The sequence below is a fragment of the Hemiscyllium ocellatum genome, chromosome 9 (assembly GCF_020745735.1).
Source record: "Hemiscyllium ocellatum isolate sHemOce1 chromosome 9, sHemOce1.pat.X.cur, whole genome shotgun sequence".
NCBI classification, from domain to species: domain Eukaryota; kingdom Metazoa; phylum Chordata; class Chondrichthyes; order Orectolobiformes; family Hemiscylliidae; genus Hemiscyllium; species Hemiscyllium ocellatum.
The window spans coordinates 30,712-102,800 of record NC_083409.1 but is presented as its reverse complement, the minus strand read 5'-3'; positions in this window follow the sequence as shown (position 1 = coordinate 102,800).

Sequence of the window (72,089 nt, the reverse complement as noted above, 5' to 3'; positions counted from 1 at the left end):
CCATGTTTCTGTAATGGCTATAATATCCCAGTTCCACGTGCATATCCACGCCCTGGGTTCATCGGTCTTATCTGTCAGCCATGTCGCATTGAAACAATTGCAATTTAATCCAACAGGCATTCCTTGCTCCCTGTCGTGTTCCAGCCTGACCTGTCTCATCACTTTACTGTTTCCGATTACTGTATCTCCTTCCAGCCTCGCACTTGCCTCCCTGCTGTTGAGGATCCCACCTCTCCCAAACCCCAGCCAATCGAGTTGAAATCCGCCCTTGCAGCACTAGCAAACCTGCCGGCCAGGATATTGGTCCCCTCCCAGTTCAAGTATAACCCGCCCTTCCTGAACAGGTCACCTCTGCCCCCAAAAAGATCACAGTGACCCAAAGATCTCTGCCCCCTGCACCAATTCTTTCGCCACACATTCATCTGCCATATCCTCCGGTTCTTACCCTCACTAGCACAGAGCCCTGAAAGTAAACCAGATATTACCCACTGTCGTGGTCCAGTCTTCTACCCTTTTTCCTAGCTCTATATAATCACTCTGCAGGATCTTATCACTATTTCTACACATGTCATTTCTACTCATGTGCACAAAGACTTCTGGCTGCTCCCCGACCCGGTGAGAATGTTCTGCAGCCGCTCTGAGACATCCTGGGCCCTGACACGTAGGAGGCTTTACACCATCCTGGATTCCTATTTGCAGCCACAGAATCTCTTGCCTGTTCCCCACACTATCGAGTCTGAATAATTCCTTCTGTAGTTATTCTGCTCGTACAACCTTCTGACAATGGGACTTCTTCCTGAAACAGTTGGATTTAGTTGAATTGCATTGCTTCAAGGAATTGGGAAATTCTAATCAGAATCCTCATCAGGAATTCTCTGTGAGTGGGAAAGACGACTAGGATTTCAATTTCACTCCAACACATTGCTGTGTTGAGCGACAGGAAACAGGAAGGGAGCAATAGACTGTTCCTTCACAGATAGGCTACATTTTTCCATCTGTAAGTTAAATCAGTAACATTATCAGACCCTAAACTGGGCTGTGTGAGCTTTCCTTGAACATTGTCCGAACTATATGACTCCATCACATTCTCGATTCCAGCATTATTGCTGCTGTCGTACACAGAATCAATTCATTAACATTAAATGACCCTACTTGTTTTGAATATGTGCTAGTATGTGCCTGCATAATGTAAAAATAAACGTTTAGTTTCTTCATAATATCTGTGCTAAGATGAGAATGTTTTATACTTAAACAAATACAGAAATTGCTGGAAAAGCTCGGCCTGTCTGACAGCGTATATGAAGAGAAATCAGACTTCAATTTTTCGGTCCAATGACCTTTCCTTTGAACATGTCGAATTACTTCGCCAGTGTTATTCTCCTACACAAGAATTAACCATCCGTTATTCACCAAATACACTCTTCTCAAGATCTTATATGGTCAATAAAACATCTCTCATTCGCAGACTGAACTGTTAATTCTTCATAACGGAGTGCCTTCATCCCAAGAACGAGTGAAGGGCAACATCTTTGAAACGTTTCTAAACCTTTTATTTTTCAGTTTAGGCAATCATAACTACATATAGTGCATCAGACGTGATCTCAGCAATGCCCTGCACTGATGCAAAAGAACATGGCTTAGATCATACCTAACACTCTTGCACGAAACAGAATCATTCCATTTCTCTTCCAAATCACTTGCAACATATTCAGAGTAATTTGATGTGATTCATGTACGAAGACACACAAATCCCTCTGTACCCCTGAGTTCTGCATTCTCCCTGAATTTAAATAATTTTCTGCTGTTTTGTCTTTTCCACGAAACAAAAAGTTCCCATCGCCTACATTGCACTGATTTTTTTTTTGCTGAAGGTTTGCTCACAGCCGTCTTCTGACTGTATGCCATTGCAGATGCGCTGGACTCCCTCTCTCTGTATCCCATTGCAGACGCGCTGCCGTTACCCTGTCTGTATCTCATTGTAGACTCTCTGCCGCCCACTGTCTGTATCCCATTGCAGATGCTCAGCCCTTCCCCGTCTGTATCCTCATGCAGATGCTCTGCCCTCCTCCTATCTGTATCCCATTGCAGACGCTCTGCCCTCCCCGTCTGTATCCCATTGCAGACTCTCTGCCCTCCCCCGTATGTGTCCCATTGCAGACGCCCTGCCATCCCCTGTCTGTCTCTCATTGCAGACGCTTTGCTCTCCAATGCCTGCATCCCATTGCAGACGCTCTACTAACCCCTGTCTGTATCCCATTGCAGACACTCTGCCATCCCCTGTCTGTCTCTCATTGCAGACGCTATGCCCTCCAATGCCTGCATCCCATTGCAGACGCTCTGCCCTCCCCTGTCTGTCTCCCATTGTAGACACTATGCGCTCCAACGTCTATATCCTATTGCAGACGCTCTGTCCTCAACTGCCTGTCTCTATTGCAGACCCTATGCGCTCCGATGTCTATATCTGATTGCAGACGCTCTCCCACGGCAGATGCCCTGTCCTCCCCTTGTCTGCATCCCATTGCAGACGCATGGCCCTCCCCCGTCTGTATTCCATTGCAAATGCTCTGTCTTCCTCTGCCTGTATCCCATTGGAGACGCTCTGCCCTCTCCCTGTATGTATCCCATTGCAGACGCCCTGCCCTTCCCCTCTCTGTATTTAATTGCAGGCGCTCTGCTCTCCCCTGTCTGTATCTCATTTCAGATGTTCTGCCCTCCTCTGTCTGTATCCCATTGCAGACTCTCTGCCCGCACCGTGTCTCTATCCCATTGCAGATGTTCTGCCGTCCTCGGCTGTGTCCCATTGCAGACGCTCTGCCCTACTCCTGTCTGTACCCCATTCCAGATGCTCTGCCCTCCCCAGGTCTGTATCCCATTGTCGACGGTCTGCCCCTCCCCTGTCTGAATCTCATCGCAGACGCTCCGCCCTCTGGCTGTCTGTGTCCCATTTCAGACGTTCTGTCTCCATTTAACATCTTATTGAATGACTATCCTGGTCCATGAGCAAACTGAGTTCCATCCCCTTCATCCAATTTATTTATTTGAATTTAAAGTTTTGATGACCTCACATAGATCCTTGAAGTATTCTACCAGTTACAGCTTTCCAAACACAAAATGCATAATGATCTCTACTCTGTATTTCCTGACAGCTATCCAGGGTGCCCCTGCTCCGGCATAACAGCCTGGGATGGTTATATGGCGTCCTCCTATTCTGTATAATTTACTGAAATGATTTGAGTCCTTCATTCTATCTTATCTAACCCCATGGATGGGCATAATGGCCTTCTCCTGCTGCGTTGTCACGATGCTGACTAGCTGAACGGAATCATTCTCTCCCTCTGTCACAGTCTTGAGGGTAAATTGACAGAACAACGTGTGAGTTAGGAGCAGCAGTTTGCCATTCGGACCCTCCAGCCTGTTGCTTAATTTAGAAACATCACGGCTGGTCTGACTATAGCTGACCACCCCATCTCCTGTCTGCTCCCAATAAACATTCCCTCCCCTGTCCATCAAAGGTCAGTCAAGGTCAGCCTTGAATATCCAGGAGGCTTCACTGTCCCCGCGTCTGAGAACGTCACAGATCACACAATCCAAAGGAGAAAGGAACAACGTTATTTCAAATGGAAATGGGAGACCCCTTTCATTTTAAACTGATATAACCTCACAGCAAGTCACCTCCTCTTTTCAGAAACAAAGCAAATAGGAACAAGCATATACCATTCAGCCCCTCAATCGTATCCCACAGTCCTATTGACTGTTCAGTCAAGTATTTATCAAACTTAGCTTCTCCTGCACCCTTGGAAAATAATCCTGACACCTTAAGGCCACAGACCATAGGAAATTGGACTTAGGCCATTTGGCCCAAAAGATCTATTTTGCAGTTTGATCCTGTCTGGTGTGTTTCTCAACACAATTTCCCCGCCTTCTCACTGTAACTCTTGATCGTTGTTTTAATCTAACCGTTGTCTTAAAGACATGGTTGCATTGATGTCTCTGTATGCGTGTGTGATTGTGTGTGTGTTTCTGTGTGTATCTGTCTGATGGCAGGAGACAGGGTGGTGGTGGATGGTTGTTTTTTGAACTTGAAGCCTGTGGGCAGTGATGATCCAGAGGCAAAATTGTTGGGTACACTTTTGTTTGTCATTTATATAAATGATTTAGATGCGAGTTATAGAAGGCATATTTCGCAAATTTGTGGATAACATCGAGTTTGGGTGTACAGTGGACAGTGTTTGTATAATGAAGAACCACTGAAGATTACAAAGAGACCTTCAGTAATTAAATCAATGATTCATAGAGATGTACAACAGGGAAACAGATTCTTCAACTTGCTTATGCCTTCCAAAAATTCGAAATTAATCCGCTCCCATTTGCCAGCATTTGGCGCATGTCCCACTAATCATAAAGCCACCCAGTTGCCTTTTAAATGCTGTAATTGTTCCAGCCTCCACCAATTTCTCTGGCAGCTTATTCCATAGAAGCACCATCCTCTGCAGCAAAACAAAGTTGCTCTTCATTGTCTTTCAAATATTTCTCTTCCCACCTTAAACCTATGCCTTCTAGTTTTAGACTCCCCTACCTTGGGGAGAAGGAACCTTGACCACTCAACCTATCCATGCCCTTCATAATTTTATAAACCTCTAGAAAGTGTAAATGTGACTCCAATCAAGACAGTTGGCTATGCTTTCAGTCATCCTGGGTCTAAATTCTCAAATTCAGTAGTCGCACCTCTTCCTTCTCCATCAAGGCACGATTCCAAAAAAGTTTAATCAACTTGTTCAGATATATTATGAAACAGCTCTGTGAGATTTGGGACTAGAATTTTCGGTGCAGTTACAGGGACACTAACATCATTCAGCATTAGCTCCTAAAGCTGCAACATGATGCTCCTGTGTGTTTGTTCATCCGCCTGTTGTAACACGATGTGACATTCTTCCACAGAACATGACTCCACTCCACCTTCTCCAGAGATAGGGGCACTATCAGACATTCATGGACTGGAATCGAATCAAGAGCCCCGGCTCACAAACGTGGGCACCATCCATTAAACCAGGCCTAAATCACGCCCAGATTTCGAGTCATATTTAAAGTGTAATGGATTTATTAAATGCTGGTTAACATTACCAAATTATGCAGGGGCCATTTATAAATGAAAAAAAAAACAAGTTATTACCCTCAACTAAAGGATTTTGAGTGCATTCGCTGTGCCATTGAGACAACCAATGAACATCTTCAACTACTTGGCTATAATTTTTGGTTTAAGTGGCTATTACCAGTCGTCAGCTATATTAGGGAAAGAAATCCTGCAGGCACACTCTGCACTATGAAGGATCTCGAGTAGATATCAATACTGAATACGAGAAACGACGAACGAGCACAATTCTGGGCCCAAAACACCGGTCACTATTTCAAATCTCTAGCATGTGGCTCCCCCTCCTAAAATCATTAATTGATATAAGGCAACTGCCTCCTTGCCAGCTTCTCCTTACCGACTCATCCCTCTGCCTGCGCAAGGCAAACCAAGCTCTGGGTCTTTGGGAAACTTAAGACTGGTGTCCGGAGGCCTTCTGGAGAGGGGATTGTCGTTTTAATCCAAAGGGGGAGTGTGATGGGGGCAGTAATAACATTCACTGAGCTGAGCTGTGGCAGATGGGGTTTAACATGGATGCATGTGAGGCATTGCATTTTGATAAAACAAACAAGGGGAGGACTTACACAATTAATGCTGGGCTTTGGTAGTTATGTAGAAAAGAAGGACCCAGGGGCACAGGCATAATTCATTGAAGTTTTTGGCGCAGTGTGTTTAAGGTTACTTCATTGTTCATACCTTTGAGGTTAGAAGTTGGGAAATCATGCTGAGATTGTGCAGAATATTGATAAAGCCTTTTCTGAAGTACTGTGTGCAGTTCTGTTAAAGGAAGGAGATTATTAAACTGGAGATGGTTGAGAAGAGATTTACCAGGATGTTACCAGTAACACCTCACCTTCTGCCTCGGAAGCCAACAAACACACGGCATGAACATTGGATTCACTGATTTACAAATCTCCCCTGGTCAACCCATTTCCCAGATCCAGCCCCCGGACTCACATCTGCCCTCCTGAGGAGACCTAATGTCCACCTTCCTTCCCACCACTCCGTTCCACACTCCTCACCGATCTATCACTATCACCTCCTACCTTCGCTCACCTATTACTTATGTTTCCCCCAGCCTCACCCCATCATCCGTTTTCTCTTAGCCCCCTTTCCCCTCGCCAGTCCTGAAAAAGGGTCCTACTTTCTTTCTCCTCGGATGTTGCCTGACTTACTGTGCCTTTTCCACTACCATGCTTTACCTACACTGAATTATAAAACAGCTGCAGTCTCCATTATGTCTTCGGTACAATTCTCTGTTAACATAACCATATCGTTGTCTGTTATAACCGCATGTAGTCTTAGGGACATTTTCTTCTCAGATCATGGACGATAAAAGTTTTCTCAACGTTTTACTGATATTGTAATGCCTGATCAGTAGTTAAAGAACATAGTTTCAATTTATAAACAGAGAAGCATGCTTATGTTCTGATAAACCTCTGGCATTGCTCCCATATCCAAGGCAGATTGAATGCTTACACATGATTGATCTACCAGCCCAAACATTTGTTCCCTCAGTTCCCCCACATATCCCATCCAGAATGTGTAAAGTTTAATCTTTTTTTTTAATTTTAGTTGCAATGTATTGAATTGAAATGGGTTAACTGGAGACATTTGTGCAGCGACTGCGATTGATGTCAGTCTTAGTGGATCCTAAATGTGTCACTGCAGGGCTTTTCTCTTCTATTAATTAGGGTCTCGGTTCAATGTGTTATCCCACAGTATCAGCGGGAGCATCACCGACAGCACCAACAGGGACCAGAAGACCCAGAGAGTGGGGGAGGACAGATCAGAATCTGAGAACATTAGGCTGAAATGTTCCAACAATGGATCAGAATCTGAGAATATTATATTCCAACAATGGACTGGAGTTTATCCGAGGGTCTTTACTGGCTTTCTCAACCTTATATCTCATTCGTTTTGCGAACCTATGATGTATTGATGGTTATTCAAGCTGGTTACTGTCCAATTCTCGTTATAGTTGGTGTTCCTGGTAACTCATTCTATTTGTTCATAAAGCCAGGTTAGGCTGAATTGTGGCTCGTATTATTTAAAATTTAGAAAGCTGGACGTCAATATTTTCAACTCCAATGAAATATTCAATTCCTCACAAATTATAACGAGTAAATTACTCATGAGAAATTGCTCACCAATATGTGAAGATGAAACAGACTATTCTTAAACTCCAGAATCCTTCTAGCTCTGCACAGATCTACATTTCTATATCCTCCCCACTCACTAATCCTGTCCAATACCACCTTCATGATATCCTCGTCTTCTCGTCAGCCTCAGTGCATCTTCTGAATAAACCATCAATTGTGCCTTTGTTAAATCTGGACACACGTTATTAAGTCCCTTCGAACCACATGTTAGTTGCAGAATAATTGAGTATGTCTAACTTGTTCACTGCACAGAACCTGTCAGACAGGCAATACTGCATGCTGCTTAATTCATTGACACATAATCTAGTGGCACGGAATAATAATCTGTTGATATCTCATGAAGGAAATTGATGTAATTGAAGTGAAACTATCGTTATTTGTGATTTTAAAAAGGCCCAGCTGCTTGCTACATGTTCTTCAGAAATGTCAATGGGTTATACTTCCCCAGTCAAGTTTGTGAAAACCCACCACAATGTGTTTTACTCTTTATGGTCCTGTGGAACAGCTGAACCAGCCACTCAGTTCAAGATCAATATAACATGCTGGCCTTGTCAGGACTGCACACCTCACATGAGGGAAGAACAAAAGTAAAGTTAGCTCCCTTCCTCTGTCTGTTTTCCTTATTCCTACACTTCATTTCCATTCAGGTAAGTGACCATTCCCTATTTCAAGTGCAATCTTTCTGACTGAGTCTCTCGCCACGAGTGATGTTCATCTCCACAGGCACCTCTGGTGTTGGCTTTACTGATGCTGACACACAGAGGTAAGGAATTTTTAAATTCGACATCGTTGGCAGTACATATCGAAGGAATGGGCTTTTACATCATAATAATGATACAGCGACATTAAGTGAGAGAAAGCAATTATTGTGATCATTGCTGAGAGTGTTATAGAGGCTGTATTTGAGGTATTATGGACATATTTGTTATCCTTTAAAACGAATGATCTCATTGCAATAGAGACAGTGTAAAGGAATTTTACCAGAATAATCAGTTCGCTGATGGTAAAAGAGGAGTGAATGAAGGTTAATCTGCAGCACTGTCAGAGAAAAAGAGGTCATTGCATTGAAACTTGATGGTGATGGACAATCACTCGTTATGTTCTACACAAACACTGAGAAGATGATAAATTCCATGGTTTGTATTTTTTATTTTAGTCGGGGTGTATGATTCTGGGTATTTAAGTGCCTCTGAGGATAACATTTTGAGCCACATCCAGCCTTGATACCGGGATATATCCCTCTTACCTGAGCAGGTCAGTTAACCACTATTGTTAATGTTAATACGTGATGGTATCTGTGTGGAGAATGTTTCCTTCTTATAGAGGGTAGTGAATGTCAAGAATTTTCAGGTGTAGAAACGTAGGGGAGTTAGATCACTGCAAGTATTTAAAGAGGTTGTAGATGGATGTTTGACCTGTCAGAGAGCTGAGGGTGGGAAGAACCGATCATTAACGAGGAATTAATGCCAACGGTAGATCAACCATGATCGCACACAATGGCTTGAGCATCCTTATTGCCTACTCCTGTTTCTTATGTTCTCATTCTGTCATTGGAAAATGAATGGTTGCAATAGACCTAGAAGTGCTGTTATTGAATGTTGAGGACAGTGAGAGAAAAGTTTCTGGTGAGCCATCTCTGGGCGAGATAATGGCCTGATATTCAAAGTGAATCTGGGACTACAACATGACCAACAAATGAAACACCAGCTCAGCGAGGAGACACTCTGTAAAGAGGTGAGAGGCCACTTTTGTATCCGGTCTGGATTTCCCATCACATGTTTCAATCCACATCAAATCACACAGTGTTGAGGGACTGAATCACATCCTGTAACATTGCGGACCAGCTATTTGGAGCAAGTGGTCTCTATCTGCTCCTGTTCAGGTGGTTTTAAGGACTGAATAGAACCTAGGAACATCGGACTGAGGAGCAGGAGTGGGTCATTAGACACTTTGTCATTGCTCGACCAGACAGTAAGATCTGAGTGTGGTCTCCGCAGCACTTTTGTGTCTGTCCACAATTTTCCTCCATGTCTGTTAAATGTTGAACAAACCCAACTTTGAATAAATGCAAGCACCCAGTCACAATGCTAGGGAACTGCACAAAGTTAAACTACACAGGCAGCACAGTTCTGGAAGGCACCAGGCATTTGTCTAACAGTTTTGTTCCCATCCAATTAATTCTGCTGCAGTTCATCATTTTTTTATTTATTCATGGAATGTGGATGTTGTTGATAGGCCAACATGTATGGGCCATGTTTAATTACGCTGGAAGTAGTGGTGCTGAGCTGCATCTTGGGAATAAACTTCTTGGGAAGAGAATTCCCATTTGAACAGCCCCCGTGAGAATTGCTCATTCCTGTTCCGACCAATGTCGAAGGGTCACTCTTTCATTTTCCAGTCCCACTTCTCCACTGGTTATAACAAATTTGAAGTGTAACCTCGGTCATTTTCTCGAAAAATGTGAGACACAGAGTCACACACATACAGACACATACACCAACGCACATGTCTGAAGACGATAAAGAATAACGAATGGTTTTCAGAGTTTCATAGTATTTTTACTCATATCAAATGGAAAAGAGATAACGTCTCCCAATTGCTATTCTGTCTCCGACGTGATTCTACTCAAACAAGCTGCTGGTATGAAACTTCTTCCCGGAACAGTTCGATTTTGCAGAATTTCCTTTCCTTCAAGCAGTGGAGCGATTCCCATGAATCATCAATAGGAATCCTCCACATTTGTTAAAGATGACTCAGGAATTTTTAAATCTCACACTTTGCTGTCTGGAGGGACAAAGTAAGAGAACGGGAGCATCGGACTGCAGCTTACGACCATAAGATCATCGAACATAGGAACAGAAATGAGACCATTGAGCCCATCGAGTCTGATCTGCCATCCAATTACGCTGACAAGTTTCTCAACCACATTCTCCTGCTTTCTCCCTGTAACCCTTGATCCCTTTGATACTCCAGAAGCAAACTATTTCTATCTTAAATATACACAATGACCTGACCTCCACTGCCTTCTGTGAAAATGAATTCCATCGGGTGTCCACTCTCTGGCTGAAGACATTTCCCTTTATCTCCTTACTAAAAGGATTTCCCATAGCTCTAAGGTTGTATCCTTGGGTCCTAGAGTCTCCTAGCAATGAAAGCCTTCTCAACATCCACACTGTGCATGCCATTCAGTATTCTGTATGTTTCAATTAGATCCACCCACATCCTTCTGAACTCCATCAAGAACAGATCCAAAGTCTTCAAACCTTTTCATATGTTAAGCTTTTCATTGCTGGGACCATTCTCGTGTACCTGCTGTGAACCCATTCCAAGGTCAGCACATCCTTCCTGAGACATGGGGCTCAAAATAGCGTATAATACTCCACATGTGGTCTGACCAGAGCTTGATAGAGCCTTAGAAGTACATCCCTGTTTTTACATCCTTTCAAAATAAATTCCATCACTGCATTTGCCTTCCTAACTACTGACTTAACCTGCAAATGCACATTGAGAGACCCTGGAGTTGGATTCCTAAGTCTCTTTGCACTTCAGACATCTGAATTTTCTCGGTAGTCCATGTTTTTATTCTTCCTACCAAAGTGCATGTTCCCACAATTTCCCAGTTTGTACTCCATCTACCACTTCTTTGCCCATTATCCAAACCTATCCACATCCTTCTTGAGCCTCCATGCCTCTTCGACGTTACTTATCCCAATACCTATCTTTGTATCACCTTCAAACTTAACCACAATGCCTTCAGTTCCTTCATCTGGATCGTGAATGTATAAAGTGAAACGTTGTGGTCCCGACACTGAGCCTTATGGAATACCACTTGTCACTTGCTGTCATCCTGAGAAGGACACTTTTATCGACGCTCTCTGCTTCCTGCCAGACAGCCAAATATCTATCCATGCCAGCATCTTGCCTCTAATATTGTCAAAGACCTTCTGGAAGTCCAGGTGGATGACACCCATTGGCTCTCCTTGTTCTAAGCTGCTCGTTACGTCCTCAAGGTTTTCTAGCAGTTTTTCCAGGCATGACCCTCCCCTCGATGAAACCATGCTAACTTTGTCCTACTTTTCCATCTACATCCAACTATTCAGAAATCTCATCCTTCACAATGGATTCCAGGATCTTACCCAGAGCCAAGTTTAGATTAGACAATCTGAGATTTTCCGTTTTTTGCTTTACTCCCTTTTTAAACAGGGGTATCACGTTAGCAATTTTCCAGTCCACTGGGAATCTCCCTGATTCGAGAGATTCCTGAAAGTTCACCACCAACGCCTCCCCTGTCTCATCAGCTATCTGCCTTAGAAATTTGGAGTGGAGTCCATCTGGTCCAGTTGATTTATCTTACCTTCAGACCATTCAGTTTTTACAGCACCTTCTTCTAGGTGATGGCCACCTTACTCAAGTATGTCCACTAAGTCTTTTCAATTTTTGGGATATTACTCATGTTTTCAACCGTGAAGACTGACACGAAGTAATTTTTCATCTCCTCAGCCATTTCCTTGTTCCACATTACTATCTCTCCTGTGTCAATTTCTAGCAATCAGATGCCCATTTTTGCCTCTCATTTGCCCTTTCCATATCGAAAGAAGCTCTTACAGTCTTTCTTTATATTTAATCTTCTAACTCCTTACTCCTGTTTCTTTTTTTTTGCTCTCTATTGGTCTTTACAAATGTTGCGACATGGTAGTGAACACCTCTATTAATTAAAGCAAACACCCAGGAAAGTTCAACTCACCTAGAAATCTGTTAGAATTGAATAACAGAGAACTCCCAAATTCCAGTATTTAAAGAAAATAACGCCAATTTATTTTTAACTGTAAAAGTGAACATTATGCCACAACTATTTACAACTTTAACCAACACCCCCTCCCCATCACCACACAACTGCCCCCAACTGTATAACAATATGCTGTTTCAATTAGACACTCATGAAGATTACATCAACTTGATTTCAAAACCACACAGCCACTGCCGTCCTCTGTGATGTTACTCTACCGTCTGCTGAATTCCCTGTGTCGTCGTATTTTTGTTTACTGTGAATATGTTTCATATGAAAAATTATCTATGATAGTGAGTATTTCCTAATTTCTTGCGGAGCAAGATGGTTGATGCCCAGGCTTCTTCCGTCTCGATGGCATCTGCTCTCTTCCAAATTTTGAAAATGTTTGCATCTTTATATCCCCAGCATCAAATTATCTCACTGGTTCAACGTTGGCAAAACAATAAATTCAATCTCGATTTGCATTCAGTGACAGAGAGAGTGAAGGAAAGAGAGTGTTGCATGCAACAGTGTGACTGGTGGAGCAAGAGCCTTGTTCGGGGGTAGGTGCTGTAACAGATATACAGAGAGTGTGAGGAAGTAGAGAGAATAGGGAGACATTTGTCTTGGCAGAGCGGGGAAGGTTATTGATGTTGTCCTGAATTGATGGGCATTTCTTCAGATCATCTCACCATCGGGGTGGGCCTTCCCCATGTCTTGTCCACGTCTATCATTAATAACATCACAGAGTACATCCCTCAGCTTCTTCTGAATATGTTTGTATGGATCTTGAAAACAACAAGGAGGAACAAACGTTGGTGCCTTACATATCTAAACCAAAACTGTTGATCATCCGATTCTCTGAAAATAAGATATGCAAATATCGTGGGTGTGCAGTAATACTGGATGATCTAAAATTGCATCGAAACTGCGTTAACTAAATGATTACTAATGCTGTGAAAAATACATTTCATAAGTGTATATGAGGTAGGCTGAAGAGTATGTTGTGAACCAAAGTAGAGAGCAGGTTATTTCAGGCGTGGTGTTGCGTGGTCAGAAGGACTAATTACCTACCGTGCTCTGAGGAAGCTATTGGGCAATGGTGACATTAATATGCTGCATGTTACACGGCAATATAGAATGTTTGAACATTACACTCAAATATCATGGAAACCCGAAGGCTAGAGGGCCAAGTGAATTGGAAAAATACAAATGACATTTAGTGTTAGACAAACTATGGTTTTCAGTGTAAAGTCTGAAAAATATGTATATATCACAAAGTTACAAACATCAAAGAAAGGGAAGCGGACTCATTGAAGGTTTACGTAAGAAATTAATGATTGCATTAAATCTAATGAAGCAGCTTCAGAAGAATTCCAGATTTTGTGCAAATCTAACATTCTGAGAGATTTACTTTTCTGACATTCAGGAAAAAGAAAGTGCTAGGAAATCAAAAAGAACATGAATACAAACAAGCAGGAAACACAAACACTGCTCAAATCTATGATCCATGTACCAAAGAAAACGAAAGTAAGGCCAAGGTAGAAATTTGTAAGGTATGGGAGAATTTATTGTGGGGAACAAGGAAATGGCAGAGAAACTAAACAGCTATTTTGCATCTGTCTTCATGGAGAAAGCGTCAGGAAATCTCCGTGTAAAGCAAGTAATCACCTGGGACTTGTGGAACTAAAGACATGAAATCAATTCATATCAGTAACAAGGTAGTACTTGAAAATGGCGCTAGATTGATCATTGTTAAGTTTGATGGGCCAGATATACTTCATATAAAAATGTCAGAAATAAAACAGCATATTAATTGAACTGTCAGTGATTGTGTTTTATTGCACTATAGATCCTGCAAAGACCATAAGCCCTTGTAGATAACTGAAAGGTAGTAAACATGATCCATCTATGTACACAGGGAGGAAGAGATAATGTGGAGGACTGCAGACCAATTAATTTGACATATGTAGGGAAACATTTAGATTCCATTATATAAGAAATGATATTGGGAACTTAGAAATGAACAGCGAAATTGCACGAATCAAAATGCATTTCTGACAGAGAAATCATGCCTGACAAACTTCGGAATTCGGAGTTATTTCTTGCAGCATAGACCACGGACAACCAGTGGAAGTACTTTATTTGGATTTTCAGAAGTCTGGGCGGGAAAAATTTCTGGCTCTAACAGCTGCTCCTTTTTTGAGGCATTTTAGGTGTTGAAGGTGATTTCCTCGAATTCCAGGAGCAGCAATTACTGTTTTGTATGCTGTTGCATTATTTTGGAACTTTGGGGAAAAAATCAAAGCAACAGCAGTTTTAAGAGGGAAAGGAACAGACAAAGGAAGCACATGGTGAGGGGGAGAAACTGACAGGACAGTGTACCTGCGCAGTTACTGCCAAAACAGTTTGAATTCATGTATCGCTCGATATTGGAGTGTGTCTAGTAAAATTAACAAACAGTGAAATTTACAACTGGTTTGGAGGAAGTGTTTGGGCAATGTCCCCAGCCAGATAAGTGAATTGTTTTAACCGTGTCCTACAGAAAATCTGCAGAATTCAGTAGAGTGGGTTCTTCCTTAATTATATGTTTTCTGAGATATATCTCTTGATTAATCTTAAAATATAAATCATAAATATTAATTTAACCTGGGGCAGTGTTTTGTAGAGGAATAAGACAGTTTTGTTTTCTGGGTCTGTAGGTTGTGAAGGAGCACAAATGGCCTTCATAGAATCATATGCGCTTCTTGTCAGATGTGGGAGTTTAAAGGGGATTTAAGGGTTACTGCGGATTATATCTGCAATAAATGCTTCTAGTTGCGACTCCTATCAGATCGAATGGATCGGTTGGAGAGACAGTTAGTGACAATGAAGAATTTATAGCAGCAACAGTATGTGATGGATGGCAGTTATAGGAAGGAGAGAATGTCTCAGATGCAGTCACAGAGATGGGTTAACTCCAAGAAACGTAAGAGAGGTAAGCAGCTAGTGCAGCAGTCTTCTGGGGCTGCTGCACATTTCAAATAAATATGCTGTTTTGGAAAATGTCGGGGTGAGGGATTGGATTCACAGGGGAATGTAGCACGACAGGCAAGTTTCTGGTATTGGGACTGTGTCTAATGCAACAAGGAGTACGTCAGATTCCACGAGGTCAATTGCGGTCGGGGTCTCCCTAGTCTGAGGTGCAGACAGATGTTTCTGTGACCAGCAGAGAAAAAGCAGAATGGTTTGTTGCTTCCCTGGTGCCAGGATCAAGGATGTCTCAGAAAGGGTGCAGAATATTCTCACGGGGGAGAGGGGCCGTTCAGAGGTCATTGTCCACATTGGAACCAACGACATAGGAAGGAAAAAGTTTGAGATTCTGGAAGGAGATTGCAGGGTGTGAGGCAGAAATTTAAACAGGAGGTTCTCGAGAGTAGTAATATCTGTATTACTCCTGGCGCTACGAGCTAGTGAGAGCAGGCATAGGAGTATAGAGCAGATGAATGCATGGCTGTGGAGCTGGTGTATGAGGGAAGGATTCACATTTTTGGATCATTGGAATCTATTTTGGGGTGGAAGGGCCTTATGCCAGAAGGACGGATTGCACCTAAATTGGAAGGGGACGAATATACTGGCAGGGAGATTTGCTAGAGCTGCTCGGGATAGTTTAATCTAGTAAAGGGGGAGGGGCCAGGGAGATAGTGAGGAAATAGATCAATCTGAGATTGGTACAACTGAGAACAGAAAAGAGTCGAACAGTCAGGGCAGGCAGGGACAAGGTAGGACTAATAAAGTAAACTGCATTATTTCAATGCAAGGACCTAACAGGGAAGGCAGATGAACTCAGGGCATGGTTAGGAACATGGGACTGGGATATCATAGCAATTTCAGAAACATGGCTCAGGGATGGGCAGGACTGGCAGCTAAATGTTCCAGGATACAAATGCTATAGGAAAGATAGAAAGGGAGGAAGGAGAGGAGGGGGAGTGGCATTTTTGATCAGGGATAGCATTACAGTTGTACTGAGGGAGGATATTCCTGGAAATACATCCAGGGAAGTTATTTGGGTAGAACTGAGAAATAAGAACGGGATGATCACCTTATTGGGATTGTATTATAGAACTCCTAATAGTCAGAGGGAAATTGAGAAACAAACTTGTAAGTTGATCTCCGTTATCTATCAGAAAGTAGGATGATTATGGGAGGAGAGTTTACCTTTCCAAACATAGACTGGGCCTGCCATAGCGTTAAGGGTCTAGATGGAGAGCAATTTGTTAAGTGTGTACAGGAAAATTTTCTGATTCATTATGTGGATGAACGTACTAGAGAAGGTGCAAAACTTGACCCGCCCGAGGGAAATAAGGCAGGGCAGGTGACTGAGGTGTCAGTGGAGGTGCACTTTGGGCCAGCTACCATAATTCTGTTAGATTTAAAATAATTATGGAAAAGGATAGGCCAGATCTAAAAGTTGAAGTTCTAAATTGGAGAAAGGCCAATTTTGACGGTATTAGGCAAGAACTTTCAAAACCTGATTGGGGGCAGATATTCACAGGTAAACGGACGGCTGGAAAATGGGGAGTCTTCAGAAATGAGATAACAAGAATCCTGAGAAAGTATATTCCAGTTAGGATGAAAGGAAAGGCTGGTAGGTATAGGGAATGCTGGATAACTAAAGGGTTTGGTTAAGAAAAAGAAGGAAGCATATGTCAGGTATAGACAGGATAGATCGAGCCAATCCTTAGAAGAGTATAAAGGCAGTAGGAGTATACTTAAGAGGGAAATCAAGAGGGCAAAAAGGGGACATGAGATAGCTTTAACAAGTAGAATTAAGGAGAATCCAAAGGGTTTTTACAAATACATTAATGACAAAATCATAACTAGGGAGAGAATATGGCCCCTCAAAGATCAACAAGGCGGCCTTTGTGTGGAGCCGCAGAAAATGGGGAGATACTAAACGAGTATTTCGCATCAGTATTTACTGTGGAAACGAATATGGACGATATAGAATATCATGATTTAGATGGTTACACGTTGAAAAATGTCCATATTACAGAGGAGGAAGTGCTGGATGTCTTGAAACGGGTAAAGGTGGATAAATCCCAAGGACCTGAACAGGTGCACCCTAGAACTCTGTGGTAAGCTAGAGAAGTGATTGCTGGGCTTCTTGCTGAGACATTTGTACCGTTGATAGTCACAGGACAGGTGCCAGAAGACTGGAGTTTGGCAAACGTGGTGCCACTGTTTAAGAAGGGTGGTACGGACAAGCCAGGTAACTATAGGCCAGTGAATCTGACGTCGGTGGTTGGCAAGTTGTTGGAGGGAATCCTGAAGGACAGAATGTAGATGTATTTGGAAAGACAAAGACTGATTAGGCATAGTCAATATGGCTTTGTGCGTGGGAAATCATATCTCACAATCTTGATTGAGTTTTTTAAAGAAGTAACGAAGAGGATTGATGAGGGAAGAGCAGTAGATGTGATTGATGTGGACTTCAGTAACGCGTTCGACAAGATTCTCCATGGGAGACTGGTGAGCAAGTTTAGGTCTCACGGAATACAGGGACAACTAGCCAATTGGATACAGAACTGGCTCAAAGTTTGAATACAGAGGGTGGAGGTGGAGGGTTGTTTTTCAGACTGGAGTCCTGTGACAAGTGGAGTACCACAAGGATCAGTGTTGGATCCCTTTTTTGTCATTTACATAAATGATTTGGATGCGAGCGTAAGAGGTACAGTTAGTAAGTTTGCAGATGACACCAAAATTGGAGGTGTAGTGGACAGCGAAGAGGGTTACCTCAGATTACAACAGGATCTAGACCAGATGGGCCAATGGGCTGAGAAGTGGCAGATGGATTTTAATTCAGATAAATGCGAGATGCTGCATTTTGGGATAACAAATTTTAGCAGGACTTATACCATTTAATGATAAGATCCATGGGAATGTTGCTGAACAAAGGACCTTGGAGTGCAGGTTCATAGCTCCTTGAAAGTGGAGTCGCAGGTAGATAGGATAGTGAAGAAGGCGTTTGGTATGCTTTCCTTTATTGATCAGAATATTGTGCATTGGAGTTGTGAGGTCATGTTGCGGCTGTACGGGGCACTGGTTAGGCCACTGTTGGAATATTGCGTGCAATTCTGGTCTCCTTCCATTCGGAAATATGTCGTGAAACTTGAAAGGGTTCAGGAAAGATTTACAAGAATGTTGCTAGGGTGGGAGGATTTGAGCTATAGGAAGAGGCTGTCTAGGCTGTGACTGGTTTCCCTTGAGCGTCGGAGGCTGAGGGGTGACCTTATAGAGATGAACAAAATTATGAGGGGCATGGACAGGGTAAATAGACAAAGTGTTTTTCCCTGGGTTCGGGGAGTCCAGAACTAAAGGGTTTAGGTTGAGAGGAGAAAGATGTTGTGCGGCACGATGGCACAGTGGTTAGCACTGCTGCCTCACAATTCCCGCCACGGTCGACTCTCTGTGTAGAGTTTGCACATTTTCCCCGTGTCGTCGTGGGTTTCCTCCCACAATCCAAAAATGTGCAGGTTAGGTAAATTGGCTATGCTAATTTGCCCACAGAGTTTGGTGAAGGGGAATGGGTCTGGGTGGGTTGCGCTTCAGCGGATCGGTGTGGATTTGTTTCCACACTGTGAGCAATCTGATCTAAATGTAAAAGATACCTAAGGGGCAACATTTTCACACAGACAGTGGTACGAGTATGAAATGAGCTGCCAGAGAATGTGGTGGAGGCTGGTACAATTGCTGCATTTAAAAGGCATTTGGATGGTTATATGAATAGGAAGGGTTTGGGGGGATATAGGCCTGGTGCGGGCAGGTGGGACTAGACTGCTAGATATGGACAGATTGGACTAAAAGGTAATTTTCCATACTGTATATCTCTATGACTCTATAACTCACACAGTGAGTTCGTAAATGCAATTAGTTTGTATGGTAATTGGAGGAATACGTGTAATTGGAAAGTTAAAGTTAGGTTGGATATTGTTTAAGCGAATCAGAATATAGAGGCAAAGACATCATAAAGCCGTTCCATAGAGTGTTGGTGAGAGTGTATCTGAGGTATTGAGTGCAGTGTTGGTGACCTAATCTAGAAAGAGTACACTGATCATAGAGGACGTCCAATGGACATTCTCCAGATTAATTCCTCTGATGACAAGATTTTCTGATGGGGAGATTTTTCTTGCGAACTCTCCAGTTTCAAAGCATAAGAGGTGATCGCAGTGAAATTTCAAAAATCTATGATACATGTGATGAGGTGGAAATGAATAGGATGTTTCTCTAGCTGTCTACTCGATATTTAAGGCAAATAATGACAGGATAAGGGATATTACATTTAAGACCGTAATAAGGAGGAAATTCTTCCCTCGGAGGGGACTGACTAACAGAGGTGCATGGAAGCCTGCTGGCAGGGCAAGATTAAGGAGAATCCCCAGATATTCTTCACGTATATCAAGTGGAACAGAACAACCAGAGAACATGTAGGGCCTATTAGTGACTTATCAAGTTGCATCCAAACTCAACTTCATGGTAGAATGTTGTTTTTGTGACTGGAGCCCAATTTCCCCTGGTGTACCGCAGAGATCAGTGCTGTTTCCCTTATTATTTGTGATATTCATAATTGATGTGAATGTGAATTGGGTAGAGGGAATGTGATAAGTAAGATTGTGTTTGACACAAAGATTGGCCGGGTGGTTGGCAGTGAGGAGGAAGGTCTTATGTTACAGGAAGATACAGATGGAATGGTCAGATGGTCAGATCAATGGCAGATGGAATGTAACCCTGATAAATATGAGGTGATACACTTTGGAAGAAGAAACCAGACAGAGGAATACTCAAAGAATAGCACCACACAAGGAAGCTCAGAGGGTGCTTCTCCACACATTTCTGAATGTGACTGGATATGATAATTGATGTGTTCAGCATGGCTGTAGATAAAGCCTTTATTCATTGACTCAAGATTATACGAATTTTATATGGTTAGGCCAAATGAAATATTGTGTGCAGTTCTGGGAGTCACATTACAGGAAGGATGTGATTGCACTGGATGAGGAGCAGAGGAGATTCACCAGGATGTTCCCTGGGATGGAGCTTATGAGCTGTGGAGAGAGGCTGGATAAGCTTGAGTTATTTATTTTGGAGCCAGGAAGTTGAGTGGGTAAGTAATTCAGGTTTAATATTACAAGGGACATGGACAGGGTGAATAGACAACAGCTGTTCTTTTTAGTCAAAGTTTCAGCTTCCTTACAGTCTGAAAACAGGAAATGGAGAATGGAGAACAGAGAAACATGACACAACTACTTTACTTCTGTCTTCACAGTAAAATACATAAATAAAGCCTTCCCATCAATAGGAGAAAACCTGAGTCTGATGAGAAAATGATATTGAATGAAATTAGTAAATCAACTAATTTGGTGAAATTACTGGAACTGAAAATAATGGGCATAGAAAAAAAAACACACATTGATGAAATGGGAAACATATTTCAGAAACTGACTGGTAGATTAGTTACAGAGAAAAAAACAATAGAGGCACTAAACTTGGATTTTCAGCAAGACATTTAATAGAGTCCCAATCCTCGTGTGCAAAGTAAAAGCACATGAATTGGGGGGAATGTATGAACATGGTTTTAAAATGGGAGTGTTGACAGGAAACAATGAGTAGGAACAAATGGATGTTTTTCAGTTTGGAAGGCTCATGAGGCATCTCAATGATTGGTGCTGAGTCGCCAGATATTCACAATACATCTCAAACATCTCGTTGAGGGAATCAAATGCAAAGTTTCCAAGTCTGCTGACGGAACTAGGATGTTGGAAAGTGAGGAGGATGTGAAAAAACTTCAAGGTGATTGAAACAAATGGAGTGAATGAGTAAACATGTGACAGATGAAGAGCAGTGTGGTGTTGTCTTCTTTGTTGGGAAACACTAAAATGCCAGCCAACTATTTGAAAAGGGAGTGGTTGAGAAATGTCGATCTATAAAGGGAACTGCAGTTTTCTTTTGTTATTGTTTGGACAGACCTCTGAGTTCCTTGCAGGGCAGAGAGTTCTGAAGACAGAAGCGAACACTGGGAATACATTGGCACACAGACCAGTTTACGCAGACCCACCGAGTGGGGAGCTGTAACATTGAAAAGGATCTGGGGTATCCCTGTACACCAGTCACTGAAAGCAATATTGCAGGAGCAGAAAGCAGTCAGGAAGATAAATGGGGTGTTGACCCTCATTTCAGGGGGACTTGAGTCCAGGAGTAAGGGTGTCTCAGTACAGCTGTTCAGGCTTTTGGTGAGACTTTTACTCGAACATTGTGCAGTATTGTGTGCAGTTTTGGTCTCCGTACCTAATAAAGTACAAACCTTAAATTGAGGGAGTGCAGCGAAGGATGACCAGACTGATCTCTGGGTTGACAGACTTTTTGTGGGAGCAGAGCTTGGGGCGACTGAGCCAGTATTCCATGGAGTTTAGGAAAATGAGTGGAGATCTCAGAGGAATATATAAAACTCTGACAGGGTTAGATAGATTGGACACAGTGATGATAATACCCCTGGCTGGGACGTCTAAAACAAGGGGCCACAGTATTAGGTGCAGACAGGTCATATTGCATTTTTATAAGAATAATTGTCTGCACTCAGAGACTGGTGAACTTCGGAATTTTCTCTCACATTAGGCTGTGGAAGACAAGGCACTAAAGACTAATAAGGATGTCCAGACACCGAAAGGATGGGAGACAGAGTAGGAGTACGGTGTAGAAATAAAGGGTCAGCCATCATTATATTGAATTGGATAGCAAACTCGACAGACCAAAGGGACTACCGCAGTTCCTATTTTATAGCTTCACAAGGTTAATCACATTATGGAATGTGTACAGTGTGTGGGGAAAGTGCATTGAGGAGATGTTCAGACATTAACTAAAATGGGGCAGGCTCAATGTGCTGTATGGCCTATTCCATTCCCGATGTTTCTGTGCTGTCTGTGGGAACGCTCTGTAAATGTTGTCACAAGTTCGCATATGTTAGGAAGGAGGTCTCTGCAGGGTCAACAGGACTGTGCTTCCCGTTCCCTTATCCATATTGAGGCTGGGGCTGGGTGTTCTGTCTGGTTTTATACTTTAAGACCTCGGAGAGGTTTGATACAATAGAGTGTCTTGCTTGGCCTTTTCAGAGACCATTGTAGATTTGATCACATCTCTGTGTGTCCGGTGTCACGTTTAGGCAGACCAGGAAACACAGGAGATTCACTTCCTGAAAGTACATTGGAAAAGCAAATTGTTGTTTACAAACTACATTGACTTCAAGGTCACTGTTACTGACACCAGATTTGAGATCTCGATATTTTATTAATTGTTTTTAACTTCCACCAGCTGCCAGAGCATTAGCCTGGTCTGGATTATTAATCCAGTGACATTTCCACAGCAGCATCATCTCCACATGGGAACCTATTGGAAACCACACTGCGCAAGTTATGTCTGTGCCGCTTGACAGCTCTGTCAAAAAGAACTCCCAATTTGTCTATCGTGATGAGACTGAGGGGGTTGTAATTGGTCAGATTATAATTATTCCCCTCTTATAAAATGGACATAGCTGAGTCATTTTCCACATTGCCAGGGTGGTGTCAGAGTTAGAGTTAGAAGAAAACAGCTTCCCCAGGGACACGGCTTGTTGTGCAGCACAAGTCTTCAGTCCTAATGCAGGAATGGGGTCAGAGCCCATTGCCTTTGTCGTATCTGCTGTGTTCAGCTGTTTCTTCATGTCACGTGCAGCGAATCAAATTAGTTGAAGACTGGCATTTGTGATTCTGTGGGCATCATGATGACGGTGAGTTGAATCATCCACTCAACACCGCTGGCTAGGATAGTACAGATACTATTTCCTTGTTTTTTACACTGATGTGCAGAGCTGATGCATTGATAGAATGGGAATAATTGTGGAGCCCACTCCACCAGTTAGTTGCTTCATCGTCTATCACGATTTTTGGCCGGATGTGGCAGGCTGCAGAGGTTTCATCTGGGTGTATTGACCTTGTGACAATTTCTCTCTCTCGATCATAAGATTTGGTTTCATTTGGGTTTGATAGGATTCATTGTCGCATGTATCTAAGTAGAGTGACACTCGTTGTTTATATACAGTTCTGGCAGATCATAGTGAGAGTTGGAGCTGCCTTTTTTTAGGGACATGGAGTGGCGGAAATGTAAACGTCTACTTCAGCTGTCTGTTTTTGAAGAGCCACAAAATAGCCAGAAATTAAATTAATTGCTTCAGCATTAGTGAAAAAAGTACCTTTGAGAAGGAAATAATTCCAAGGCAAAAGAAAGGATAATCTGATTCGCAAGATTCTGAAACATGTCAACCTAGTGATAAAGAAAGTTCTTGTATTGAAAAAATGATGATTTGTAACAGAACACAGATGAAATAATGAAATTATAGCATAAAAACTTTGAAGAATCACGAGAAAAGGTAACTTATTCTGATTTCAGTCAGGATTCTTTTCATCCACAAAACCAGCTACTCAGGTTATCTTTCAGAAGGGAGCTGCGCCTTTGAAACTATTTAAAAAAGTAATAAGTTCGAGTTAAATATTTGGTAAATAATCATGGACACAGATTTCAACGTAATTATAAAACCTTAAAGGGATGCCTGGCATGTCTTGTCTAATTCGCTAGGAAAAAGATTAACAGTAGAAATAATAATAATATTACGATTTTCGTATCAGAATCAACTTTTTAATGTAAAACGTGATAACGGAATTTGTTGGCCTATATACATACGGTGTCAGGAAGCCACTCTGCACACATTGGACAAAAACTGACCTGTATAAAGTAATTGAACTGTAGCGTTTCCAGTCAATATATGGAAAGATAAATTCTTCCATAACAACTAATCTATTATTTTCGCTCCTATCCAGTATCATCTTTGTAATCCTTTCCTCTACATCTCTGGAACTTTTCAGAGGGCAATAGAGACCTGTCAACAGGGTGACCTCTCCGTTTTTGTTTCTAACCTCTTCCCATGCTACCTCAGTACACGAGTCCTTATCAAGCATCCTTTCTACCAACGTAATGGTGTCTTTGATTTTCAATGCCACCCCACCCTCCCCCACCCCAAACCCCACCCCTGCCCCACTTTTAGTACCTTCCTTGTTCTGAATGAAGCATCTAAACGCCGGACCCTCCAACGATCAGTCCTGTCCTTGCTCTATCCATTTCTCCAAAATGGCCACAACTGAACAATTTGGAAACAGGGTGTGATTGGAGGGATGTTAAACGAGGGTGAGTAGGATAGATCAGAAGACAGCATGAGAGGAGATAGACAGGAACAAACAGAAAATGGAAGTTTTATTTAGAAATTCTCATGGACTGCAAGGCCTTTATCTATTGCTATACGGTTTAAGCACTGCGCGGATACTGGCTGTGGTCCCAGATCATTTATCGCCAACAATATCACAGAGCTGAGTTGCTAACAGTTAAACAGAGTCCAAAAGGCCAAGTGTTTTTTTTCTACAGTGAGAAGGTGATTTAATTTAAATAGACTGGGTGAACAACAGCAGGAATTCAGAATCCCCTTAGTACTGAGATAATGCGCCAGACAATTTCAATGAGGTGGATCACTGACAGAGGGGAAATCAGCATCTCAGCTGTGGGCCAAATAATGATTGATATAGACTGCACAGCACTTCCGTGATTTTGTAATACACATTTCAATTTATATAGCTCAATATCATGAGTGTATCTTATTTTTTTGTACTTCCCATAGTTTAGTACGGACAGAAAATAATTTTGTCCTCGTATTTTGTGTTCAATAAACAAATTGTACTCCTCATTCCTCACTTTAGATGTATCCTTGAATCTTTTCTTCATATGAGCTATAAAGAGTAATATTCCAATACTGATGACTGAGGAATATTATTGCCCCTCCCTCCTGTCTGAACTGCCATGTCCCCCAATTCTCCACAATGCCATAGCCACACTCTAATTGAAGTCCAGTAAATGACATTTCATCACAGTTCACTAACATCGATCACATCAATAGCACAGGCCTCATCTGACTCTCTCTGAACCTGGAATAACAATCTGAATTGCATTTGTCACGTTCAATTCTCTGTTAACATAACCATGCCATTTGTCTGTTACAACCCCACGTTTCTCAGGCACACATTCCCCTCAGATCATAAACTATAAAAATTGTCTCAATGTTTAATTGAAATTATAATGTTTGATCAATTGCTCCAGGATGTATAATCAGAGATGCATGTTTACGTTCTGATGAACTTATAGCATTACTCCTGCATCCAAGACAGATTGAATGATTACACTCAATTGATCTACACCCTCACATAGCCCATCCAGAAAATGACAGTTTGAATCATTCTTTTGAATTTGAATGAAACAATATTGAATTGAAAGGCGTTGGCTGGAGCTATTTGTTCAGTGACTGTGATTGATGTCAGTCTCCGTGGATCCGAGATGTGTCACTGGAGGGTTTGCCTCTTCTATTAATTAAGGACTCGGTTCAATGTGTTATCCCAGTATGGGCGGGAGCATCATCGACTGGACTAACAGGGATCAGTAGCTCGAGAGACGGAGGAGGAGAGATCAGAATCTGAGAACATTAGACTGGGGCGTTCAATTAATGGATCAGAATGTGAGAACCTTCGACTGGAATATTGCAACAGACCGGAGTTTATCCTCGGGTCTTTACTTCCTTTCTCGGCCTTGGATATCATTAGCATCACGGATCGAAGATATCCTTTGGATTATTCAAGGAGGTTACTATCCCATCCTCGCTATATTTGGTGTTCCTGGTAAGTCATTCCATCTGACCATTAAACTGTGTTGAACTGAATTGCTGTTCATGTTCAAATTTTAAAATTTGGAAGTCATCATTTTCAGATCCAGTCAAAAAATTTATTCCTTACTGATTAAAACTAGCAAATTACTATCCACAACTTACTCAACAATACGCGAGGAGAAACCAGACTGTTCTGAAACTCCATTATCTTTTTTCTCCATTCATATTCACATTTCTACATATTCTCCCCACTCACCAATCCTACCCAGGACCACTATCAGAATATTTCAGTCACATTCTCAGCCTCAATGCAACTGCTGAATAATCCATCATTTGTGCCTTTAGTAAATCCAGATTTAACCGTTTCGAGTCCCTTCTAACTATGCTTACGTCACAACATATTTGCACTTGAGATGGGTAATTTGTCCTCTCCACAGAATCTGTCAGATGGGCAGACAGTGCATGGTGGTCAAGTCATTGACTCATCATCAAGCGGCACAGAATAATAATCTTTTTGTGTCTCATGAAGGAAGTTGATGGAATGCAAATGAAATCATCACCACTTGTTTTAAACAAAAGCCTATCTGTTTGCCTCATGTCCTGTAGAGAAGGCAATGGGTTATTCTTCCATGTTCAGGTCTCTGTGTGACTGCAAACCCACATCAATGTGGTTTACTCTTTATTATCCTGTGCAACAGCTGAATCAGCCACTCAGTTCAAGATCAGCATAACATGTTGGCCTGACCAGGGCTGCACACATCCCATGAGAGCAGAACAACAGGAAAGATAGCTCCCTTCCTCTGCCTGATTTCCATGTTCCTGCAAGTAATTTCCATTCAGGTAGGTGACCATTCCCTGGTTCAAGTGAATTCTTTCTGATTGAGTCTCCCTCTGAACGTGATATACATCTCCATCGGCACCTCTGGTGATGACTGACGCAAAGATGTAAGAAACTTCAAAATGCCATATCATTCGCAGTGTAGTGAGAAGGAATGGCTTTTTATACCACAGGAAAGAAGCTGAGACAGCTAAGTGAGGGAACAGAATTAGTGTGATCCACCCTAGAGTGTTGTTGAGATAGTATTTATGGTATTGTGCACAGATTTTCTCTCCTTTATAAGGAATAATCCTCTTGGCAGAAAGAGTGTAATGGAGATTCACTAGACTCATTGTTGGGATGATTGTACCATCGGGAGTGCCTGAGGGTTAATCTGTAGCACTTTGAAGGAATAAGAGGTGATTGCATTGAACCTTAAGTGGATGGACAGTCACTCATTATATTCCAAACAGAACTAATACCGTGATAAGTTCCATGTTTTCTTTACTTAGTTTACATGATTCTCGATGGCTTAAAAGACTCTGAGAACGTCCCTCTCACTCCACTCCACTCCCCATTTCGATTGAGAGAGAGGGCCAGTCTTTAACTAAACTCTTCCAACATTAATACAGTGTATTTGGTGTGTGATCATACATAGAACTTCACGTTATCCACCATCCCGACAGGAGCCACAATACCTTCACTCTAAAACAGTTAACTATCCCCACCAGCTTCTGACCCCCACGGAGAACATGGGTCTGTCTTCCTGGAGATGGAAGATGCCTCCTTGAGGCTTGGCACAAAACATTTGGCTTCCTTCCTCACTGCCGGCAAAACAGGTTACAGTATAATGTGTCCCACAGGCAATGGAGCCACGAGGAACATCGTGAGCCGTCTGTGAGTGCAGTATCTGCTCCATTTGTTTTCCAGGATGGAGCATCAGTGACACCCTCCTATTCCTGTGTAAGTGTCTCGAGGCGTGAATGGTCTCCTCCTGGTTCTATAGAACAGGTTTAGGGGTCTTACTGGACTCTGCCTGTTCCTGTTTAACAGCTCAATGTACTGACTAGATGCCTCCTCTTCCTGTGGAACAGGCAGGAGGATTGAATGGGCTGTCCCTCTTCTTGTTCAGTCATTTCGATGGGCTGAATGGTTTCCACATATCCATGTAACCAGCTTGAGATGCTGAATGAGCTCCTCTTTTAACTGTGGAAATGTGCAGTGTCTGGCCGTGCTGTTACATGAATGTTACCGACACTTTAACCGCACAAACCTGAATGTTGTTTGGGTCTTGCTGAATATAGACACAGACCAGTTCAGGAGTTGAGGGGGGACAAATTGTTCTGAATATTGTGTGATCTTCAGTGATCACCCTGCTTCTGATCTTGAGATAGATGGGGAGCACCGGGAATGGGGGCATACAGGCGTTGACGAAGGAGCTGAAGATGTTTGTGCTGAGCAAGTTAATTTGAGGATCTCCTGAAGAGATGTCCCGGGACTGAGAGGATTGTCAGCCACCGACCACAAACATCTTCCTTTGTGCTCTGAAAGACCCCAACCAGTGGGGAAGGTTAGACCTGATTCTCATTAAGCTCAAATAAGTAGGTGGTCCCGATAACATCCTCAGTCAACTACCGCCTTGATCTCAAGGCAATTCACTCTTTCCTGAGCCCCTGTGTTCACCTCTTGTTCATATCAATAGGTGATGGTGTATGTGTAGAGAGTGTTTTCCTCTCACAGAGGGTAATCAATGTCAGGAATTATCTGGACTAGAGAGTAAGGGGAGCTACATCACTGAAAGTATTTAAAGAGGTGGTACATGAATCTTTGACCTGTCAGAGAGCTCAGGATTGTGAATAACTGGCCATTAAGGAGGAGGTAATGCTAACAGTAGGTCAGTCATGATTGTATACAATGGCTTGACTGGCCGAATTAACTATTCCTGTTCCTTATGTTTTCATTTTCTGTAATTTCAAAGTAAACGGCTGTAATTTTCCTGGATGTACTGTTATTGCATGTTGTAATCAGAGAGAGCAAAGCATTTTTGAGTCATCTCTGAGTGAGGCTCTACCATGCACTTTGATCTGATTAAGGTCTCAGCAGCACTTTTCTGTCAGTGTATCATTTCCCTACATTCATTTGTCTTTCAAATGTCTTACATAGACAATTTTGAACACATGGAAATATCCAGGCATCACAATCTTCTGTGGAAGGGAATTCACACCTTACCAACCCTTTGAGAATCTCTTGTTTGTGTTCTGACCAATGTTGGAGGGTCACTCATGTCTTTTCCCACTCCTCTATTGGTGAAAGCAAATTTTAAATGTAACCAGTTGAGTGCTGTGTCCAATGATATCGGTATCAGACTGGGTAATTTTCTAGAAAAATCTGGGACACAGTAAGTTGAACTGTGAACAAATGGTAAAATGATAGTGTCCCAAATGTTTTTCTGACTTTGAACTTATTCTGCTCACACAAATGTCTGGGAATGCGGATTTCTTCCTGGAACAGTTGGATTTGGCTGAATTCCCTTTTCTTCGAGCTGTACAGAGATTCCTATGAATCCTCATCAGGAATCCTCTACGAGTGGTAAAGATGACTCAGGATTTTTCTGCTCTCACGCCTTGTTTTCAGGCAGAACACAGTAAGAGAGAGAGAGAGAGAGAGACCAATTGGCTGCTGCTTCTGAAGCAAGTAATATTTTTCTCAGTCTCTGTGTAGTAAAATACAAGAATGTCAACTGAAAACCAAACTGGACCATGTGCACCTCCATGTACATTCTCTGGAATGGATGATAATAGACTGTAAGTTGTATGCAGCATCATTGCTGTTGTTGTGCACAGTGCCTTTCATTAGCAAAAGAAAATAATGTGCCCGTTTTATGATTTGATGAGATGTTTATATGCATCTGCGTAATTTTTAAAAATGGGTTGATATCTTCATAATATTTGTGTTAATACCAATGCATCTCATTCAAAAAAAAAATATAATCTAGCTTTAGTCTTCTTAACCAAGAGAAAATATGTATCCAGCTGAACGACTTCTCTGAAAATCGTGGTTCAATAAGATTTCTCATCTAAGATCCAAACAGATAATTCCCGATAACAAAAGGCCTTCATTTCAGGAATGAGTAAACGGAAGCATCTTTGAACATCTTTGAAAGGAATTGTATCCGGTTTTATTTTTAGTTTAGAGGATCAAAACTGCCCCCAGTGTATCTGATGTGGTCTCAGCAATGCCCTGTACAGATACAGTGAAATATTACTAATTAAACCCAATACCCGTTGCCACAAACAGCATCATTCCACTTACCTTCCGAATCGCTTGCTGCATCTGCAGACAGACTTCATATGATTCATGTACCAGGAATATGAAAAACATCTGCATCACAGAGTTCTGCAATCTCTCTCCATTTAAATTGTTCCTGACTGCAATAGACAACTCACATTATATTATTTCTGCTGAGGGTATCCTCACTAACCTTCCCTGTCTACATCATAATGCAGATTCACTACCTCCATTTGAAGATCTATTGAATGATCATTTTGGTGTACAAGGTAGTTCAGCTTTGATCCATTCAGTCCCTTCATCCAGATATTTGACATAGATTATTGATCATTGATGACCCTACAGTGATCTCTGAGTCAAAACTAGTTACAGTTTTGTTTAAAAAATCATATATCTCTACTATTTCCTGTTAGTGACAGCATCCCTGTTCCTGTGCAGCACTTCAGGCGCGTTGAATGGCCTCGTTATGGGCTGTGTAATGTACTCAACGAGCTGAATTACTTCATCCTATATTCCTGTGTAATTCTTTGTAGGGATAGAATGGTCTCCTCCCGTCTCATTGTAACGATACAGTCTGGCTAAATGGGATGGTCGTCTACCCTGTAATCGCGTTGAGAGGTGGATTGAGGGAACAACCCACGGGGTAGGGACAGCAGTATATCTTTTAACGGCCGGGAGCATGGATTGAGGGAACAACACATGGAGTAGGGGCAGCAGTATATTCCTGTAACAGCCGGGAGGGTGGGTTGATGGAACAACACATTGGAAAGGGGCAGCAGTTGGCCATTTGATGACACCATTCAGAATGCTCATGGCTGATCCGAGTGTGTCTGACCATCTGTCTCCTGTCTGTTCCCAATAAACATTGACTCTCCTGTCCAGCAAAGATCAGTCAAGCTCAAACTAAAATACCTTAATTAACCGAGTCTTCACTGCTCCCTGAGGACATCCTTCTTCCACTGTGGGACACATTTTTTAAAAACTGTGTTAACCTCATGTCAAATCACTGCCCCATTTCGGATATAGTGGTACAATAACTAGGAATCGACATTAACCATTCTGCCCTCCAATCTTTTCCCACATTACCACTGACTCTTTCCAATCAAATATGATGCTGCTGCTGTCTCAGGAAGAGCTTGACACCACATGAGCATTAAAAAAGGAGCAGAATTAGACCTATCGAGTCTGATATACCATTCAGTCATTTCTAATATGTTCCACAACATCAGTCTCCTACCTTCTCCCTAGAATCTTTGATCTCCTTATAAATAAAAAAAAGTGTTTATTTGTGACTTAATGGCACTACTGTCTGTGTCTTAATGTGCATTTATATGTGTGTGTGTGTCCATGTGCTTGTTATTGTTTTGTATTTGCGTGACTATGTCTGTCTGTCTGTGTATCAGCCTGTGTGTTTCTATCTGTGTTTGTGTCTATTTGTGTGTGACGGTATATGTCTTTGTGTGCTTCTATGTGTGTGCATGCTTATCTCCTTGTATGCATTGTGCATGTTAGTAAATTGGGGTATTTACCAATACTTCTGTGTAATTCAATGCCTGCATCTCTGTGCAATGGGATATCTGTTCTTCTGCGAGTGAGAGAGATGAGTTTGGAACTGACAGTAGGTTTGAATTGAGAATTGTTCTTTACTGAATATTGCTCCTTACTCGGTTGGTGGGACGTGGATGTTTCAGAATCTCCACACAAGGCTTCCTGGTCCTCTCTAGCTCTCTCCAGGATCCTCCCCACATATCATGGTAGGGGGATGATGGAACGGATATCCGGCACTCCATCACCCGGCTTGGCCCTTTCTGTCCTATTCCAGGCTGTTTCTCCTGGAATGGGAGAAAGGGAGAGAATGAGTGAGGGTGGGAGTGGATGTCCCTGCTGTTAGTGCTGGGGTAGGTGAGGCTTATGCCCGAAACGTCGACTCTCCTGTTCCTTGGATGCTGCCTGACCTGCTGCGCTTTTCCAGCAACACATTTTCAGCTCTGATCTTCAGCATCTGCAAACCTCACTTTCTCCCAGGTGAGGTGTGACATGGTGAGGTGGCCGGAGGGCATCTGTCCATAGTGTTGTATGAATGTAGTGCTATTAGTGTGCGGGGCTATTGCATCAGGGACAGAGAATGTGGGGGAGGAAGGTGCTGAATTCAACAGCGGGAATGGTCGTGCTTGAGCCTTATTTGGAGATAGAGCGTGAGCCTTGGTTGAGGGTAGGTGCTGTAACAGATATACAGTGAGTGTGAGGGAGCAGTGAGAATATACGGTGACACTTATCCTGACAGAGCGAAATGGATATTGATGCTTGTCCTGTATTGCTGGACATGTCTTCAGATCATCTCAGCATCGAGGTGAGCCTCCCCGAATGCCTTATCCAAGTCTATCACTAGTAACGACACAGGCCCTGTCCATCAGATTCCACAGAATCAGTTTGGGTGGATCTTACAAATAGCAAAGAGAAACAAACTTGTTGTGTTATATATCTGAACCAAAACTGTCGCGCAAATGTTTTGCATCATATGCTCTGGAAATTAGATATGCAACTATATGCAAAAGGAAGCCAAGACATACTGATATTATCACTCGGTTCTTAACCTAGAGACCCATGTAATGTTCTGGGGACATGGATTCAAATCCTGCCATGGCAGATTGTGGAATTTGAATTCAATAAGTATCTGGTATCGAGAGTTTATGATGATCAGGAATCCATTGTTGATTGTTGGAAAAACTCATCTGGTTCACTAATGTCCTTTAGTGAAGGAAACTGGATGTTCTTACCTGGTCTGGCCTGCAAGTCACTCCAGGTCCAAGACAACACTGTTAACTCTTAACTGCCGTCTGGCATGGCCAGCAAATGCTGGTTATCCAATGAAGCCCCCATCCTGTGAATGAGTAACAAATACAGTAATAATAGATGGCCTCAAGTTGCATCGAAACTGAGTTAACTAAGTGACTGCTAATGTTGTGAAAAATAAATTCCATAAGTGTATATCAGGTAGGTTGAAGAGTATGTTGTGAACCAAACTAGAGGTAGATTATTTCGGATTTGGTGCTGTGTGATACTGATCAAGGATGATCAGCCATGATAATATTGAATGGTGGTGCAGGCTCGAAGGGCAGAATGGCCTACTCCTGCACCTATTGTTTATTGTGTGGTCGGAAGGACTAATTACTAACCTTGTTCTGAAGCAGCTTTGGAGGAATAGTGACATTAATATGTTGTATTTTACACGGCGTCTGCATTCAATATGGAATGGTTGAACATTCTGGAACATCATGGAAGCCGAGAGGCTAGAGTGTCAAGTTCGCTCCAGTGAATTGGGGAAGTACAATATAACATTCAGTAGGAGAACAATATTTGTTAGACTCACAGAGTCTTACAGCACGGAGACAGGCCATTCGGCCCAAACTGGTCCATTCCAAACAAAATATTTCCCTGCATCCTTCTAATCCTTTCCTACCTGTGTGCTTGCCCAAATGTTTTATTAAATTTTGTGAATGTACCCGCCTTAACCACTTCTGCTGGTAGCTCGTCCCATATGCATACCACTCTGTGTGTAAAAGAAATTGCCCCTCAGGCTCCCTTTTACCTTTTCCTCTCTGACCTTAACTTGATGCCCTCTAGTCCGTGGTTGCCCAATCCTGGGGGGAAAAAAAATGAGTGCATTCACTCTATCACTGCCTCCCATAATCTTTTACACTACTGTCAGATCCCCTTCAGCCTCATACATTCTAAAGTAAAAACTCCAAGCTTGTTCAACCTCTCACTATAACTCAGACCATTGAGTCTTGGCAAAATCCTTGTAAATTTCTTCTGCACTCTTTCCAGTTTAATAACATCCTTCCTCAAGCAAAGTGAACAAAACTGAACATGACGTGACAAGTATGGACTCGCCAACATCTTGTATAACTACAACATAACTCCCTAATTTCGATATTCAGTGCTCTAACTGATGAAGGCCAGTGAGTCAAATGCCTTTTTCAGTGCCTTGTCTACCTGGGACTCCACTTACAGAGAACTGTGCACCTGAATTCCAGGGTCACTCTGTTCCACTGCACTCCTTAAGACCCTGCCATTCACCATGAACCTCCTGCCTTGATTTGACTTTCTAAAATGCAAGAACTTACACTTATCTGAATTAAACTCCATTTGCCATTTCTCGGCCCACTTCCCCCCCTAACCAATGTATTGCTGTAATTTCTGAAATTTCTGATAACCTTCCTCACTGTCCACGATTCCACCTATTTTAGTGTCACCTTGAAACTTACAAATCATGCCTGTACATTCTCAGCTAAATCATAGATATGTGTGTGTGTATGTGTATGTGTATATATATAATATATATATATATATATATATATATATACACACACACATATATAGTCCCAGCACCGACCCCTGAGGCATTCCATTCATCACAGGCCTCCAGTCCGACAAGCATCCTTCCACGATTACCCTCTTCTTCCTATCATCAAGCCAATTTTAACCTAATTTGCCAGCTCCTCCTCAATTCCATGTGATCTAACCTTCCAGAGCAGCGTACCATGTAGAACCTTATTGAAGGCCTTACTGAAATCCATATAGACTAAATATACAACAATGCCCTTGTCAAAGTTACTGGTCACATTATCAAAGCAGTCTAACAAACTTGTGAGCCATAATCCCCCATTCACAAGGCCATGTCTTTCCAAATGCATGTATATCTTCTGCCTAAGAATCTTCTCAAGTAACTTATCTGCTGCAGATTTTAGGTTTACTGGTCTATAGTTCCCCGGTTTTTCTTTGTAGCCCTTCTTGAATAACGGCACAGCATTCCCTACCCTCCAGTCCTCCAGGACATCACCCATTGGCCACCGATGATGCAAAAGTACCAACCAGGGCCCCCGCTATTTCTTTCCTGCCCTCCAGCAGTGTTCCTGAATATATATGGTCAGGCCCAGGAGATTTATAGAAATACTACAAAGTCTGAAAAATATATTTATTTATTTCGGGTAGAACACTCAAGAGTGAGAAAGTGAGTTAACAATGATTAGCATAATAAATTAAAGATTATAGTAATCACAGGAAGTGACTTCAGAAGAATTTCAGACATTGTGGAATCCTGAAAATTCTCAGAAATTTACGATCCAGAAAAGAGGGCCATGAAACGGGTAAGGAAATCAAAAAGCGAACACACATGCAAACAAACAGGAACACAAAGGTTGCATAAATCTATTATCTATATTTCAAAGGAAAGAGAAAAGCAAATGTGGAAATCTGCAATCAGGAGAGACGAGCTTATTATGGATAACAGGGACATGGCCAAGTAAATAACCAGTTACCTTGCATCTGTCTTCATGGAGGAAGATCCAGGAAATCACCCAGAAACACGACGTCATCATATAGGAGTTGTGGACTGAAAGACATAAAGTCAATTTATATCAGTAACAAGGCTTTACTTGAACATGCAGCTGGATTGAGCATTGCTAACCTTCACAAACCAGATGTACTTCATACCAAACTCTTCAGAAATAAACCACTAATAGAAGTATTAGTTGCACTGTCGATGACTGTGTTCTATTACGAAGTGCATTCTGCATAGTCTGGATCCAAGCACTATAGATGAACGGTAGTGATCCAAGCATCTACAAAGGGAAGAAGAGATAGTGTGGAGAACTGCAGACCAATTAACTTGACATTTGTGGGGAAACTGTTGGAATCTATTATATAGGATGTGATATTCGTTATTTAGAAATTAACAGCAACATTGGAGAGAATCAGTATGTATGCATTTCTGAAAGGGCAATCATGCTTGACAAGCTTTGGAATTGTTTGAAGTTGATTCTTACAGCATAGATAATGGGAAACCAGTAGAATTTACATATTTTAGATTATGAGAAGGGTTTCTATAAGAACTCACACAGTGAGTTCGTAAATGTGAAGGGTATTTGGAAGAATATATGCAAGTGATAAGTTAAAGTTTGAATTGCCTTGCTTTGAGGGAGTCAGAATATAGATGTAAAGACATGTTGAAGCAGTTTAACAGCGCGTCGTTGAGTACTGTACCTGGAATATTGAGTAAAGTTTTGGTGACCAAATCTAAGAAAGAATATACTGACGACAGAGGAAGTTCAATGGACATTCTCCAGATTAACCCCTCAATTGGCGAGATTGCGTGATGAGGAAACTCGGCCTGTGTTCTCTAGAGTTTCACAGAATAAGGCATAGGTCCCTGTGAAATATATAAAGTCACAAAATATATGACAAGTTGGAAATTAACAGGATGTTTCTCCGGCTGTCTAATCCACATTCAAGGGAAATAATGGCAGGATAAAGGACAGACCATTTAAGGCTGCAATAAGGAGGAAATTCTGCACACGTAGGGGACTCACTCACACGGGGCATGGAAACCTGCTGGCAGAGCAAGTTAGGGAGAATTTCCAGATATTGCACAAATGTGTCCAGGAATCAGACTAACCAGGGAACAGGTCGGACTCATTAGTGACTTGCCAAATTGCATCCAAATGATGTTTAGTGGTAAGACACAGAAGGTGGTGGTAGAAGGCTGCTTGTGTGACTGGAGACCAGTGTCTCATGTATACCACAGGGTTCAGTGCTGTGTCCCTTATTGTTTGTGATTCAGAGGTGCTGGTGCTGAACTAGGTGGACAATGCTAAAAATCGCATAACACCAGATTATAGTCCAACAGGTTTATTCGGCGGCACTAGCTTTCGAAGCGCTTCTTCTTCATCAAAGCACTCAATCATCTGATGAAGAAGTAGCGCTTCGAAAGCTAGTACCTCCGAACAAACCTGTTGGACTCTAACCGGATGTTGTGTAATTTTCATTTTTAATATTTGTAGTACTCAAAAAATAATGTAGCTGTGAATATGGACGAGGGGTGAGGAGTGTGATAAGTTAGTTTGGGTTTGATACGCAGATTGGCCGGTTGGTTGGCAGTGAGGAGGAAGGCAGGAAGATACAGATGGAATGGTCAGCTGGCAAGTTCAATGGCAGATGGAATGTAACCCTGATAAATATGAGGTGATACACTTTGGAAGAAGGAACCAGACAGGGGAGGACTCAATGAATGGCAGCACACTAGGAAGGTCAGAGGGTGCTTCTCCACACATCCCTGAATGTGATGGACCAGTTAATACACAATTTGGGAAAGCATAGGGGACTATAAACATAACCTTGATTCATTGAGGCACAGATTATATGAGCTATGCGGAACTTTGGTGATGCCAAGATGGAATACTGTGTGTAGTTCTGTGAATAACATTACAGGAAGGATGTGACTGCACTGGAGGGGATGCAAAGGAGATTCACCAGGATGTTCCCTTGGATGGAGCATATCAGCTATAGAGAGAAGCTGGATAAGCTTTAGTTGTTTAGATTGGTGGAGAGGAGGCTGAGGGGGACGTAATTCAGGCGCATAAGATTACAGGGTGGATGGACAGCAGTTGTTCCTTTTAGTCAAAGGCCCACATTTATAACGTGAAGGGTTTGCGGTTTAGTGAGGATTTGAGAATTGCTTTTCACCCAGAGTTTGTTGGGGTCTGAAATGCAATTCTTGAGAGGGGAGTTGTCATGGTAACCTCAAAACCATTAGAAAATACACGGTAGTGCACTTGAAATGCCTCAAGATTTACGGCTATGGGTATTGTGTTGGCAAATGGGCCTCATTTAGACCGTGCTATATTTCTGATGATACAGCATCTTTGCTGCTGTGATTGTATGGCTGTGGAAGGTCAATCACTGAGTACCTTAAAATAGGAATTGATAGGTTTCTGAAGAATATCTTCACAAAGTTTATAAGACAGAACTTGTAATATTTTATGAAAATATGTCAATGGCAAAATTAAGAGAAAGAAATGTGCAGCTTTCTTACAGTTTGATACCAGATAATTGAGGACCGGGAAATAGCAGAACTATGGACAAAATGCTTCAGTTCTGCCTCCACAGAGGAAAACAAAACAAAAAAGAAAGCTTCCTAGCAATACTAGGGATCTTTAGTCTGGTGAGAAAAAGGGAATATAATGAAATTAGCAACTAACCAGTTTAAAGAAAGTATTGGACTGACATTAATGGGCATCGACAAAGTCAACAGAGATTTATGAAATGGAAGTCATATTTGAGAAAGTGGCTTTTAGCAAAATTATGGAGAAGCTATCAATGCAATACGAGTGGAATTTCAGAAAGTGTTTTGATCAAGCCCCAAGCCTATTGTGCGAATTCGAATCCTGTGGGACTGAGGCTAATATATGGTCATGGTTTTAGAATGGGAGAGCTGGCTGGAAACACTGAGTAGGAATAAAACAATGTTTTTTTTAAATGGAAGACTGGTAGGATATAGCAAGGATCGTGGCTTTGGCCCCAGCTATTCCCAATACACACCATATATTTGGTTGAGGGGCTCAAATACAATATCCCCAACTCTGCTGACAGCACTGAACGATGACAGCATGTGAGTGGGTGAGGGGGATGTAAAAAAAACTCCAAAGTGACTGAGACAAGTGAAATTACTGGGAAAATACGTGGCAGATGGAGACCAATGGGAGAGATTAGATATTGTGCACATTGATGGGAACAATAAAATCGCAGCCTCTCATTTGAAAAAGGGCGTGGTTGAAAAATGTTGCTCTATAAAGGAACTTTAGCTGCATTTTTGTTTATTTCTGCGCAGCCCTCTCGGTACATATAGGGCAATGAGTTCTAAAGCCAGAAGTCAATACTGGGAATGGCATTGGCACGCTGACCAGTGTATATAGACCCTGCAAGTGGGGAACTGTGACATTGAAATGAATCTGGATCTCCCTGTACACCAGTCACTGAAAGCAATATTGCAGGAGCAGAAAGCAGGTAGGAAGATAAATGGTGTATTCACCTTCATTTTAGGGGGATTGAGTACAGGAGTAAGAGTAAGTGCAGCTGTACAGGGCCTTAGTGAGACCGCATCTCGGACATTGTACAGTATTGTGTGCAGCTTTGGTCTCCTTATCCAATAAAGGACAAACCTGACATTGAGGGAGAGCAGTGAAGGATGACCAGACTGATCTCTGGGATGACAGGTTTGTTGTTGGAGCGGAGTTTGGGGCGACTGGGCTTGTATTCTATGCCGTTTAGGAAAATGAGTGGTGATCACAGTGAAATATATAAAACTCTGACAGGGCAAGACAGATTGGAAGCAGGGATGGTAATTCCCTGGCGTGGACGTCTACAACAAAGGACCACAGTTTTAGGTACAGACAGGCCACTTTGCATTGAGATGAGAATAAATGTCTGCACTCAGAGACTGGCGAACCAGGGGTACTCTTTCCCAGATCAGGCTGTGGAAACCAAGGCGCTGAATATAAATAAGGATTTCTGGAAATTTGAGGGGTAGGGAGAGAGCAGGGGTATCGTGTGAAGATAGATCAGCTATCAGTCCAGGTTGTTCTCCAATGGCGCAGCAGCTGTGTTCCTGTGCAACACCGTTTTGTAGAAAATCGTGCAATATTAATAATGGGGTCTATGGGAAAAAGAGGGCAAGGGACGAACCCCTCAAAATATCAGTAAAGGCAAAAATTAATTTTAGTCTAACACACACTAGCACAGTCTAAAATACATCTTTAAATCACATATAGTCATGAAACTGTCCTCTAAATGTAACACTTTCAAACTACAGTCACTGACTACAGCAGTGTACCTTTCACCACACTCTTCTCCAGAAAGCGCATGTGGCTGACTGACCACGTGATGCCGATGGGGAAATTTCAGTTCTCCTCAAGATTCTCCCACTGTTTGAAATAAAGTTCTTTCTAAATGTAGACTACAATTCCCGGTTTCAGGCTCAGTTTCAAGGCTTCCAGAGCGGATTGTATTCCTGTTTTAGCTGAACACATTGATTGTACATTTTGCAGACAGAGGATCCTGAGGCTGGGTTGTGCTGTTCAGCTGGTTCCTGGCAAGGAATCGCGTCACAGTGAATGAGAGTTCACTTCATGGATAAAGGTTCATGAATCATATTGCGGCCAAATTATATTTAATCAACACGCGTTATCTGAGAACTGCCTGTATATTGAATGGAGGAGCAAAATTGATGTGCTGAAGGGACTCCAGCAGTTCTCATTTTATATTTCACAATGTTTAAACATATTAAGGCATACGAATATTGTATGGGTAAAACTGCATGAAGGAGATGTTCAGCCATTAACTAGCACAGGGAAAGCTCAATGTGTTGTGTGAAGTACTCATTTCCCTATGTTCCTGTGCAGTCTGTGGGAAAGCTCTGTAAATGTTGTCACAAACCGTCAGATGTTAGGGTGGAGGTCTCTGCATGGTCAACAGGACTATGTTTCCTGTTCCCTTTTCTGACACCAAGGTTGAGGCCGGCTGTATATCCTTTAAGAGCTCGGACCAGTTGATACAATTGAGTGTCTTGCTTGGCTGTTTCAGAGACCATTGAAGAGTTTATCACATGTCTGTGTGTCTTGAGTCACTTTTAGGCCAGATCAGGAAAGCACGGGAGACTCACTTCCTGAAAGTACATTGGGAAGGAGATCGATGTTTACAATCAACATTGGACACAAGATCACTGTTACTGACACCAGATTTTACAGCTCGATATGTTAATAATTGTTTTTAGTATTCCACCAGCTGCCACCAGCTGCCCAAGCATTAGCCTGGTCTGTATTAATAATCCAATGACAATTCCACAACAGCACTATCTCCGCATGGGGACCTATTGGAAACCACACTGAGCTGCTTGGCAGCGCTGTTAAAAAAAGAACTCCAACCAATTTTGACTGTCGTGATGGGACTGATGGGGTGCTAATTGGTCAGATTGTATTTATTCCCCTCTTAGGGAACTGGACATAGCTGAGTAATTTTCCACATTGCCAGGGAGATGTCAGAGTTGGAGCTGGAATGAAACAGCTTCCCCAGGGACACGGCTTGTTGTGTAGCACAACTCTTCAGTCCTATTGCAGGAATGGGGTCAGGGCCCATTACCTTTGTCGTATCTACTGTGTTCAGCTGTTTCTTCATGTCACGCGCAGTGAATCGAATTAGTTGTGATTCTGTGGGCATCATGACAGGGTGAGGTGGATCATTGACTCAACATGTCTGGCTGAGGATAGTGCAGACACCACATAATTGATTTTTACACTAATGTACAGAACGGTTCCATTATTTAGGATGTGGATATTTATGGAGTCCTCTCCTCCAGTAACTTGTTTAATGGTCCATCGATATTTATGCATATATTTGGCAGGATGACAGAGCTTAGATCTGATTTGTTAGTCGTGGGATCATTTCTGCCTCTGTACCAGATGTTAGTTCTGCTGTTTCGAATGTAACCAGTCAATTGTGGTAGCTTTGATGGGTTGTCTTCAGGTAAAGGTACACATGGTACTGACCCTGGCATGTTCACCCACACTCGGCACTGAACCATAGATCTGCTTGATGGTAATAGTCTACTGAGAGATTATCCTGAGCGAAAGGTTGCAGATTGTCATTGAATACAATTCTGCCTCTGCTGCTGCTGTGATCTACAGCATCAGATGATAACCCAGTTTAAGCTGCAATGTCTACAATTCAATCCACTGACTCTCCCCCAGTTCACACCGAGACCCATTCACCCAACAGCCCTGTATTCACTGACCTACTCTGGTTTCTGGTGCGGCAACCCTTCCATTTTCATATTCTCATTCTGGTGAAATTCTTTCCTTGGTGTCACGCCTCCAATTTGTTACTTTCACTCAATCAATTTAAGGTACTAATCTGAATCTTTTCCTTTCAGTAATACCATCTTCAGTATTTGAAGTGAATGTGTTTCCTTCTGTTTTTCTCCCTGACGATGATTCTGAACTCCGCAGTGTCAGTGATGCCAGCCTTCTGCAGTTTCAGAGTCAAGGAACTTATGCGTTATTGTTTAGTTCCCAGTGTACAGCGCTCCATGTTGGACAGAATGTTTGGGCATCTTTGACATATGTCGTTGGAAATTGTTCAAAAACAGAAATTGCTGAAGAAGTTGCTGAAGATGTTGCAGCATTTTCTGGAGTGAATACAGATATAAACTTGCAGGTCCAGTGAACCTTCTACAAAGCTCCCTGTTTATCCAGCTTGGTACTTTATTTCCAGTATCGATCGTTATTTGTTTAATTGAAAATTTGTTCTGTGCCCCTATTCATTTCTGGATAAACACAGCAGGTCTGTCAGCATCTGCAGAGACAGAGAAACAGAGTTAGTGTTTCAAGTCTAGTGTGAGACTTCTTCAGTACTGAAAATGAATAGAAAATGTGCTTTTAAACCCCGTGCCAGAGATGGGGAATGGGTGACAGGGAAAAGAGAGTGTGACAAAAGATAAATGAAGAGTATGTAAAACGGGTTTAAATTAAGATGTAACTGGGGGAAAGGGGTTCTCTCTATTGAGTGCAAGATAAGCAAGACACAAGCACACAAGGCCATAGGGAGGCCAGGAGGGGGCATTTTGACTATATGGTATTATATAGATCTGGCCATAGATACGTTTTCATTGTCGAGATCATCACCCCCTTTAGACAAATAATTTCAGGTGCTTGACCTCTTATTGGCACTCGTAAGAGTTTCATGCTGCCTCAGTATTTAATATGGAGAAAGACAAATAACAGTATGAAGTTTGGGCTGAGTACTGTTTTACTGTCATGTTTAATATAGTTTCAAATTTGCAGTACTTATCTTTAAATATATGTTCTTGAAGTTAGTATCAGATGGAGTGTAGAAGGTTGTGGGGCTGACATTCGAGAAGTTTATGAAATCATGAGAGGTATGGATCGGGTGAATATCCAAGGGTTTTTCCACAGGATGGGGAGTTCAACCATAGAAGGCATAGGCTTAAGTTGAAAGGGGGAACATTTACAAGGGATACAGAGACAATGTTTTTACACAGAGGGTGATGTGGAAATGGAATGAGCTGCCAGAGGAAGAGTGGTAGATCCATGTACAGCTGCAACATTTGAAACTCATTTGGACAAACATATGAATGGGAAACATTTAGAGGCATATGGGCCAAATGAAAGCAGATGGGGCTCGTATAGTTTGGAAAACCTGGCCAGCATGGACATTGAGGAAAGCTTCACACACAGTCAATGTGGTTTCGTGAAAGTTATATTTTGCCCTGTAAGATCATGCAAACTTTTTCTGGAGATGCCTGAAAATATAACATGCGGATTTGATATGGGGGGAATCTGATAGACAAGAGGCTTTCCAGAGATTTTCCACATGGTATGATCAAATAAAAGATCTTACTCAAGCCAGAAGCTCGTAGGATGACGAATAATGTATTAACATGCGATGGTGATTGGTTAACACATCGAAATCGGAGAGTCAGGATTAGTGGATCTTTATGATAAATGTGAATCTGCTGGAATACCACACATATCAGTCCGATGGCATCAGTTATTGACAATCTATACTGACAGCCTGAAGGAGGGAGCTGAGTGCAATATACATCCGAGTTTGTGGATGACACTGAGAATCAAAAGGCAGGCTGTCACTTAACGGAGAGGACTTCCAGAAAAGGAGCAGTACAAAGAGATTGGAGTCTTCCTGTGTATGAAACATAACGTCAGTATGCTGATGCAGCAAGTAACTAGGTTGGGACATTAGGCGGCTTCCTGGGATAAAATGGTTGACTTACTGAGAACCTCTATAATAGTGAAGCGATTATTCATTGGGGTTAAATGAATGGTGAGTGATACTGCTGAAATATCCAACACACAGAAAGGACTTGAGAAGGCAGATATTGAGAAGTTGTTTCCATTCCTGGGCAGAGTGTCACACTCGAGAATATAGGTACCGAAAAAGAAGTATCGATTTCAATCTGAGATGCAAAGTGATGTCTTCTCTCAGTATATAGTAAATGTCTGGAATTCCCTAACCCAGAGAGGTATGGAGGGATACAAGGAGTCGGCAAGAAAGTGGAGTTGAGACCTGGAGTAGATCAGCCATGTTCTTATTAAATGACAGGGAGAGCTTGATGGGCCGAATGGCCTACTCTTGTTCCTATTTATTAATTTCACATGTTATGCTTTTGGAAAGTAACTGGGTATTTTCCTGGAAGTTGTGTTGTACAATGTTGCATTCAGGGAGAGCAGATGATTTGTTTGAGTTAACCCCGGTGGGGTATGGGGGCTGTATTCCCAGCGACTCTGGGTCTGTAACATGACCAACACCTGGAGTAGAAGTTACAGAGAGGGGGAACCTGGAAAGAGGGATTGGGGGTGGGGGTCGGTTCCTGACCCAGCCCGGATTTTCCAAGAACATTTCCGAAACTACACGTCACCATCGGAGTGGCCTCGATCTTCCCCTCTGTATCAAGTCCGAAGGGCTGAATAGAACAACAGAACACAGGGCTGAGGGACACGAGTGAGCCATTCGGCCCTTGGACACTACTCCACCAGTAAATAAGTTCGTGGATCATTTCATTGTGGTCCCAACTACACTTCTCTCTCCATGTGCCATAATCCCTGATTCACCTGTCTATGGGCAATCAGGTGAAACCAAGCTCAATATAATATAAAGATTCAGCCATCCCAAACTTCTGGGAAAGAGAATTCCCGCTTTAATGAAATCCCACTTGGTGAATTTCTCCTAATTCCTGCTCTGACTGAGATTAGAGGGAGTCACTGTTTCTTTTTCTAGTCCCACTCCTCCACTGCTCCCAACAAATTTTAAATGTGACCAGGTTGGTGATATGGCAGATCATAAAGGTCTCAGACTGGGTCAGGTTCAGTGGAAGGAACAAGTCAGGCAGATTTCTTTACTCAGCCACAAGTAACTAAGAGAACTAACGGGTGTGCATGTTGGATCTGTGATTAGCACTGCTACCTCACATCACCAAGGAGCTGGGTTCAATTCCAACCTCGGGCGACGCTCTGTGTGGGGTTTCCTCACAATGCTCCAATTTCCCCCCACAGTCGAAAGATATGCAACTTACAGTGGATTGGCCATGCTAAATTGTCCATAGTGTCCAGGGATGGGTAGGTTTGTCATGGGAAATGCAGGGTTACATGGATAGGGAAGGGGGGGCAGGTCAGTGGGGATGCTGTTCGGAAGGTCAGTGTGGACTTAATGGGTGGGATATCCTGCTTCCACACTGAAGAGATTCTATAAAAATGACAATAAATTTGGACTATACCCAGTAGGTATCTATCTGATCCACTCTCCTCTAGGTCTTGTATGTTTCAATAAGATCACCTGTGTTTTCAAGAGTGACCTGCTAAAGCCTTCGTAATATAAGGTACTCATTCTCAGAATACGTGAAGTGAAACATCTAAGAACTGCTTCCAATATAATTATATCCTTCCTCAGATAAGGAGATAAAGAAAAAATCATCTCACACTCAGAGCTTGTGTTTTATTTTTGTTTTTCAGTGTTGGGGGCCTTTGTAACTCTCTTCCCCATAGATCATTGTAGGCAGAGATATTGAATATTTGTGAGGCACAGACAGAAGGTTCATAAATAACAATGGAGTCGAGGATTATCAGGCATTGGCAGGAACGTGCGATGTGGGGAAAATGTAGATTGTAGAACCAAATGACACGGCTCCAGAACATCCAGGAATATAATTCAAAACTGATGGAAGACTGGTGGAAGCTCAATGTATATTCGGATGGCTTTAATTCATGAGAACTCCAGGATTATGCTTTTTCAGGACTTTTCAGCGGCGGTGATTCAGAAAAGAAAATATTGTGATGACGTCAAGAGAAGAGTAAGGGAACTCAGGATTCAATGTTCCTTATGGTTCCTAGAGGTGTTCCGTATTGCTTTGAATGAATAAATGAAACTGTCTGACTCTCCAGAGAAAGCAAAAACTTTGTGGTCATTTTAAAGTAAGCTGGATGTTGAGATAATCATGTTTCTCTCTTAAAGAAATTTTGTTGGATTTTTCTGGTATTAACCAGTGTTAAATTATAGTCAGGGATTGGTAGAATACTCACTTTTAACTTCTTCATACTATTACTACTCTTTTTCTCTTTCTTTGCTTGTGTCTGGGGTGTGGCTCAAGTTACAAATGTGGTTGTGATGACTAAGTGCCCACCTATTAATTGTTATTAATTGCCCTGGATGCCATGTTGGAAGCGGGCAGAAGATAAAGTTTTGTGATATGTAAGCGTCCCCATTGTACGGAGTGGGGGCGGGGGGGGGGGGTGGAGGGGGTGAAAACTCTATCAAGTGTCATTGGTAATTTGGATTTTGTTTCGTTCTTTTTAAAATGTTTTTAGCATTGGAAAGTTTTGAGAGCTTGTTAGTTGCAGTAGTTTTAGTTTGTACAGATTTAAGCTCGATGAGTCTTTTGTCATTAATGCTTAGCGATGTGTAATTTGATATGAAATTCTCTCGAGTTCAAATGTTGCTACAGTGTGTTATGGATAATGCTTAAATGGTGTACCTGGAACATTAAGGGGAGCCATCTGCCAGTCAAGAGGAAAAATGTACTTTATCGTCTTATAAAGGATCTGATGAATGTTGTCTTATTGCAGGAGATGCACCTTAATGACAAGGAACGTTTGACGTTACAGCAGGGAGGGTTTGATCGGGTTTATTTCTCGTGTTTTAATACTAAGAGTGGGGGAAATCATATTGGATAGGAAGAATCTTCCATTTAAACTACTAGATTATATTAAATACCCATGGAAGGATCATAATACTCAAAGCCTTGAACTATGGGAATTAATACATTATTTTGAATGTTTATTGCCACCCGGTGCACCCTCTTAAACTCCTGGAAGATGCCTTTCCCAAATTAAGTTATCTTGCATCGTGGCACATGATTGTAGAAGGAGATTTCGACTGTGTCATGGCCCTATGGTGGACAGAATGTCCAAAGGTCCCCCAACATCCTCGTTATAATGTAAGCAATTAGTGGATTTGTGTGCAGAACTGGAGCTGGTGGAAGTCTGGAGGCAAATCTACCTCACAAGTAGGGGTTTTATTTCCTTCTTTAACCCGCAGAAATGGCACACGAGGGTTGATCTATTCCCCATCCCTGCAACAATCTTAGATTCAGCGGCATCCTGCACAATTGGGAGTATTACCCCAACATACATGACCCAGAAGTGGGATAGAAGTCACATAAGATTATGTTGTATGCAGATGGTCTTATGTTTTTGTCAAATCCCATAATTTATGTAGCTCACGTGATGCAATGCATTAATTCACTTGTCACTTTTTCGGGCTTTAAGATTAATTTTACAAAGTTGGAGGCCATGCCTATGGGAGATATTGGGGTAATACGTGATGTTGAGGGCAAATCCTGCTTTCCTTTTAAATGGTCACGGGTGGTAGGGTGGGGAAGGGCCCTATTTCGATATATTCATTACATCCGTCTTTGATCATTTATTTAATGTGAACTATGTTGGTTTGTTTGACAAAATTAAACAAGACCTTCAAAGATGGGAGGCAAATCCAATATCCTGGCTAGGTCGGAAAGCTGTTCTTAAAATGAATGTCCTTCCTTATTTGCTATACCCCGTGTGAATGCTTTTTTGATGTTTCGCAGCCAGATATTTAGGAGACTTTATGGCTGGTTTATCTCTTTTATTTGGCACCATAAGCGACTCTTTATCAAGCTAACAAGATTGCAACTACCCCACAGATTGTGGGGAGTAGATCGCCCAGATAAAAGCTATCAATTAAGATTTTTTAAAATCCCATGTTATTGCCTGGGACGCTGAGGACTCGGCGTCAATACTGTGAGATATTGAACCCTCTCAGGCAAAGTGAACCCTGATTAGTCTGTTTTTCTTAGCTAAAGTGACAACATTTAAGAAGTATTGTCATACCAATAATTATAAATACTGTTAAAGCATGAATGACAATGTGTCAGATTGAGGGCAATACAGCCAGAACCATGTTTCTTACCCCTATAATTGGTATACCAGGTTGTCATCCTGGGATAATCCAGAATAGAGTCACAAAGTACTCTCATCAGAGAGACCACTCATGTTGGTTTCTCCTGAGGTTTAAACTGTGGGCAGCAAAGGGTGGACCTTGCTTGAGTGATTTAGAATTAGTAGAATCCCCACAGTGTGGATACAAACCTTGGGCCCAGCAAATCCACTTCGACCCTCTGAAGAGTAGTCCACCCAGACCCATTCCCCTAACATTCTATCTTTACCCTGACTAATGCCCAAACCTACACATCCCTGAACACTATGGGTGATTTATCAATGGCTAATTCATCTAACCTTCACATCTTTGGACTGTGGGAGGAAACCCACACAGACACGGCGAGAATGTTAACTCCACGCAGCCAGTCACCCAAGACCAGAACCAAAGCTGGGACCCTGGTGCTGTGAGGCAGCAACGTTAACCACTGAGCCACCACGTGTTATTTGATGGAGAAACAATGATATCATTTGATCAAATAACTTGTACGTATGGACTACCTTGTAGAGACCTCTTCTGTATTTTTTTTCCAGATCAGAGATCTGATTTTTAATAAAGCACACTTTTAACAGACTCTTACAGATCGGATAGAGGGAAGAGGGTGCCTATTGCTCAGAATACACTCTCTGTCAGTACCCTTTATCATTAGTTGGAGAGTGTCCCCTCAGACAAGGCTGTGCAGCTTTGTGATGTCTGCGAGAGAGAGTTCAGAACACTTCAGAGACATGGGAGGATATTTGTGAAAATGCTCAAAGGATTTTGATCTGTAGTAGGACCCATTCAATGCAGTTGAAAATTCTTCATAGGGTCTATCTGACCCCAAATTGTCTCTCAAAATGCAAAGTGGGATTACCTTCATGTCCTAAATGCTGAATGACTACAGGCACTCTTACTCATTGCTTGTGGTCCTGTTGCAGGCTTCATCTATATTTGAGCTCTGTGGTAGGTGCGATAGAGTGGGTATTGAGGACTGAATTGGAGATGGACCTGGTTTCTGTTTTCCTGGTTCTGCCCAGGGTAGTTTCCACAGATAAACATGGGGAAAAATAAATATATCCTTACTTTCCGTACTTTCCATGCTAGGAAATATAGTCTGTTGGGTCGTCGTCAGCTCTTCATGGAGAATTTCCCTTTCGAGTTTATCACTGGTATGGTGCACCAAAAAACAAAGATTTATATGCGACATGGCAGCCCTTTTTGGATTACGGCAATACAGGGTTATCGGCCACTCCAAGAAGGGTTTTTATATCACCATGATGCTATTGTCTAATGAATCTAATATCCATCGATGAAGAACCATGAACATAAAAAACGTATCAGTTAATGCTCTTAATGAACGACAGCTATCGTTTTGTTGTGCTGAGCTGTATTGTTTATTCATTATTTATTGTTTAGTTTTGTTTTTCTTCTGTCTGTGTAGTGTTTTAACTTGTTTTGTATGTACATGCAACTGGATGTATTTTTTTTCAGTTATTTGAGTTGTGTTGTTATTGATTTATTATAATATTAAAAATCTCTTTTTCAATAAAATATTTTTGAAAATTAAAATGCTAACATTGATAGAATAGAGTCACAAAGTACTCTCATCAGAGAGACCACTCATGTTGGTTTCTCCTGAGGATCACCATACCTCGGGTGATGGGGTGAGGTTGAGAGAGCATCCCTTTCATGGTAACCGCTGTAGGTGTGGGGAACCGAGCCTGCACTGTCGGCCTCCCTCTGTATCACAAACCAGCCGTCTGTCCAACTGAATGGGAGAACTGTGTAACTTATACAGACAGAAACAGTCTCAGACAAAGGGTAAAGAAACATTCATAACAAGTAAAGTGATACAATTCAGGTAATGGTCAAGATGACGGCTGAGGGTAAAAACGGTCTCTGCTCGAAATTGTATTTTATAACAAGACGTGTTCAGAAGCTGTCTTTGTTTTAATATCATTAAGGTGAGTCAAGTGAAATAACCAGAATTATTAAGTGTGATTGGATATCTATAACCATAAAATAAGTGTAGATTTTTGTTTGGTCTGGGTAAAGCATGCTGACCATTGCATGAAAGTATAAAGATGATAGAATATATTGTTAGGTGTGTCTGTCCCCATGGGAAATGCCCTCAAACAGGCGTTTGAAAAAAACGGGGTAAAAGTGTCTGAGTGCTGTTTGGCCAATGACAGGAACCTCGGGAGTTGAATGACTCAAAGTTCCCGTAACATGGAGCTGAGAAGACCATCAGTTCAGCGGGGACCTTATTAAATGCCAGATCACGTTTGAAGAGCTGAATGGCCTCAGCATGGTTTGAATTTTATGTGATTTGAAAAACGTACTTCTCTACTCCTTCCTCTTATATGTTACACACTGGGAAACTGCCATTTTCCTGAAACTGGGAATTATTTGGAACATTATCTGGAACATTCCATAATCGGCATTCTCCAGAATATTCCATGATTGTGTGGGATATTTTGCAAAGGCGAGAGATAGAGAGAGAGAGAGTAAGCGTTGCATGCAGTTATGAGAGTGGGGAACCATGAGTCTTTTTCGGGTGTGGGTGCGATCACAGATATACAGTGAGTGTTAGGGAGCAGAGAGAATACGGTGACACTTATCCTGAAAGAGCAGGGAAGGTTATTGATATTTGTCCTGTACTACTGGACATTTCTTCAGACCTCAAATACTGCACTGAGCTGGGCGGTGAACTCAGACCATGATTGGTGGGTCTAGTGGTGTGGCTCCCTCTGGGAAGAGAATGTTCTCCCTCTGTAGTAGCCCATCTAATACGCCCGCCGTGCTGCGTCAACAAACCATGCTGTAATTGCCCCTTATCTGCCAATCTGCCATTTCCCTGCCTTTGCTCTGTATCCATCTAATCCTGTCCTATCTGTGTATTTGTCCAAATGCCTTTTCAATGTTGTTATTGTACCCACTTCAATCATTTCCCCTGGCAGCTCAGTCCATATGCGTACCACACGCTGTGTAAAAAAGATGACCCTCAGGTTCCTGTTTTATTTTTCCTCTCCAAACATGAACGGATGTCCTCTCGTCTTCGATTCCCCAACCTTGCAAAAAAAAGTATTCACCCCAGGCATGCATCTTATAATTTGATAAAATCTATACTTCCATAAGAACCACCTCAGTTTCCTACTCTGTAAAGAAATAAGTTCTAACCTGTCCAAATTCTTCCTATAACTCAACCCTTTAGCCCAGGAAACATCTTGTAAATTCCTTCTACATTATTTTTTGTTCAATAATATCCTTTCTAGAGCAAGGTGAACAAAACTGTACACAATACTCCAACTGCAGCCTTACCAATTCTGTACAACTGCAACATAACGTCCCAACTTCTATACTCAATGCCCTGATGTAGGCCAGTGTGCCAACAGCCTTCCTCATGGTCCTGTGTACCTGTGACCCAAATTTCAGATAACCGTGCACATGATCTCCAACGTCGTTTTGTTCCACTACACTCCTTAAGTCCCTCTCATTCATCCTTAAACTCCTACCTGGATTTGACTTTGCAAAATGCAAGACGTCACACTTATCTATATTAAACTCCATTTGCTAATTCTCAGCCCACTTTCCCAGCTGGTCAAGGTTCTGCTGCAATTTCTGATAACGTCCCTCGCTATAAACGATGCCTCTAAATTTAGTGTCATCTGCAAACTTACTAACCTTGCGTTGTGCACTCTGATCCAAATCATTGATATAGATAACAAACAGCAATGGGCCCAGGACCGACCGCTGAGGCACGCCAATTGTCACAGGCTTCCAGTCCGACAAGCATACCTCCACCATAGCCGTTTGCTTCATAATGTTAAGCCAATTGTGTCGCCAATTTGCCAGTTCACCTTGGATTCTATGTGATATAATCTTTTAGAGTGGCCTACTATGTGGATCCTTATCAAAGGTCTTACTGAAATCGAAATAGAAGATGTCTACCACTGTGCCCTCGTCAACGTTCCTGGTCACTTCCTCAAAAATCTCTAACAAACTTCATAAGGCATGATCCGCTACGCACAAAACGAAGCTGACTGCTTCAAATCAAACTTTGTATTTCCAAATGCATGCACATTTTATCTTTCAGAAGCTTCTCAAGTGGTTTAGCGAAAACAGGTGTGAAGCTTACTGGTCTATATTTCCTGGGCTTTTCTTTGCAGCCATTCTTGAATAAGGCACAACGTTTGCTACCGCCCAGTCTTCCGGGATCTTGACGCTTAAGCTTTATCTCTCGCTTCTTGCAGTGGTCTTGGATGTATCTGGTCAGGACCAAGAGATTTGCCTGACTTTGTGCATTCTAATATATCCAACAGCAATTCTACTGTGATATGGACAGTACCAAGATTTGACAACTAACCTCCTAAAGGTCACAGGTCTTCATGTCTTTCTTCATGGTAAACACAGAGGCGAAATTGAGGAATTCACCAATCTCTTGAGGTTTTACACATGCATGCCTATTTTGGATTTTAAAGCATCCTATTCTTTCCCTAGTTGTTTTTTTATCTTTACTATACTGAATTTGGATTCTCTCTAAATTTCTCAGCTAAGGCTATCCCATACCGCCTTTCGCCTTGCTGATTTCCTTCTTCACTAAACTCCTCTATCCCCTGTATACCTCCAGGGATTCCCTTGATCCGAGCTGCCTGAACCTGAGCCACGCCTCCATTTTTTCTGGTCAGAGCCTCAATATCTCTTGACATCCAGGGTTCTCTCTTCCAGTCTCACTTTGCCTTCACCCTCACAGGAAAATGGAAACCTTGAACTTGAGCTCTCTCACTTTTAAAGCCCTCCCACTTGCCCGAAATCCTTTTACCTCGAAACAAACAACTCCAATCATCCCTTGCAATCCCCTGTCTAATTCCAACAACATACGCCTTGCCCCAATTGAGAAGTTGAATCTGTGGACCAATTTTGTCCCTCCCATAACTATTTTAAAATTAATACAACTCTAATCACTTTTCTCAAAATGCTCCTCCACTTTATCTCCTTCACCTATCCTGCCCTATTTCCCAACAGTAGGTCGAATTTGTCCCTTCCCGAGTAGGTTATTCTATATATTGATTGTGGAAACTTTCCTGAACACACTTAACGAATCACTTTCCATCTAAGTTCTTAACCATCTGGAAGTCCCAGTCTATGTTCGGAAAATTGAAATCATTACACTTGAAATTATTACAATCCTGTTACTCCTGCAACTCTCCCCAGTCTCCCTGTATATTTCTTCCTCTAATTCCCATTGTTGATTTGGAGGCTTATAGTGCAACCACTATAACATTACCATCCCCCTCTAACTACTTTGCACCATTCACAAAACCTCATTGGATATTATCTCAGTCATTTCAACTTTAAATACTGGTGTGATACTCGCCTTAATCAGTACTATTGGTATTTAAACTGTTTCCATTTACATCTCTCCATCGCAGTGATTTTCACATCATGGCACCCCTTGTCAAGGCACAGTGGAGATATGGAGCTGTAAATGGATGGGAGCTGCACATCCTGTCACTTTCAGCATTGTTTGCAAGTTTCCCCACACTGGGCTGCAATCTAACACAGTGTTACAGAACAATGCAACAGTCTTGGTTTATATATGAATGAACCAGTGCGGTCTGCACAGCTCCCCACTCTGGACATTTAGCCCATGATTATCGATCGAGCATTGGTGTGGGCTGCACAGAGTTCCATTCTGGATATTGCTGGGTTGCATTCAGCAGTACGCTAGCTGGATCTACACAGTGCTCCATCATGAATGTATAATGGATGGAGTGGTTATGATAGTTGGATTGCGAATGTGAGAGAGCTAAACATCTGGCAATACCTTTATTATTTGTTTTCATTCTTGTGATTGGACCCTGTGTCCCAGTCTCGAGCAGTTGAATGACTGCTTTCTGTTCCTGTGTCCCAGTCTCGAGCACTTGAATGACTCCCTCCTGTTCCTGTGTCCCAGTCTCGAGCAGTTGAGTGACTGCCTCCTGTTGCTGTGTCCTACTCTCGAGCAGTTGAGTGACAGCCTCCTGTTACTGTGTCCCAGTCTCGAGCAGTTGAGTGACTCTCGCCTAATCCAAGTTTTGTGAAAGTAGATGTCCTCCTTCTGCTCCAGAGTAACAGGCTCCAATAGCTCTGTGCTCAACTGCTGCTTCTGTGGAATGGAGTTGAGGGACTGAAGCCTCTTCACATTCTTTACCGCTTTTCTTGAGTAAAAGCCCTTCTCCTGTTTCTGTAAAACACCATCAAAATCTGAATGATTTGTTTTTGTATTTGACTGTCAGTAATTGAACAAACAAGCTGACTGACAGTATTCAGAAGCTGAATAACCTCCTTCTATTCCCATGTTAAACTCTCAAGAGTCAATAGTCTCTCAGAGATGTACAGCACGGAAAAAGATCCTGCGGTCTGGTCATCCATACCGACCAAATATCCTAAATTAATCTCGTTCCCCCTTGCCAGCAGTTGGCCCATCTTCCTCTAAACACTTCCCATGCGTGTATCCATCCAAATGCTTTTTAAAAGGTGTAACTGTACCTGCCTCCACTACCTCTTTTGGCTGTTCAATCCATACACACAGAAGTGTCTGTGTGAAAATGTTGTTTTAGCGTCCCTTTTTAAATCTTTCTCTTCTCACCTTAAACCTTTGTTATCTATATTTGGACTCGTCTATCCTGTGAAAAGACATTGACTGTTTACCTTATCTATGATCCTCATGATTTTATAAACCTCTTTAACGTCACCCCTCAGGCTCAATACTTGAAAATAGTCCCAGCCTATTCAAACTCTCCCTGTAACTGTAACCCTCCAACACCTGCAACATTCTTTTAAATCTCTTCTGCACCCTTTCAAGGTTGACAACATCTCCCCGACAGCAGGGAGCCCAGAATTAAAGGCAATATTACAAAAGTGGCCAAATATCCTGTACAGATCCAACACGTCATGCAAATGCTTAAAGTCAAAGCACACACCAATAAAGGGAAGATCACCAAGTGGCTTCTTCACTATGTTGTCTACCTGTGACGGCACTTTCAAGGAACTGAGAACCTGCACCACAAGGTGCCTCACAGGACAGCGATCTGGGTTTAATTCTATCCGTGAATGACTGACTGTGTGGAGTTCGTACATTCTCCCCTTGTCTGTGTGAGTTTCCTCCGGGTACTATGTTTTCCTCTGACAGTATAAAGATATACAGGTAAGGCTAGATTGACCATCCTAAATTGTGCATGGTACCCTGGGATGTGTGGGCGAGGTGGATTAGCCATGGGAAATGCAGGCTCAGCGGGATAGGGTGGGGTTTGTCCAGTGGGATACTGTTGAGAGGATCAGTGTGGCCTCGATGGGTAGAATAGCGTGTTTCTTCACTGTAGGGATTCCATAATTTCTATGGAGTTATTCTTGATTGGCGACTTTCAACAGGACCCTACCTATATTTCTTACTCTGATATTTCTTGCCAAAATGCAACACCTCACATTTATCTAAAATAAACTCCATCTGCCACTCCTCAGCTCACCTAATCAACGTCTCATTATATTCTGAGACATTATTCTTCACTGTCGACGTTACCACCAAAATTGGAATTATCTACAAACTTACTGACCATACTTCACTTACTCAAGTACAAATGATTTGCATAAGCAACAAAAGACTCACTATTGATCTTTGTGGCACGCCACTAGTCACAGGTCTCAAAGTTCAATGAACAAACGTCCACTGTCACGCCCTATCTCCAATACTCAAGAAAAAATTGGGCCTAAATGACGAGCTCTCCAGGATTTCCGGCAGTCTAACCTTGATAACTAGTCTACCATGTAGAACATTTTGGTTTTCTTACTGAATTGCATAAAGATAACATCCACTGTCCTGCCATCATCAATCATCTTCTTCACTTCCTCAAAAAATTCCACCAAGTCAGTGAGACGTGATCTCCAATGTACAAAGCTCTCTTCAGTCCTTGTCTTTCCAAATGGATACACATCCTTTCAATCAACCACCCCCCCCCCGCCCCCACCGCCAACAATTTAGTCACCATTGACGTCAGGCTCACCAATCTATAGTTAGCTGTATTTTCCTTACTTTCTTAAATAATGACACTATGTTAGCAGCCATCCAGTCTTTTGACGCCTCACCAGTGTAAATCAATAATACACATATATCAGCAAAAGACTTGAGCAATCTCTTTCCGAGCTTCCCACAAACTTCTGGGATACAACTGATCAGGTCCCAGGGATTTGTTCAACTTTGTATGTTTTAAAATGTCCGATATCTCCTTGTAATATAGATACTATTCAAGATATCACTATATATTTCTTCCTTCTCTCACTGTTGTAAGCTCCTCTACATTAAATACTGAGGAGAAATACTTGTTTAGTAACCCTTCCATCTCCTATGGTTACGCACATAGGTAGCCTTACTGACCTATAAGATGCCCTATTCTCTCCCTAGTTATTATTTTGCCATTAAAGGACGTGTACAGTTGATTCAATGCCTCGTTAACCCTATTTCTAAAGCCATCTCATGTCCATATTTTTCTGGCTGAAGTTCCCCATTGACTATACATTTACTTCCCTTATACCCCTCTCGGGACTCACTTGATCTCAGCTCTGTTTACCTGACATATGCCTCCTTCCTTATCTTGACCAGAGCATCAATATATCTAGCCATCCAGCACTCCCTGCACCCACCAGCCTCGCCCATCTCACTAATAGGAACACGATGGCTCTGGACTCTCTGACACCAAGTTGTAATCGCCTTGCATTTTCCAACCATCCCTTTACCTGCGAATAGGGTATCCCAATCAGCCTTTCACAGGGCTCACCTAACACTTTCAAAATTGACCTTATTCAAAGTAGGAACTTTAATGTTTACATCAGGTCGTTCCTATTCCACAACTAGTTTGAAACTAATATTTATGTGTAACAGATTTGAAAGTTAAATAAACACTTCCTGCCCCTCTGGAACAGGTTCGAGAGGCTGAATTGGCTCCTCCTGTCCCTCTGTAATAGACTGGAGAGGCTGAATGACCTCCTCCTGTCCCTCTGAAATAGACTCAAGAGACTTCATGGCATCCTCCTGTCCCTGTGTAACAGACCCGAGACGTCAAATGACACAGCAACCCGTGGATTACGCACTGCTGGTAACCTGTATCCAATGGTGGTCCAACCATTCTCAGTTACAGAAACACTGAGAACACAATGTACTCCAGGTGCCCGCTCAGTAACACCTCATACAGCTGCAGTGACACATCCCTTTGTTTTGAATGATTCTGTTGGCAAAATGTGCCAATATTCCAGTTTTCCACCTTTTCAAGTAGCAACAGACTAATATGGGCTGAATGGCTTTCTCTTATCCCTCTGTAAGAGGCCCATAGGATCAGAATTGTTTTGGCCAGTTCCTGAGCAGCAGTCTCAATGCTATGTCTCAAGGTTATGAAAGGATGTGATAACAGGGCATTAAAACCGTGAGTAGCCTCACACTGGTCAATAAGTACCGTACATTGTGTTCAGGTATCTAGAAACTTGCCTACCTGTCTTCTTTTTATGCAGCCGATCTGTTTTTTTTTATAACTGCCTCCTTTCATAAACAGAGTGGAACATATATAGACTGCTGCAGTGTTCTGTTAATATTCTCATATACAAGGAAAAAAAGATTAAAAAGTTTGAAAGATTTATGGTCCATCCCTCAGCAACCCTCAACTATTCCATCCAAAACCAGTAAATGAAAAGTGATGTATGGAACTGGTTAACTAAGTCTGTTTGTTCAGTGACTGTGATTAATGCCAACCTCCATGGATTCTAATTATCCCAGTGGAAAGTTTCCATCTTTAAATGATAAATGGCCTCCATACAATGTGTCAACCCATAACATGAGCGGGAGCATCACTGACAGCACTGCTGGGGATCAGCAGATCCAGAGAGTGGGGGAGGAGAGATCAGACTCTTAGGAGAGAACATTAGACGGGAATGTTCCAACAATGGATCAGAATTTGAGAACATTAGACTGGAATATTCCAACAATGGATCAGAATCTGGGAACATTAGACTGGAATATTCCAACAATGGATCATAATCTGAGAACATTAGACAGGAATATTTCAACAATAGACAGGAGCTTATCATATTATGTTTGGTATCTTTCTGCATTTGATTGGTTGTCATTATCATCGCAAATCTATTACGCTCTTCTCATTTTTCAATACTTCTATTATCCCTTCCTGGCTATCGTTGGTGTTCCTGGTGAGTGTCACTGTCCAGATTGTGTTTTCTATAAACCAGTTATGACTGTATTACTGTTATTTCACATAGTCTACACTTTTGCCAAAATTATTGTTCCTGTGGAATCTCTCAATCCAGATATTCACTTTACAGACCACTACTAACTGACATCAATGAAGGTGTTCAATTACTGTCTCACTCTCTGCTCTGGCAGTGTTACTCCGGGTCTCTATGTTGACCTATTCTGTTTCGGGGAGAAAAACAATTCATTATATCATTGCCTTTGCTGTTAAGAGCATGGAGGTCATTGTCTACTGTTCTGGTTACAAACTCCACTTCCTCTACTGTTTCCATCCCATCCCTGGACAATATCTGCAGCAGAAGCAGACACGTCACAAATGTGGGAGATCCCTTTGACACTGAGCTGATTCTTGACACCATTCCTTGACCATTTCTAACTTGAAATACTCACCACTCCAGAATATGTCCCACTGGTTTATTCCATCTGCTGTTTGAATCTTGAGATATGAAATACAGTCTTAATGAAGGCAAGAATCTGCTGCTGATGCTCCCGGCTTCAAACCTGCCCAAACAAATCTGATTCAAACTCACACCAACCCCCATCCATCTGTCATTCATGCACGCTGACGTATATTGCTGTTGTGTCTGGCAATGCCTTTATTTTAACATTCTCAAACACTTTACCTTATCTGTCCATGAAACTTCTCTCGTTCTCTCTGTTGATTAACAAAAAGCCTGCCAGTTGTTCGTATTTAAAATTGTTTTCTTCATGTGCGTTCTTTCTCAGACAAAGATTTTGTCATTTAACCACGTCAATCACGCGCACACATGCTCTCTCTCTCTCTCTCTCTCTCTCTCTCTGATGAACACACACACACAAGCAGAGAGAGCAAACCTTCCCACTGTAGGCAGTAACCTGATGTGAATATAGTTAGCATATGATAGTAAAGTTTGCAACACTCTCATACTGGGCAGATAGTGCAATTTACTGAGCAACACGCGAGCATGATCTGCACAGCCCTCCATGCTGGGCTGTCATCTTGTCCCAGTTAATGTTGTTTGTGGTGTTCTGTGAAGCAGATTCAGAATTTGATGTAACAAACAATTTCAGCTTATCTGGCAATGCCTTTATTGAATGTTCTCATTCTTGTAATTTTACTCACGAAGATCTCACTTCTCCAATTAGTCCCACTGCCCTGACTTTTCCCCCATATTTCCACAACATCTTTTCAGTTAATTAACTGTCTGTTTCAGTCTTTAATGTGAATCTCTCTGCCCCTTTGTATCTTTCCCTGGCCTTGGGTTTTGGCTCCCTAGTGTATCGAGTGCTGGCATTGTGTAGCTCAGAAATAATGAAATGGGGTGTGATAAGCGGTTGTTCACTTCCTGGTATGTCCCATATGATGGTCCATGGATAGGCGTTTTTCAGAAGTTATGAGAAACATCCTTGTAACTTGGTCAGTACCTATGGCTGTCCCTCTCTGGTGATCTTGCGATCAGTAACACGAGGAAGCCCACTGAGTAAAGGACCAGGCATCTAAATTGCCTGATAATGCTGTCACCTTTTTTTGTAATAAAAGGTTATTTTATCCTTTTTATTTTAGTAAGAGATCTTAAAGGCCAAACTGCCTACTGAAAACGGCTCAAGTAAATAAATTACCGGGCTTTTAGGGTTTTTAAAAATAAATTGTAGTAACACTGGCCAGCTGGCACAGACCAGGCTTTCTAGGTTTCTTTTTATTGTAGCTATAACAATCACCAGGTGCTTGGGGTCCCAGAAGGTTGGAAGTTTTAGTAAATTATCCCGAGCTGCTATTCTCTCTGGAACCTCACTTGATGCTGGTTCCTACTGGATTGGAGAACCGTATGCAAGAACACATGTCTGAGTGTTCCTTTTTACCAAGGGGTGTGTTTAGGTGATGTTAGTATATTGGAACAGTTCACTTGTAGAAGGTACTGCATCCATTATTCGGTTAAGATTTCCAATTGTTAAGTTATTCTAAATTCCTCTTCATTTTGTCTGGATTTTCATTGGAGTGTTTAAATATATTGCGTTTTACTTAATGGTGAGTGGTTTGACTAGTAGCATCACATCTGGAACTCCCACTTCACATCTACCATTAAAATAAGGAAAGATTGGCATCCAAGCTACCTTCTTAAAATAGTTTGAGGCGGTCTGGTTGGTCTATAGCAAACTGGGGTCTCTTGTCTGGTTCTAAGTCGATAATACCAAATTGGGTTTAGAATTACAATCCATACAGTATGCAAACAGGCCATTCGACCCAACATGTCCACTCCGACCCTACGAGGAGTAACCTACCCAGACCCATTCCTTTACCCTATTGTTACACATCTATCCCGACTAAGGCACCTAACACACACATCCCTGAAAACTATGAACAATTTATCATGGCCAATACACCTGACATGCACATCTTTGGATTGTGGGGGAAACCAAAGCATCCAGAATAAGCTCATGCAGACACTGGAGAGAATGCACCAGGAGACTATTGGGTTCGCGTATAGTAGTTGATAGTGTCTTTTTTCCCGATGTTGAATTCGGTTGGTATTTTTTGTATAAAGATTCAGTCACCAAGAGTTCTCTGGGTGTGGAAAAGTGAAGTTGGGGGTTTTACAAAAGGTAATGAAGGCAAAACTGTAGGAATTGACAGACAAGTTGGAGTTGGGGTTGCGATTGTCTGTGAGGAAATGTGAGATAATTACAGCGATAGCTCGGCAATTACATTTGGTGGAAACGCCATCAGACTCTTTGGAAATGGCTGGAATTCAATTTCAAATGAGGTACTCTGAACATGAGAAGGAATTGAAACAGTTTGAATTATGGTGAAAAGTAGAAATAAAAGAAAGGGAAATGAAGAAGAAAAAGAGAAAAGGACAGAAGAAAAGCAGAGATTTTCAACTTAAAAAGTTAGCAATTAGAGAGGAAAGTTGACAGAGAGGGCGGTGATGAAGGTAGACGGTCGGCTGGATGAGGAGGTTAGTGAGGTTGAGCAACCCTATTGTAAACAATGGCCTAATGGGGTTCTGTTTAAATGCATCCAGGCATTCTCCAAATTTGATGAGAAGGATGGGGAAGCCTTTTGAATTTCGTTTGAGAAGTGGCTGAACAAGTGCAGTGACCAGTGACCATGTGGATTTAGTTGATCCAAACAAAGCTGATAGATATTTTCATCCCTATCGGAGGAGGTATCTGGCCAGTATGAGGAGGTGAAGAAAGCCATCCGAAGTGCATATGAACTTGTGCCAGAAGCTGACAGACAGCATTACAGGAATCTAAAAAAAAGGGTCTCTGGTTAAACGCGCATTGAGTTTGAAAGGATCAAACAAAGTAATTTTGAAAAGTGGGTAAGGGTATTAAAAACAGAGCAAACCTATGACACTCTTAGAGAGATTCTTATTTTGGAGAAGTTCAACAATTCACTTCCTGCAGTCGTGAGAACTCATGTGGAAGAGCTGAGAGTTAAAATAGCAAGGTGAGAAGCTGAAATGGCTGATGATGCTGATTGAGTTCAGAAATCAAAGTTTGGTTTCTGTGAGAGATTGAAGAATGTGTGAGATCTTCTTAAAACATATACCTGTGAAAGTAAGGTTTACTGGCATAGGCCAGTAGTAGCAGGTAAAGAGGGTAGAGCATTAAGAGGGACGGAAACATGTAAGTCTTTAATGCTGAGACATGGGGAGCTATGTCATTCAGAAGGACTATTGAAAATATGAGAAGTGCTCCATTATGTAACGTGTGGTTGGAGAGTCCAGTGGAAACATCAACAGATTTATTCCACAATGGGGAAGGAGGCCTTCGGCTTGGTGTTGGCGTTACAACATTTCAGATTTACATTGTCAATAACATACATGAGACAAATCTTTTTCACTGATCGTGACCCCTTCAAGTTTTTGGAGAAGTTTAGGGAGAAAAATACCAGTCTGTTTCGATTGAGCTTATTACTGCTACCATTCAATTTGAAACTACACAGGTGACAGGGAGGGAAAACCTAAATTTTGACACCTTGTGGAGACTTGGATGAAGAAAGACAAAGGCATTCTCTGGCAGGAGTAAAATGACTGAAATCGAAATAGTTGTGAACATTTGTATGCTCAGAATCAATGTAATATATATATACATTTCCGTCTACTAATAGAGAAATATTAGGAGGTCTAAAATGAATCCACATTTGTGTATTGATGGATTATTTTATTAAAGAATGAGTTGTGAAGATACTATCATTGTAAAACGTTTATTTTCTCTTGTGTTTATTTTTGACGAGAGGTTTTAAAGGCACACGTGCAGAACTGCTGTCTGAAAACAGTTTAAGTAAATAACTGAGATTTTAGGTTTCATTAAAACGGTGGTCACAATGGAAGGGCAGTGGCCAGCTCTCCCAGACCAGGTTTCCTCATTTTGTTTTTAGCTGCAGCATTCAGAAGCTGCTGGGGATCCTAGAAGGGTTGGAAGTTTCAATAAATGATCCCCAGCTGCTTTTCTCTCTGAGATCTCTGTTGATGTTGTAACCTCCGGGATTGGCAAACTGCTGTAAGGATCTGTATTTGAATATACAAAGCAAAGCAGTGTAAACCAAGAAGGAGCGGTATCTATTGTTTGTGCAAGTGTTCCAACATATAAGCTCTCCCAAAATATTCTTTTCTTTGATCTTATTTTAACTAAAGCATTTGAACAGATTATATTTTGCTAAATGTTGAGTGGTTTGACCAGTCGCAACATATCTGGAATGCACACCTCCCATCTATATTCAAAATAATGAAAGGTTTGGGTCTAAGCGGCCTTCATAAAATATTTTGGGGGGATCTGGACTGGTCCACAACACTTGTAGCCAAGGGATTTGTGATGAATCCTGTAATTGAAAATTAAGTGGAGGGGCTGCGGATGGTTTGCTGGAGGATGTGATGTGAGCTGCCTCAGACATGCAGGGAGACCTGAGGATTTGGTGACCCAACTCTGAATGCAGCATCTGAGTCTGTTACATGAACAACGAATGGAGCAGAGGCTGCAGAGAGGGGAACTCTGAAACCACGCAGTGAGTGTGTCTGGGGAAAGGGATCTGATGTATCTACATTGGGTTTTCCAGGTACAGCTTCCCAAGCTTCACTGAACCCAGGAGCAGAGTGTGAGGGGACACTGATTGATCAAGGAGCTGGTCTTAGAATGGTATCACCTCCACCTCCTTCAACACGACCTGCAGCTTCACACCTGGGGGAGGATGGTGCTGGCAGTGGCTGTTAGGGTTACTGTTTCTCATACAGCTTCTATGATCCAGAACAGTCCAGGCTGGACAAGGTGACACATCCATCATTTCCCAATATCTCCCCATCAATGTCACCATTCGGTGATGGAGGATATATATGGTGGATGAGGTAAATACATTGTTTCTCCCACAGCAGGGAGCTTCCGGGTATATCCAGTATAGTGGGATTTCCGATGGTGTACAGTGCATCTGCAGAGTACCCATGTCAATAGGGAGAGGATTTCTCTCTCTATTAATGTAACGCATGCACAGTATATCATGTTGGTGAATACCCACTGTCCTGGTAGCAGTCATGGCCTCTTCATTCAGAAGCAATCAGCCATTTTCATCGTCATCGTGTCTCCACGTGGAAAGAAATGAATATATCTTGGATAAAGGACATCCGCTTGATGCAGGTTTCAAAACACCATCCCCACCACCAATCAACCACATCAAAGTATTCCATGTGTACGGAGAGCAATGGGGTCACTTGGAGTGTCTGGGAGCTGACAAACAGGGACGGAGTAAAACCTGCCATTTCTGAACGGGTCTGAGTGAACCTCCCAGTACACAGTATTACTAAGTCCTGTAATCCCTCTCCATTTCAGTAACATACTGCCTTCCATTATTTCTGTAAATGAAGTGACAGTTTATATCATGTTAGATTCCACCTGACAAACTATTATCTATTGTCTTTACCTCTCTGAATCTATTTGCAGACTCTCCACCCTCTCTTGATAATTTAATCTCTTGCTTATCACAGCGACATCACCAAACGCAACATCTCTATATCTGTTCCATCTTCCTGATCATTAATATATAATGTAAATAGTTGAGAACCCAGCGCTGGTCACTGTGTGGCGCGACTGGTTACGTTCTCTCTAACTGATTTATCCTGAGTGCCTGCTTCCTGTATGATATCCAATCCTCCCTCATTCTTATACAACACAGTTGAAGAGTTGAATAAGAACAATGAGCATCTGTGAGGAATCCAACCGCTTGATGAGGCTGATGTCAACTCGGCCTCTATTCCCTTTTCGTGCCATCTCTCCATCCGAACACTCTAGTCTCTTGTTGTAGATTGCGCCACAGGAAAAAATAATCCACCCACATCTACACTTTTAATTACTTATCGAATTTTACAGAACTCAATGAGATTTCCTTTCATTCTTATAAACTCGAGCGTGTAGGCCTAAACTGCTCAATTTCCCTTCATAAGACAAACACTTCAAATATGGAATCAATCTAATGAAGCTCTTCTGAATTGCCTCCAATGGAAATATCTCATTCTGCAGGACACCCAAACTGTACTCCAGTTACAGCCTCACTCATGCCTTGCATAGCTACACCAACACTCCCTACTCTATCCTTTTATAAATAAACACTGAATTATGCTTGCATTTCTCATTACTTGCAGTACCTGTATGCAGGTTTTCTGTGATATGCAAGCAGACGCTCAGATCCCTCTGCATCTAAGCACTTTGAACTTTCTCGCCATTTAGATAATAATTTGTCTCTCCATTAATACTGGCCAACTTGAATAGCATTTTTTTTTCTCAAGGTTTGTGAAGGTTTGTAACTCAGGTTGAGATTTGGGGTGTATGTTTGCTCCTTGAGCTGTAGTTTTGATATCCAGACGTTTCCTTACCTGGCTAGGTAACATCATCAGTGGCGACCTCCAGGTGAAGCGAAGCTGTTGTCTCCTGCTTTCTATTTATATCTTTCTCCTGGATGTGGTTTCTGGGGTTTGTGGTGATGTCATTTCCGGTTCGTTTTCTGAGGAGTTGATTGATGGCATCTAGATCTATGTGTTGTTTATGGCCTCTAGTGCCAGGCCTCTAGGAATTCTCTGTCATGCCTTTGCTTAGCCTGTCCCAGGATAGATGTGTTGTCCCAGTCAAAATGGTGGATTTTTTCATCCGTGTGTAGAGCTATGAGGGAGAGAGGGTCGTGTCTTTTTGTGGCTAGCTGCTGTTCGTGTATCCTGGTGGTTAACTTCCTTCCTGTTTGTCCTCCGTAGTGTTTGTGGCAGTCCATGCATGGAATTTTGTAGATGTCATTGGTTTTGTCCATGGGTTGTACTGTGTCTTTTAAGTTTGTTAGTTTTTGTTTGAGAGTGTTGGTGGGTTTGTGTGCTACTAGGATTCCGAGGAGTCTCAGTAGTCTGACTGTCATTTCTGAAACTTCTTTGATGTATGGTAAGGTGGTTAGGGTTTCTGGCTGTGTTTGGTCTGATTGTCGTGGTTTGTCCTTGAGGAATCTGCGCACTGTATTTCTTGAGTATCGGCTCATCTTGAATACGTCGTATAGGTGGTTCTCCGGTGTTTTGCGTATCTCGTCTGAGCTACAGTGTATGGTGGCTCGTTGGAGTAGTGTCCTAATACAGCTTCGTTTGTGTGTGTAGGGATGATTGCTGGTGTAGTTAAGTATTTGGTAAGTGTTTGTCGGTTTTCTCTATATGCAGGTTTGTAGTTCTCCATTGTCCTTTCTTTCGATTGTGACGTCCAGGAATGCGAGTTTGTTGTCGGTTTCTTCCTCCTTGGTGACCTTTATGCCTGTGAGAGTGTTGTTGATGATGTTAAATGTCTCTTCTGTCTTGTTTCATTTTGTGATGCCAAAAATGTCATCTACGTAGCGAACCCAGATACTTGGTTTGATGATTGGTAGGGCTGTTTGTTCTAGTCCTTGCATTACCGCTTCTCCTATGAATCCTGATAAAGTGAAGATCCCATGGGTGCGTCGTTGGTTTGCTTGTAGACTATGCTTTTGAAGGTGAAGTGGGTGGTGAGGCACAGGTCCATTAGCTTCATGATATTTTCGTTGGTAATGTGATTGATGGTGGTTGGTGTGTGTGTGTGATGGTCTCTTCTAAAAGTGTGGTAAGTGTTTCCGTTGCCAGGTCGATGTTAAAGAAGGTGAATAGTGCTGTTACGTCGAATGAGATCATTGTTTCGTCTTCCTCTATGTTGGCGTTTTTGATGATTTTTAGGACTTCCTGGGTGGAGTGGATGGAGTGTTGTGAATCTTCTACCAGGTATTTTAGTCTTGCGTGTACTTCTTTGGCTAGTCTGTAAATTGGTGTTCCGGGTAGGGCAACTATAGGTCTGAGGGGGGCTCCTGGTTTATGGATTCTTGGTAGTCCGTAGAATTGTGGGGTATTGGTCCCATTGGGTTTCATTTTCTGGAATTCTGTCTTGTTTAAATGTCCGGAATTGTGTAATTTTCTTAGGAGATAAGTAATTTTGTTTTCTAGTTGTGTGGTCGGGTCAAGCGCCACCTGTTGGTAGGTGTTGGTGCCTGCAGGTAGTGCATTAGCTTTTTCTATGTAGTCCCTTCTGTTCAGGATGACTGTGAGCGACCTTTGTCTTCAGGTAATATAATGATGTCTTTGTCTTTTTTGAGGTTTTCTAGGGCTTTCTTCTCTTGTGTGGTCAGTTTGTTTCCTTCACTCTTTCGGCTGAGAATAGGTGCAACTCTCTGTCTGATCGTTTGTTGTGTTTCTTCCATGAGATTGTTGTCCTTCAATGTGATTTCTAATGCCGCAAGTAATTCCTCCTTGTCAGCGTCTCGGTAATTGAAATTTAATCCTTTGACTAGTAGCGCTTTTTCTGTGTCTGATAGGGTCCGGTCTGATAAGTTCTTTATCCATGCCCCTGTGTTATCGGTTTTGTGTTTTTTTGTGTGAGTTTGTCCAGTTTTTTCTTCACGTCCGGATTTTTCTTTATCTGTCTTTGTCGTTGTTTGGTGTTGATGGCTTGTTCTATCAAGTCTGTCCATACTTGGTTTGTTGCTTGTTTGAATAACGGCTTTTGGCGCGCAATTTCCCGTTTGTATTTTCAGAGTCTGTGGTGGGCGTCATTGATTAATTCTCGGAGCATTCTGCGGCCGTTTTGCTCTGTTAAACTTTTGGCTTGAGGGGTTTTTATCGGCGTTTATATTGCAGACATTTTGGGAGTAGTTGTTTTCTTAAACATTCATGCAGGAAGTACAGTTGTTTGCGAGTGGAACTCTCTCGGATGGCATTCCTTTCCCATCTACAGGCAAGTTGTAGTGTGTTGCGCCCATGGCTTTTGCAAGGTTTGTGAAGGTTTCTGGCTCAGGTTGAGATTTAGGATGTTGGTTTGCTGGCTGAGTTGTAGGGTTGATGTCCAGACGTTTCATTACCTGGCTAGATAACATCAATAGTGGCGACCTCCAAGTGAAGCGAAGCTGTTGTCTCCTGCTTTCTATTTGTATCTTTCTCCTGGATGGGGTTCCTGGGGTTTGTGGTGATGTCATTTCCGGTTCGTTTTCTGAGGAGTTGATAGATGGCATCTAGATCTATGTGTTTGTTTATGTCGTTGTGGTTGGAGTGCCAGGCATCTAGGAATTCTCTGGCATGTCTTTGCTTAGCCTGTCCCAGGATAGATGTGTTGTCCCAGTCGAAATGGTGGTTTTTCTTTGTGGTGGCACTCCAAACACAACGCCAGAAGAAAACATATAGATTTAGATGCCATCTATCAATCTCTGAGAAAACGAACAGGAAATGACATCACCACAAACCCCAGGAACCCCATCCAGGAAAAAGATATAAATAGAAAGCAGGAGACAACAGCTTCGCTTCACCTGGAGGTCGCCACTGATGATGTTACCTCGCCAGGTAACGAAATGTCTGGATATCAAACCCACAGATCAGCGAGCAAACAAACACCCTAAAAGCCCCATATTTCTTCACTTTAATTTTCCTTGCTAAATGTTGGCCCATTCACCCAACCTATCCATATAGATTTAAAATCTCTTGCACCATCATTCTGAAGTAATTTCCCATCGATGTTAGTGTGATCTGAAAATGTGGCATCGTATTTTCGATCCCATCAACAAAGTACAGTCATTCCATCGATCGCAAATGGTTGAGGCATGAGTACTGTACTCAATGTCACCCCATAAATTGCATTTGCCAAAAGAAAATTATACATTTATTCCATCTGACTCCATTTTGTTGGTTAACCAATCCTCCATCCAAGCTAATAAATTACTCCTAGACCCATGTTGTCTTATCTTACCACTTACTCTTTGGAGAAGCGACACATCCAATGCCTTCAGGAAGACCAGATATGTTCCATCTCCAGGATTCCCACGACCCACCTTGCTTGTGACATCTTCAAATAACTCAAGCAAACAATTCAGACACGGTTTAGCCTTCGTAAAACCACGTTGACTCAGATGGATTGTGGTTTAATTTTGCAAATATCCTGAACAATGGACTCTAACAATTTGCCTTAAGTTACAATAGTTTATTGTTACACTTCCGTCCCTCATGTATACCCATTATTACAAGTTCTTCCCTTTCGAAAAGCTTTACGTTTTCTTTGAATTCCTGTTTAAAAGGCACACGTTTTTAAGAGATCTGGTCCAAATGCTGTGTAAGAGCCACGTGTGGCTGAATGGACTCATCATCCTGCTGGTGTACAAACTCGATGAGCTGACGTCTTTCTGGTGTTCCCATGTCCCCATCTCCAAGGCCAGAATGACCTCCTCCCGTTGATGCTTTAGAGGATTGGGAGATTATGGAATCTTACTGTTGCTGTGTAACATTTTGAGGGGCTAATGGGTCTTCTCATACTTCTCTATAACAGGTGGAAATACTGAACGGTCTCCTCATGTATCCTGGAGATGGGACCGAGGGATTGATTGGTCTTCTCTTGTTCCCACACAACAGACACGTGTCTAAATTACCTCTTCCTTTCTCATGAAAGAAGTCTCAGACAGTTTTTAATCATTATCCAATTCCCTTGCAATAGGCTCGGTGGGTCTGAATGGCCTCCTGTTATCCCAGTGTAACAATCTCCAGTCACTGTGTGACCTCTTCCAGTTCCTTAGTTACAGATTTGAGGAGGCTGAATGGACTGATCCTGTTGCTGTTTAACAGGATACTGGTGCAGCATTGCCTAATGTTATAGGCTCGACTGGCTGATTGGTCTCCTTCTCTAAATGAATATCAAGCTCCGGGGGCTGAATAGCCTCATCCTGTTTTGGTGAAACAGGGTCGAAGGCCTGAATATCCTCCTGCTGTTCCTGTGTAACAGGCTGGAGAACGGAATGGATTCCTCCACTATCTGTGTAATTCACTTCGCTCGTTCACTCCTTCTGCCATTTATGTTCAAATACGTTCATCTTTAATCTTTGTAAACTCCAATAGCTACTGGGTCAACCTGATCATCATTTCATTATAAGCTAGCAACTTCATTGCAGGAATCAGTTGAGGGAACCATCTCTGAGCTGTTTCCAATATAACAGCATCCTTTCTTCATTGAAGAGATTAAATCTGTACACATTACTCTAGATATGATCTCACTAAGAGCCTGTACAGCAGCAGCAACACTTTACCGGCCTACTGGAAGGTTCCCACCCAGGTTAGAGCTGTCTCAGCTCTCTGGGGGGATACAGAGCATTGTTGGAAGATCACTGTCCTTCTCTACTCCATCAGCATAACGGGAGATCTGGAGTAGAAGATCATAAATGATGTGGCGAGATGATCTCTACCATTAATCTCCCCAGAGCCCACATCGCTCAGATTCCACAGGATCTAGTCAGGTGGATCGCAAATACAGCAAGGAGGAGCAAACATTGATGGGGGTTATATATCAAAGTGAAAGCTGCAATACAAATGTTGGGTATGTTATAAAACAGGAAATGAGATGAACACATTTGTGGGTACTGCAGTGATAATGTACTGTTTAAATTATATCTAAACTGTGTTAACCCAATTGAATGCTAATGCTGGGAAAAATAGATATCATGACCACGTGTGAGATGGTTTACATGAGCATTATGTTAAGCACTGAGCTCGATATCAGGTTATTTAGGAATTGGTGTTGAGTGATCAGAAGAGATAATTGAAAGATTTGCTGGAAAGGACATTTTGGGAACAGTGATCACAATGTACTGGTTTTCTTTTATGCTGTTTGAGTACACGACAGTTTTTGTTTTATTTGAAGTAACTGTTATAAATCTGAGTCATGCAAGCCATCAAGGTGTGAGGAGAAAGTCGGGACTACAGATGCTGGAAATCAGAGGCGAAGAGTGTGGTGCTGGAAAAGCACAGTCAGGCAGCATACTAAGAGCAGATAAATCGATGTTTCGGGCATAAGCCATTCATCAGGAATGAAGCTTATGGGCCAAGGGGGCTGAGGGATAAATGAGAAGGGGGTTAGGCGGGGGGAGGTTAGCAGGGATTGTGGTAGGTAGATGAAGGTGGGCTTGAAAGTGATAGGTGATGAAGGGAGACAGACCGCCTCATCTACTGCATCCATTAAACCCAATGTGCTCTTCTCTACATTGGCGAGGCAGAAGGTCACCTTGTGGAACATTTCAGAGAACATCTCAGGGACAGCCACATTGAACAATTCCATCGCCTTGTGACTGAGCACTTTAACTCCCCTTCCCACTCTGCCAAGGACATAAGGGCCCTGGACCTGCTCCATCGCCAAACCCGAGCCACCAGAAGCCTGCAGGAAGAAAGCCTCCTCTTCTGCCTTGGGACCCTCCAAACACAGGGGATCATAGTGGATTTCCCCATTTCCCCTAATCCCACCCTATCCCACTCCAACTTTCCAAGTCAGCACCGCCCTTTTGTACATTCCTATGTGTCCACCTTCCTTGCTATCAATCTGGTCCACCCTCCTCTCTGAGTATCACTTTCAACCCCACTTTCACTTACCTATTTGATTAAAGGAAGCAGCTTAGAAAAATGCCAAGTTGTAGTAATCCAGTGGATTCAGAGAAATATAGGACCCAGCAAAGGATGACCAAGAAACTGAGAAGAAAATCGAAAAGAGAAAAAGCATGCAAAAGAAAGAAAAACATAAAAACTGCTAAAAAGCATCTATCAAGGTATGAGAAAAAAATAAAAACAAGGTCAAATGTGGAACAGTTGGTGTGCGTTCAGGTTAGTTTATTGCAGAGAACAGAGAAATCTCAGGGAAAAGAAACAGTTACTTGTGTCTATCTTCATTGGAAGAATGTCCAGAAATTCTTCCAGAAATACCAAGTGACCATGGGACTTTTGTAAGCAAAGTCTAAGATTATTCTTATCAAAGTTGAGGTCATCTTTGAAAAGAAAACTGGATTGAATATTTATAAATCTGACAGACCAGATGTACTTCATACAAGGATTTATGAGGAAGCAGCAATAGACATGTTGATTGCATCGCGGATTTTTACTTTATCTTCCGACACATTCTCGAAAGTCATTTAGCCAATCTGTATAAGGCAAAGGTTACAAATATTATCCAACCATTTAAGAAAGGATGAAGATGGAGAGGGGTGAACTACAGAGCAGTTATCTTGTCATCCGCAGTCGGGTGTCTGTTGGACTCGATTCCAAAGAACATGCGACTACATATGTAGAAGGTAATAACATAACTTGGGAGTGTGAGAATATACCGATGAAAGGAAAACCAGAAGTGGCAAACATTTGTTTTGGAAAGGTTTGAAGATGATTCTTGTGGACATAGGCAATGAAGAACCATTGGATAACGTAGAGTTGAATATTCATGAGATTTTTTTTAAAAACTCACAAAGTAAGCTCATACCAAAGGTTAAAGCAATTTTCGACTTCTCTGTCACTCGTGCTTTAACAGATTATAAGGCAGTGTGAGCTTTTCTGGGTGTTTGGTTTAATTAACAAACGGGTTCATCGCTGTGTCGTAACAGCACACTTGGAACATTGTGTTCAGTGCTGGTCACCTTGTTATAGGAAAGATGTGGAAGCTATAGTGAGGGTGCAGAGGAATCCCAACGGATCAACTGAAATAT